This window comes from Malus sylvestris, chromosome 3 (assembly GCF_916048215.2).
Source record: "Malus sylvestris chromosome 3, drMalSylv7.2, whole genome shotgun sequence".
Classification (NCBI taxonomy): domain Eukaryota; kingdom Viridiplantae; phylum Streptophyta; class Magnoliopsida; order Rosales; family Rosaceae; genus Malus; species Malus sylvestris.
This window is the reverse complement of record NC_062262.1, coordinates 29,289,567-29,361,655: the sequence shown is the minus strand read 5'-3', so window position 1 is coordinate 29,361,655 and position 72,089 is coordinate 29,289,567. Positions and strand designations below refer to the sequence as shown.

The 72,089-nt window shown below is 37.8% G+C and overlaps 3 protein-coding genes and 2 long non-coding RNA genes across 5 annotated transcripts; 4 read left to right on the top strand and 1 right to left on the bottom strand.

The window, feature by feature from the left end:
* Nucleotides 1-8,768: 8,768 nt before the first annotated feature.
* Nucleotides 8,769-9,484, top strand: LOC126614592 (uncharacterized). The gene is made up of 2 exons (XR_007620450.1): nt 8,769-9,043; nt 9,265-9,484. It is a non-coding gene; the product is annotated as an uncharacterized LOC126614592 (long non-coding RNA).
* A 9,830-nt stretch (nt 9,485-19,314) lies between these two features.
* On the top strand, nt 19,315-23,064 carry LOC126616457 (ABC transporter G family member 9-like). The gene is made up of 4 exons (XM_050284512.1): nt 19,315-19,528; nt 19,881-20,652; nt 21,216-21,544; nt 22,354-23,064. The coding sequence occupies exons 1-4, from the start codon at nt 19,424-19,426 to the stop codon at nt 23,014-23,016; spliced, it is 1,869 nt and encodes a 622-aa protein (XP_050140469.1). The 5' UTR covers nt 19,315-19,423; the 3' UTR covers nt 23,017-23,064.
* A 12,081-nt stretch (nt 23,065-35,145) lies between these two features.
* LOC126617142 (uncharacterized) lies at nt 35,146-36,825 on the bottom strand. Its single transcript, XM_050285189.1, has 3 exons — nt 36,700-36,825; nt 35,477-35,944; nt 35,146-35,406 (listed from the first exon to the last, which is right to left on the bottom strand). The coding sequence occupies exons 1-3, from the start codon at nt 36,823-36,825 to the stop codon at nt 35,146-35,148; spliced, it is 855 nt and encodes a 284-aa protein (XP_050141146.1).
* A 6,058-nt stretch (nt 36,826-42,883) lies between these two features.
* LOC126616449 (uncharacterized) lies at nt 42,884-44,754 on the top strand. Its single transcript, XR_007621161.1, has 3 exons — nt 42,884-43,455; nt 43,555-43,678; nt 44,336-44,754. It is a non-coding gene; the product is annotated as an uncharacterized LOC126616449 (long non-coding RNA).
* Nucleotides 44,755-58,631: 13,877 nt separating this feature from the next.
* On the top strand, nt 58,632-60,421 carry LOC126615829 (NAC domain-containing protein 72-like). The gene is made up of 3 exons (XM_050283742.1): nt 58,632-58,966; nt 59,072-59,340; nt 59,450-60,421. Exons 1-3 carry the CDS (start codon nt 58,786-58,788, stop codon nt 60,017-60,019), a joined length of 1,020 nt encoding a protein of 339 aa, XP_050139699.1. The 5' UTR covers nt 58,632-58,785; the 3' UTR covers nt 60,020-60,421.
* Nucleotides 60,422-72,089: the final 11,668 nt, after the last annotated feature.

The window sequence follows — 72,089 nt, the reverse complement described above, 5'->3', positions numbered from 1 at the left end:
CAGTGCATTATACTCGGTCTTGGAGTCGACGATGAAGAAAGTGGTCATGTGATTACGACCGGTGATGTTTACCTTTAAAGGAAGCACCCATTTGGTTTGGGATTTATCTCCGACGAAACTGCTCATGGTGATCCCCGATGGAATAAGTTCGTCGTTAGAGTGGCGTAACGCCTTCATGATATTTACAGGCATGATATTGAGAGTGGCTCCACAGTCGAAAAAAACTTTAGATACTGGATATCATTTGATATAGGCCGTTATATACAATGGCTTCAAATGTTGAAGATTAGTCGAGGAGGAACGGGGAAACAAGATGTCCAACGCTGTTTTAAGTTTATCATCACCGTTAGTTGACTCGTCTTCAGGAGTAGTGATGAAATCAACCTGTGTTATCTCCTCGGCGACCACATCGCCGTCCAAGGAACTTGGTTGGTCTGTAGTCAACTGAAATTCGGCAAGGAGGACATGGACCATGCTGATTTCCATATTTACAAGGACTGAAGGGCCCATTGGATCCTGGTCGTCATCTTCCGGAGTAGGGAGGACTATATCATTGTGTGTTGGAGCATTAGCAGCCAATTCGCTATGTGTCTCAACATATTCAGGCGTTTGTGTCACACAATCCGACACTGTATCCTGTTGATTGTCGTCTTCGGACTTGCATGCATCTGGCGTTGGATTCTGATCCTGCCGTATTTGGCGAGCACGTTCTTCATAGGCGATCCGGGCGTTCCTAGTGTCCAGGTAAGCGTCCAGACGTGCCACCCGTTTTGTCTCATCGGCCTTAAAATCGAACAAGAAGACAGCCGAAAAGACTTCGAAATGATATCGAAGGTGTTGAAGGTCGTCAAGAGAAAAAGGGAGCTCGGCTGTGTCAATGTCTGTGTATGGATCGACCTCGAAGCTGAGAACCCTAGCCTCTCGGATATGCTAGAATCTGGCTTTCATCGTCGGATCGATGGTTTTTTGGATGATCTGCTCAGCATCGGGGCAAGTTAATGCCAGGTCAAGAGCTTCTTGGAAAGCCTTGGGCAACCCATATAAATCATTGGCGGAATATGTCTTGTGAAATTCTTTCATATATTCTAATGATTCGCCGAGGAATGGGGGATGCAGATTATGTCGAACTTTGATTAGAGGTTCTTTCAACGGTAACAGAGGCAGTTGGCTTTCAGCCTCTTTCTTAAATTGCTCGAAACGGGCTTTCATTTCGCCGAGCAGAAGAAGAAGCTTGATGCGCTTCTTGGCTGCTTCAATGGTAGTTTCGAAGTCCCGATTAGTTTCCTTATGTCCTTGTAATTCAGCCATGATTGTTAGGGCCGATCATCTCCGCTTCCTGCCGTCTCTTTCGGCTGCCATTTAGTGGCTGAGATAGGTTGGGAAACTTGTCGTCGAGCCAAGTAATCTATGCGCTGACGTCGACGTTTTTGGGATTTGGATAGTGCGGTATACATGCCGGTAGGAGAATTGTAGCTGTACCAATGTTGGTCACGTGGTTCAGGTGGCCTGAAGGTTTTTTGATTTGCTGATGAGCTTGAACTACTGGAATTGCGGGAATAATAGTCATCGTTGTAAAACGGTGTGTCGAAATCAAGGCGTCGTCTGACCGATGTAAGTCCATCTGTCTGTTTTCTTGGGCCGAGTCTATCGAATACTTTCTGGCGCTGGCTTCACTAGGTTCTTTTGAAGGTTTTGTTGTAATTGCCAATTGGTGTTGCAATGTTGGCATCTGTATCGGACACAGTTTCCCTTTGGGTTTGGTCAATACAATGCGTGCCTTACAATTGCTACACAGAACTATCGGCCTGCCATTCCCATCTTCGCTGGAGTCTGACATGGACTCGACTATGGCAGGTCCTGAGAGTTCGGTGGGTGGTGCATTAGAAAACAAGTCGATCTTGAGTCGAGTTTGGGAACCTTTCTTTAGGATATGTGGTACTATTGGCCCATCATTTTCTTCATTGTTGTAGTTCGACATTGGTTCGACTATGGCTAGTCCTGATAGCACGATAGGTGGCGTATTGGAAAATAGATCTATCTTGAGTCGAGGCTGGGAGCTTTGCTTCCAGATGTGTTGTACTGGGGTAAATTCGACCTTCTATTTTCCTTTGCTTTTGGGCAAGCAAGCGTCTACCATGCTGACTGTTGCTGAAGGGAATGGATCCGTATCAACCGTCATGCGTTTTTCAGGAAACTTTAGCTTGCCTTTGTCAATCCAACTTTGGATATCATCATGAAATACGACACAATTGTTTGTGGCATGCTTGGTGGAGTTATGATATTTACGATATGTCTTTCCTTTAAGCTCTTCGGCCGTGGGAATGTTATGCCCTGGCCGAAGCTTAATGATTTTTGCTGATAGCAATTGATCAAAAATTGCTTCGGCCTTTGTAATATCAAAGGTGTAAACTTTTGAAGTCTTCGCTGTTCCTTTCGTGGTTGAGCGAATTTTGGCATCCTTGGAATTAATTTGAGTCAACGCCTTGCAAATGTATGGTTTATCTATTACTATGTCGGCCGCGTCCATGCTGATGTACTGAGACTCTTCGCCTTCGGTCGATGCATAACTAACTGTGGGATTTTTGTATATCGTCCATCTGGATGGGGATTTCGAGATCTTCTCTTCTCGAAGCAAATAATCATATTGCTCGACATGCTGGGCTAGTTCATACATATCCCGAAAGTTTACCCCCAAGAATTTCTTTTTGTATTCCACATCGAGGCCGTTCAGAGTGAGTCTGACAAATTCAACTTCAGGTAGAGGCACTCGGCACCAATTTCTGGTCGATTTGAATATGGTAAGATAATCCATTGGTGACTCATCAGATGCTCGAGCCATCCTTGCTAATGAAGAAACTGACATTTCCATCCCTGGCCGATAAAATTGCTCGTGAAATTTCTCGACCAACTCCTCCCAACTTTGGATGGAATTAGGAAAGAGGTTAATATACCAGGCAAATGCTGAGCCGGTCAACGAAAAGTTAAATAGCCGTAGCTTATGAAAGTCACTTTTAACATCTTCGCATTGCGCGGTAAAACGAGCCACATGTTCTAACGAAGATAGGGACGATTCACCGGCAAAAAGGTTAAAATCTGGGATTTTGAAACCTTTAGGGTATTCGAACTGTTCCACATAAGTTGGATACAGATAGATAAATTTAGGAAACTTCGACCTTTTTTTCATGGCCGAATCGATCATCCGCTAAACCTCGGTCATATCAACAGGTGTGGCTTCTACTCTATGGTCGGATCCACCTGACCTACTATTCGATCCTCCTCCTTTTTTCTGAGTCTATTGGTTTGAGCCGAGCAGGGATTGACTCGGCCTGTACAATTGCTGACAGATTATTTCTTGGTGGCAAATGCAGGAAAAGATCGAAAAACCTGCCGTCGCTGACCTTACTAACTTCATTTTCTCGACAAGCCGCCCTTGTGGACTCAGGTGTCACGGCGTTAAGGGGATTCTGCGCCTGTGGCACACTTTGTCCTATGTTTTGAATTGGAAAATCAATTGTTGATTTTCCCATAGCTATTTTCTTTTTTACCGATCGCGTTTCAATTGGCATGAACTTCGTAGTTTAGCACTAGGTCCCAATGGGCATGCCAAAATGTTGACCCTAAAAATTACCAAGCCTATGTGGTGCGCAGGCCGAGTAATCTAAAAGCTAACTACATCATTCGGTTGAATGCGGGGCGTGCTAACGCGTCGGCCGAGCTCGGTCGAGGAGTAAAATTTGCTGATGTTACGTTAGGTGCGCGGCTGACTTTTGTGTCTTGCGATTGCGACCGATGAAGGAACACGTCTCGGCCTCTTTGGTTCTCGAACCTGAAGACAAGGCTACTATTCTTACGAAGTTCACGAATCGTCGTCGTTGGATTCGATCACAATGATGGTATTCGTCAGAGTAAACTCACGCCGAATCGACACCAAAGTGTAAGGGCACAAATACTCAAAACGGATATAAGTCTTAATAGTGAACGTGGTTCGGTCGTCTGAATGCCAAACTCTAAATCCCACTTGAGAGTATCCAATCATAAAATAACTCACTTCGCCGAGAAGGCTAATGAGATGACCTCGATCAATAAGGACTCGGAAATCCTTCTCGACCGAGACTTGGATAGGTAACCAACCGCCTTCGCCGCATTGCTGTTGATGCCAACGGAAGATGCTGCGAGATTGGTTGATTCTACGGCGACAGAGCTATCTATGCCGACTGAAGATATCACCGGTTGCTTTCACAGTGCTGTTGATGCTAACAGAAGATGTGTCAGCGAAAAGAGAAAATAAAAAATCTCAAAGTTGTTGAGAGAGTTTGCGCAGGGCAGTTGTGTGTTGAATTGGAGGGAGCTTGAACAATGCACAGCCTCCTCTATTTATAGCATCAAATACTTCCTAAGTAGAGTTAATCCGAGTAGTTAAACCCTACTCGGATTAGGACTTCTTCTTCTAATCAAACACCATCTCGAGCACTCCTACTCCCATCAGGATTTTGAACCTAACCTTTCTACCAGGCCGTATTCAAAATGTGTCTCGACCTCCTCATCTCACCGGGACTCCTTATCACACCAGGATTTCTGTTAACCGAAGAACTTCCCACGCCTCTTCCTTATCCAGGCCGCTCCTTTTCCCAATGGGGCTCGACCGACTCTAATTAAGCGGCCCATGAACAAGACGACCCCTAACAATAAATCTTTCCGAACCAAGAATGATTCCACACTCGGCCCAAACTAAATATTTTGGGCCCAAACAGAACTATACGGATTTTACACAATATGTTGATATATGACTATCAAAAATATCTTACTGGTTGTAAGTTGTAACCAATGTTTTAAATATCGATAATATCGGCGAAATATCGCCGATATTATCGTTTTTTTAAGAGTCCGATATTTCTACACATATCCACGTGATTATCGTCAAAATATCGTGATATTATCGTTAATATCGATAATATCGCGATATTATCGATAATATCGCCGAGGCTTCGTCGTCGAGGTCACGGTGGGGTGTGGGTGGTGTGTCTGTGCTCCGGGAAGGAGAGTTGCAGCAATTTTCACAACGGATCTGAGGGAAGAGAAAGTGCGAAGAGAGATAGATAGAGAGATTACCGGCGAATTTCTGCAACTCTTCTCTGTGAAGATGAGGGAAGAGAGTGTGAAAAGAGAGAGAGAGAGAGAGAGAATTAAACATTTCAATCTGTGGTATGTTCTGAAGCTCGTCTATGAAGAGGAGAGGAGAAGAGTGCGAAGAGAGAGAGACTGAAAGTCTGAAACATTTCAATATGTGAGGGCGAAGGAGTCTGAGGACTGAGATCTCAAATAAGGAAAAGCTGATGGTTTTAATTGTCAAAAACCATGGGCGCTGATGGTTTTGATGGACTGGGAAGGATCTCAAATATATATTTTATATTGAAGCTTTTGTCCAAAATATATATATATATTTTTTTTTTATATTGAAGCATGGACCCAAAGTGGTGGACGGGTGATGTGATTTTGATGGACTGGGATCTCAAATATATATTTTATGTTGAAGCCATAGACCCAAGGTGGTGGACGGGTGAGGTGTGATGGTTTTAATAATGAAGACCACCCATTATGTGGGTTTTTTATATTTTTAAAAGTTTAAGATATATATTTTATATATATATATAAATGTTATATACATTATAAATTATTTAGATAATTTTTTTTTTTTTTCAAGGCAAGCATATTATATATGTACATAGAACATTCTTCTATGAGAAATAACATATTAGTCAATAATTATTTACATTTGATATAGTAAATTTAATTAATTCATCAAAATATATAAGAAATTTACCTAAATTCGCCTAGGCGCCCGCTTAGATCCCGCCTAGGCACTAGGCGCTAGCCCGTTGCCCGACTAGCGCCTAGCGTTTTTTAGAACCTTGGTACTAAGTCACTCATGTATCTTACCATGCAATGTATAAAGTGTAAAATATTGTACTAATTCATTATATATAAATGATTATGGTGTGTTTAAACTTCTTTCATTAATTACTACATATTTTCTACACTCACAATGTTTGCCAGCTCGTTATATAATCAACTTAAATCAGTTAAATCCATCATGTAATGCATTTCCTTCCAATTTTTTGTGATAAACTAATAGATAATTGACTAAATAAACATCCTGCAAAGTTTCAATAAAAATTTCCAAGTTTTTCTTACAATTTCCGTGGTTTCCATGTAATTTTTATCGATATCGATATTATCCCGATATTTCCATTGATATTTCCGTGTTTTCGGACTACCGATATTTCCGATATTACCGATATTTTCTTCCTTGGTTGTAACCAGAAAGAATATCTTGGTTGTGATAGATCAGGACCATTTATCCTCCCACTAGTGTAAATCAATAATAATCTGGTAAAATAGTCATAAACCCTAATATCAAACTACGCAATGAAATCACAACACGAAGGCCGAGGTAATGATGCTCATGGAGAACATAGCTTCGAATCTTTTGATATGAAAACATGGATATACAACATTTCCTAAGTACAAAAACAAATTAGAACAGATACATACAAATCAAATTGTCCAACTAAGCGTAATCGGAATTGTTTGATAATCAATTTGAAATAAAATTTGTAGTTTCAGAATTGATTTGAAATATAAAGAAATAGTTGATTTAAAAAAACATATCAGACAGATTATAATGGAAGGGTGACTCCAAGCTTTGTGATAGAAGTGGTTCAACACTAACCTGTGTCCCTTGTCGGCTTAGGATACCAATAACTGTGAAATTTGACCCAATTAATGAGGTTGCCAATTTTAAGCATAGAATTTAAAACTTCTCGCTTGTAAGTAAAAATGAATACCACTAGACCATAATATTAATTGACTATTCCTATATCCACTTAGTTGAAATATATTATTGGAAAAAAAATTACAATAATAGTTTAAATAAACAAAGATAGTATCGTAATTTCATTAAATTACTTTCTCTTCTACTCCTATTTTCTCTCACCAATTTTTTATTTTATTTTTTAATATTTCATAACTTCAATTACTAAACCAACTAGCACTTCTGTAGTATGCCTCTTTACTGCTCATGATACTATTATCTGAGTTTTTTTTTTTCTTCTTTTCGGATAAAGCAATTTGTTCCTAAAACAAAAATAAAAACACTTGCCTACTTGCAACCTTCATGTGCACGTGTTTAGGCAGATACCATGAGTAACAAGCATATATTTTAGAAAATGCAAGGCAAATACCATGAGTAACATGCATATATATTAAGCATATATATTAATATATACACATATGTATTTGTGTGCTCACGTAACTTATATAGGTGCACCTCGAGTCTTCCACCTACCGTCCGCCGGTTTGCAAATCAACAAATAAATAAGTTATAACATAGAAAGCATGTGGTCTTATATGATATTGACTTCTACTCATATGTCTCAAATTCGAAATTTTCTTAAATTATTGTAATAGTTTCGAATTTTTCCTACTCATTAGTAATAAACCGTAATGTGAGTTTTAGACCGTGGAACTCTTGCAACAAAACCTCGTAGGTCTTTTTTTTGTTCCTTTTTAATTCTACGGAGCGTTTTAAGCCCTGAGAGTTATTGACCAAAGCATAAGCAGACGGGACGGAACGGGACAGGGCGGGACGGAACAGGACGGGACGGGACAGGATGGAACAGGACGGAACGAATGATGTAAATATTGAAAAAGATAAGGAGAAATTTTGTCATAAAATGTTATAAATTTGTGTTCCACGGATGTGGAATGGGTCGTTCCAGGGGAAAGAAGTGGAACGAAAAATTAGCCAAATTTCGTCCCATAGGACAATCCGTTCCACAGTTTTTAGGCGCATCAAACGTGAGACGGAACGACTCATCCCGTTCCGTCCCGTCCTGTCCCACGTACCAAACGGTACCTAGGCCTGCTCCGCACAAAGAAGAAAGAAATCATTTTGATAGGCCTAACGACAATGATCTCTTTACGGCTATCAGGGAAAGGAACAACCGCTCACTTGTGGAAAATAGTGTATGAAAGAATCTCTGATCAAGCAAATAATGAGGTGTGATTTTCGGACGGATTAGATCAGAAACAATATTTCCAATTTTCATTCTAAAATTTTGGATTCGATTTGGATCGGATCACAATTTTTAATTTTGAAAATTTTGAAATATTCAAAGTTAAATGGATCTGTGAAATTACATTATTGCCCATCATTTTTTTGTGTGATAGAAGATTAAATTGTCTTTTCACCATTTTTTGATTGACAAAGAGGGTTTCATTAATTAATAGAGAAATGTGTATGAAAGAATCTCTGATCAAGCAAATAATGAGGTGTGGTTTTCGGAAGAATTAAATCAGAAACAATGTTTCCAATTTTCATTCTAAAATTTTGGATTCGATTCGGATCGGATCACAATTTTTAATTTCAAAATTTTCTAAATATTCAGAATTGATTGGAGTAACCTCATAAATTTCATTATATAATTCAAAAATTCATATATTTTATAGGTTTTTGAATATTCTCAAACATTTTCATACATGCAATTTATTGTTCTCCCTTAATATTTGGTGTATGCTTATGTATAAATTCAATTAATTTTGCAATATAGTAGGTTGTGTAACATCCCACATCGCCCAGGGGAGTCGATCCTCCAAGCCTTGGGCTCGTTTGGTACGCCTAAAAGGAGTGGGACGAGGCGTTCCATGGGACAAGTTTTTAAGGATTTTTGGTTCCACCTCCCCCCCCCCCCCCCCGTGGAACAGGTTGTTCCATGACCGTGGGACATAAATTTTTAACATTTTAGGACAAAAATGCCCCTTATATTTTTCAAAATTTACAGCATCAAAATCATATAACAAACCCTAAAATCTATTTATCTTCTTCTCAGCCACTGATCCTCTTCACCCCCATCTCTCCCCTTCGCAACCTTCCTCCTCATCTTCTTCGCATCTCCCCTTCGCAACTCTTCCGTGTAGTAGCTCTGTGAACCTTCCTCCTTATCCTCTTCCGTGTAGCATCTTCAGATCTGCATCTCCGCTCCAGGTTCGATCTGTTTTTGTGTAGCTCTCGGTCTCTCTTTCTTTGTAATTTGATGGCATTACAGTGAAAACCAATTGTTCAAATGATTGCTGTTGAATTGATTCATCAAATGGTCTCTGGGTTGGTGAGTTGATGTTCGCTCTCTTATATATAATTTTGTTTTACTCTGCCATGATGTAAATTTATCAAATTCCTGATGTTGTATTTGTTAATTGGCACAACAGGAAGGGGAGGTCGATCTTATTGAGAGCAAACAGGTTATATTTCTGGTTATGCATTCACTTTGGAAACCTTCGCTGTTTTCTAATTCCTATTCATCTTTGTACTCATTGATTTTCTTTCTTTGTAAAAAAATTTCTTTGTAATTTGATGGCATTACAGTGAAAACCAATTGTTCAAATGTTTTTTATTTCTTCTCTGTTTAAGTAACAAGTTTGATTATTATTCTTTGCTTTGCTTTGTGAGTTTGTACATATTCTGCCTCTGTAGTGCAGTACCACTAACACTTCAAATATTCTGGCTTTCTGGTAATGATAAAATTCTGGCAATGTCGATCAACACCATGGGTTGTCTTTGGTTATTGCTAGTATATTAAACAGTGGACATTGATGTATATTAGGACTGAGATATGAAAGCGTTTTTCATGAAAAACAAAGGCGAAGGCTTTGTTTGGTATCTAAGATTATAATAGAATGAATTGAATAACTCTTTAGACAAACAAGTGGATACTTGATGTAAGCTGTAGGAATTAGGAGAAGAAAACTGTTCTTTTGCTTTATGTGGTTGACATTTGCATAATAAAATTTGATGGGTTTGTGCTGAAAATTCAAATGGAGCTGTAGAAAACTAGGAGATTAAAAATTACAAATTTTAAAGGGGTTTGCATGTGGAACACAACATATACCTATTAAAATTTGGACCAAGAAAAACAAATAATGGATAATAGTGTTCAAATTTGAACCCAAAAAAAAAAAAGTCTTGTCCCGTTCCACGCATAAAATTGTACTAAACAACAGACGGAACATGGTTATTTTAGTCTTTTTAATCTTTTGGTTCCGTTCTGTCCATGCGTTACCAAACGCAGAACGGAACAACCATCCTGTTCCGTCCTGCGCGTACCAAACATAGTACAGAACATCTGTTCCGTCTCGTCCCGTCCCGTTCCATCCAGTCTCGTCCCGTCCCGTTTGCGTACCAAACGCTACCTATATGTACATCCTCACCTCTTCCTAGCACAAGGCCTTTTGGGAGCTCACTGGCTTCGGGTTCTATCGAAACTCCGAAGTTAAACGAGTTCGCGCGAGAGCAATCCCAGGATGGATGACCCACTGGGAAGTTCTCGTGTGAGTTTCCAGAAACAAAATCGTGAGGGCGTGGTCGGGGCCTAAAGTGGACAATATCGTGTTACAGCAGAGTCGAGCCCGGGATGTGGTGGGGGCCCGGGTCGGGATGTGACAATTTGTTATCAGAGCCAATCCCTAGTCGGAAGTATGTCGACAAGGATGTCTGGTCCTAAGGGGGTGGATTGTAGCATCCCACATTCCCCAAGGGATTGGATCCTCCATGCCTTATATGTACATGTCCACCTCTTCTTAGCACGAGGCCTTTTGGGAGCTCACTAGCTTCGGGGTTCTATCGGAACTCCAAAGTTAAGCGAGTTCGCGCGAGAGCAATCCCATGATGGGTGACCCACTAAGATGTTCTCGTGTGAGTTCCCAGAAACAAAACCGTGAGGACGTGGTTGGGGTCCAAAGCGGACAATATCGTGTTACGGAGGAATCGAGCCCGAGATGTGGTGGAGGCCCGGGCCGGGATGTGACAAGTTGCTTATGCTTTTAATATATAAGTGCATGTTTAATATCAAAGAAAAAAAAATAAACAACATGTATCCAAAACTAACGATAAAATACAAAAGTTGATTACAATATACATAATTTGATTAACTAATTCAAAAAATTAGAATATTTCAGAATTTTTTTTTATTAAAATAAGTTTGGAATGGAAAATTAGGATCCAAAATACGGATCTTGGAATTCTAAGATGCAATCCAATTTCCATTCCAAATTTTTGAAAAATATTCGGATTACGAATTCAAAAATTTTACTGTCGAAATTGAAAACACTATTCCATCTTGCACTCTTACAAATAACTTTTCCCTTGTCAATTATATGATATTCCAAATCAATCGCGAAATGTCAAGCGAACAAGTTCAATTAAATAGACCGCGTAATAGGCTTGGAATATGTCATCTTGCCTCCAATTGCATACCAGGTTCTCCCCTCTCTATAAAGAGCAACTAACATAGAACGATGCATTGCCAGAGTGGTCTTCCATGCTAATAATATCATGACATTTGTAAGCTTCTCTCCACATATCATTAGCATGGGACGGCGCAATGACATTATACCCGGTTCATGAAAGTTTTTTTCCTCTCTCTATATAGTTTGAAATTAGGAGCAAGGTAAATTTTAATTATTATAAGAATTCTAAAGTCTAATGTCAAAATATTTAAATGTAGAGAGGTTTGAGTTTAGAAACGTTCAAGCTTGGTTGAAATTTTGACTTTTATTTAAAGTTGGCCAGTTAAATTTTTAGTCATACATTATGTAACTCAAATGGTTAAAAACATTTGCTTAGCATCTATGACCATGTATCATTTTTCTACCCCAACCCAACGCCGCTTGTATAGAAAAGAAAATTAATATTGAGTCATATGGTTATTAAAAAAAGATTCATATGGCTATTTTTACTTCTGACAAATTCCTAGGGTACCTGATGTCATCATTCTTCTTACTCTCTCTTTTGTTTTATTTTTTTAGGTGAAGTAATAAAGGTTTAATTGCAACACTAAAAAGAGGTACAAACTTTAAAGAAGACATTCTAAATAAAAAAATCGAGCCTTTTTCAAATAAAAAAGACTCAAAAGCTAAAAATAATGCTAATTGGGACAACCACTGTATTAGTGGATATGTGGCGTGATTAGCATGAAAAGAGGTAAAGCAATGGGGTTAATTACATCAAACACCCTTGAGGTTTATCAAGTTTTCACAAATCCTCCTCACGTTTAAGACATTACACTAACACTCCTCAGATTTTAAATCCTTTTTATATAACTCCTTGAGTAAAAAATTTGCGTATAAATTTACTAATTTATCCTTATTGACTTCTTTAAACTAATAAAAAAAATATTATATTGTATATAAAAATTTATTAAACATTAAACATTTAAAAAAAAACAAAAAACCAGAAGAAGACCATATGAACAAAAAAAATTAAGAAAAGAAATTAATTTCTACTTTGAAAACAACGAACAAGAAAAGATGGAATTGATGATTTGAACAGTACGAAAGAAGAAAGAAGAAAGTGGTGTAAGCAGAATGGTCGAAAAGGCTTGACAAACAGATTATGTTTGTCGTGTTCGTATCGTTTTCGTATAACACCTATTATCTTAACGGATTGTATTATGTCACACTTATTATCTTAACATATTCTTAACAGGTCAGATCATATTACCCAACATGTAAAATGACCTGACTCATTATGATATGTGAAGAAAAATATTTTTTCCTCTAAATTTGCACATACCATGTTGCCCCATAAATATTACTTCGAAAACTATTTCGAAACGAAAAACCCCAAATTGAATAAACGAAACCAATCTTAATTTGAAAACTAATTCGAAACAATACCCTATTTTTTAAAAGTAATTCGAAATAATCAACAATTACCTCGATTAGAGCTCGAGATTGACTCGATCCAGAGAGAGAATCAGATACAAAAATAGCAGATCGACTGGTTGTGGGTTACTAGTCCACTATGCGGTGACAATGGTCTAGTGGAGGGAGACTAGAGAGGGTGATCATGGATTTATGGCTGACCAGAGTTGAGGTTCGAGACTGAGATTCAAGAGTTCAGTTTGAGAAGGAGAGCAGCTGCTTCAATTCGAGCCTTTGAGAATGAGAAAGAGTCTGATTTAAGGATAAAAAAACATTGGACGACCAAAAATTAAATCTGAGCCGATCCAACGGTCATCAATTTTTTTTATTTTATATATATATTTTAACTTTCAGTTCAGTTCGGGAGTAAATCATACTGTTGTTAATTATAGTATTTCTTTTTAGTGGTATGAAATTGTTAAATTAATATTTTTCATATCATGTAACAAGTTACCTGCATGTATATCTGGACCGACTTGTTAGCTTAATATTCGTTATCGTGTTAACCCGAAAACCTGTTAATTTCTTGTCAGGTTAACGGATCGTGTCAAAAATTACCATAGAAATAGAGTTTCCAAAGGAATTGAGTCATTAGAGAGAAATATTTTATTGAAAAAAACTTGTTCATCTTCTTCTTCCCCTCCCACTTGAGCAACCACCTCGATCTTCTCCTTCTTTCTCCATTACCACCACCCATTCAAACTTGAACAAACCAATAAATGATCTTTGTCTAATAAAACTATAATTTGGTACTGAAATCAGGTTGGGGTGGAAATGGCGGATGCGGTGAAAGATGGTGGGGATTTTGGGGAATTGGGGTTTTGGTGGTGGTGCTAGCTAGGAATCCAATTTACAGGAAGTGGGCTCGGGTTCTGCCATAGCTTCCAGATTTCATCTCCACCACTACTGGTTCTTTATGTTGCTGGAATGGGGATACCTTTGCGGATTGTGGGGTGAAAGGTAGTCAGGTGACTGTGATGGGTGGGTGATGGAGGTGGTTTCCGATGGGAAGAATATGAGAATGTTAGCTAGGGTCAGATGGAGGTGGTTGCTCAAAGTTTGAAACGGTGGTGATGATGGAGAAAAAATGAGGTGATGAAGATAGAAGGAGGAGATGGAGATGGAGGTGGGAGGGGAAGAAAAAAACAGCTTCTTTATTTTAAATAAAATATTTTTTCAATGTATTAATTAAATATTTTTTCTTAATTTGTTTTTGTCTATGTTTTAATTTGATATATTTTTTAATATATTTATAAAGATTTTTTGTTCAATAAAAAAATTGAGTTTTTTTTTTTAATTATAAGGGTAAATTAGAAGATTTTTTTTTAATTCAAGGGGTTATGTAAAAGAGAATTAAAACTTGAAGGGGTGTTAGTGTAATGTCTCGAACGTGAGGTGGTTTTGTAAAAATTTGATAAACCTCAAGGGGTGTTAGTGGCAACACTCCAAAGCCAAAAACTTCAATCAATTAATTCATTAATATATGTAGGGCTGGAAAAAAATACCGAAAATCCCAAACCATACCGAAACCAAACCGAAAAAATACCGAACCAAAAATCCCGAAAATTTTAGTACCGAAACCAAACCAATCCCGAATTGTTTGGTATGGGATTCGGTCTTACAATTTGAAATATTTGGTATTCCCGATCTCGAACCGAACTTTATTAATATTATATTGGGTATATTATATATATATATATATATATATATATATATATATATCTGTGTGTGTGTGTATGTGTGTCTGTGTGCGTCTGTGTGTGTGTGTGTCTGTGTGCGTCTGTGTGTGTGTGTTGGAACGTGTGTGTGTGTATATATATGTATATGTGTCAGTGTGTGTGTGGTGTGGTGCTGACAAACGTTGCATCAAGCACATGGGAAGGGATGGGTCACGCAAGGTACGGGTGCTTGCTTTCTGAAGACAGAGCCGTCTCTCTCTTCCCTATTTTCTGTCTCATCAGTCATCTCTCTTGATTATCTCTCAGACTCCCTCTCTCTACAACCCATAACCTAACCCTTCATCTCTCTCTTATTTTCTGTCCCGTCTCTCTCTACAACTCATAACCCACCTAATCCTTTATCTCTCTCATTTTTTCGGTCTCATCTCTCTCGTATTCTCTCTCTCTCTCTACAACCCAGAAACCACCTAACCCTTCCTTCCACCCAATCCAAAACCAAGCCAAACATCCCTACTCACTCTCTCTCATTTCATTTCGCCTCTCATCTGCCTTCACTCAGTCTTAGACTCTCCTTCTCTTTCTCGGATTTGAAGCTCAGCAGCCACCCACCGTCTAGCAATCTAACTCCGACGAACTATCTCCACTCCGGCCACCACCACACCTCATGGCTTCATCCTCGCCTCCGGTTCTCTCCAGTGATTCTCTGTGTGTGTGGGATTTCAAATTGAGGTTAAGGTTTTGAATTGGGGCTTAGGGTTTCGAATTAAGGGCTCGGGTCAGGAGGAGGTCCCTCTCTTCACTCTGCTTCTTTCTCGACCATAAATCTTTCACTGATTCACTATCACTATGTCTCTGATTTCAATTTGGATTTTTAATGCAGGTTCAAATGATTTCAATATTAATCTAAGATGATTTGGATTCTAATGATGTTCGGTTTCGGGAAATTCCGAAATACCGAAAATATTTCGGGAATCCCAAAATTTGGGAATCCCGAAATTTTGATTTGGGATCGGTCATGAGATTTACGTCCCGAAAATTTTCGATTCGGGATTTGATATGCCATTTTTGGTTCGGTATCCCATACCGAACCAGCCCTAAATATATGAATGAATATAGAAATAAAACAAGGGAACTTTACCAAAAACAATTCTCAATACTGTTTATTTTAATGAAAAACCACATTTTTACACTAAAAAGTCAATCTTGGTACTATTCACTTTGCCTTTTATTTTGTCCTTATTGTTAAAACTCAAAGTTTTCAAGTCATTTTCATTAGTTTTCCCATAAAATAGAACTTTAACGAAAAGCTTCCGGTACTATTCATTTTAATAAAAAATCATATTTTTACATTAAATCATAATAACCCGGTTAAGATCGATCTAAACCAGCCTATTATAATTATATGTTATGAATCGCTTGTTTATTATCTATCCCAAGCTACATAGACAAAATAGGCGCACCATTTTATAATTCGCTGCATGGGAGATTCTACACAAAATCATTAACACAACTAGTACGGGACACCCTTTGAATACAAGAAATTATGGCTTTGAAGAGGAACCGTGAAAGAACCAAATTAATAATGGACAAGGATTGTCTGCCCTCTCATTTCCGGTGCCCTCCTATTTTGTGTGGTCACGGTTAAGCCACATCAACATTTTATATTTTTTTTAAAGATAAAATTAAATAGTAATATAAAATGTTGACGTGGCTTAACCGTGACCACACAAACAGGAGGGCACGGGAGGGCACCGGAAGTGGGAGGACATACAATCCCTGTCCATTAATAATAACCAGTAAAATAGAGACTGTGGGAATAAAGTCACCAAAAAAACTACCAATTTCATCATAAGATTGCACTAGCGCCACCATAAAATATGGACAAAAGACACAAGTCCACAATAGACAAAAGGCAAAATAAGAGCATCTTTAAAAGAGAAATCAAATGTAAACATCAAAATAATATTTGATAGTTTATGTGGTAATTTGATATTTTGTACAATTTTTTGCTCCACGCGATATGTTAAATACAAATATCATTCTATAATGTGTTTCATCTCTTTGTGGGGTCTAATTATTGAGACAACCAATCAAATACTTGAAACACATAACATCATTTATTATGAATTGCATCACCCCTATTAAAAAATTATAAAAATAATTTGATAGCAGCTATCAAATTTGAAAGCAAAAGGCGACTTTGCTCCACGTTAGAAACTGAAGGCTCGGTTGGAGAGAGTTGTTTCTATTTTCTACTGTTATATGTCTAAGTGGCAGTAAGGATGCAAACGATTCCGTTTGGGGACGGAAATTTCATATTCATCCCCATAACTACGAAAAATTAACAATATCCATAACCACAAATTAACCATCGGGATTATCCATAATCATATCCACCAGGTAACAGATTCTCCATCAATTACTGGTTACATCCATCTTCGTCAAAGCAAAAAAATTATGTGTTCAACTAACAAATTATAATTTAATTGATACTAATTCCATCATTGAATATCCATATCCAAATTATAAAATAAAATAGATGTTCATGATGAGCCAAATAAGATAGCAAATTAAGACAAATTGGTTCCATGAAAAAAGAAGAAAATGATGATTAAATCAAATATAACAAATTATCAAATAATTTCAATACTTGTGAGTATATTATATTATTAAATTATTTGGGACGGATTCGGGGCCAAATAGGGATTAGGAACTGCTATAACCATATCTAAAACCGTAACCGAATAATATTCACAGTTTTTCCCCATATCTAAAAAATAAACGAAATTTCATCCTCAAATCCACTCCATTCAAAAGATTATCCACGATTGTCGGGTTTAACGGGTATTATTCTTATGTGGCAGTTTTGACATTTCCTTGGCTCTAACATCTTTTTCTTTTCTTAAGACAATTAGAATAATCACTCTTAATAAACGCGCACGGTAGAAAAAGATATGGGAAACTGCCATGCAAAGAATTTTGGAAGCAAATTAATATCCTGTCCCAATGACCATTAACATCTAATATAGCAACTAGCATTTCATTAACTAAATTAATGAGTATAAGACAATCTTGTTTTTATTACTGTGTTTTATAATTACTATCTATGCTTATAATACTGTGTTATTCTTTCCCCCTCCAAACTCATTTTTTCTAGCCTCTAGTCCATCATATAATATTTATCCGAATAAAACCCAATGATTAGGATCCAACTAAGCAACTTACCAAATTAAGTTTGTGTGTCTGTTTTTATAATTTTTGGATCCCTAATATACCCCCATCTAAGCAAGTATGGAAAGTTCTTGTAATTTTGTTTTAATTGATCACGTGCATTGAATTTGGTGAGGTCTTGTAGCCATGAAATATGGTTCTAGATGGAGGAATTAATTTGGAAATATTTTTAGTTTTGACAATAAATTTCAATTTGAATATACCTAATTTAGTGTTTATTTTCAACAATATCTATTGCTTAATTTTATGAAAATAATTCACCTACTATGAAAATTAATTTTATGAAAACAATATCTATTGTTTAATTTTATACCTACAGTATAATTACAAGAAAATAGTTTACCTACTATGAAAATTAATTTTTTCAAAACAATATCTATTGTTTAATTTTATGAAAATAATTTACCTATTGTATAATTACTGAAAATTAATGTGCCTACTTTTTAAATTTGTAACAAAATTAATTTACCTACTTCTTTTTATGGTATTAGTATACATAAATGTAGAATATATGTCCGTATATATTTGATCTAATTAGGTTTTGGATTGGAGGAGTTCACACAAAATTAAAAATATATTAAACAAATTAAATGTCTAAAAGAAACGTATAAGAGATTTGGTGGCATGATTTTGTAAATAAACACAAATTCATGGACATCTTTTATCCAACATGACATCATATTTAAAATTTGGGTTTTATTTAGAAGTTATAATATATGTGGGTTTTTGTCTAGAGTTTAAGAATTGCAAGGATTTAAATCTAAAGAACCCTATTTATAATTACTATCCAAATTGAAATCCTATGTGCTTTTATTTACTGTAATACAAAATCGTTTCCGACTACTTTTTCTTTTGCTTAAGAAAGTGATTTATCTGACTATAAAGTTTGATAAAAGCTCAATGGTGGAAGTATCTTTAAGCATTAATTTGAGTGTGGGTAATGGTAACATGCTCAGTGATAAGTAAGCTGAAAAACAATGGCCAATGATCCACTTCCTGAGGTAACCAGGCAAATCCAGTAAACTTCTACAATTATATACCCACCATGGTCAAAATTTGTTGATTTGAAGAATATTCTAGGCAAAAGTGGTCACACATGCACATATGTATTTATACGCCATTCTTTTAGCCTAGCTAGCCATTTTGCTCCACAGAAGTCCCTATGATCTCTTTATTTTGCCACTAAATTTCCACGGAGAGAGAATATTTACACAAAGTAAGTAAAGGGTTCTTAATTTGCTACGCATTGTGGTTAAGTTAGCCATTTTTGTGCAATTCTCATTGGTAAATTTCCGACCGTATGTTTTAGGAAATTAAAATGATAAATAGAAGTCGTAGAGGTATAAGAAGTAGAGTTGTAGTGGGGTTGCGGAGATTGGTCTGGTATCTGATGCAATATATAAACATGTGCTGGCTCAGTGTAACAGAAAACAAGAGAGTACATAACTGTTAACACGGAACCCATCAAACTGGTCCCGTCTGGCTCGTCTGTTATTTCTCATCTCTCTCGCATGACTTGATCGGCACTCTTAATTTAATTATTTTTCTCATTTCTTTCCCAATATTTAATTATATATGCACTCTATCTATAGCTTGCAAAAAATTTATAGTCTCTAATAGTGTGAGAGAAAGAGAGAGATGGATCAGCTGCTATTGATTTGATCTTCTCTTTAATTTTGTAACTCAAAAAAAATAAAGTTAGTGGTTTGATTAGGGTTTTAGGGAGGGAGAGCTCGTTGATCTTGAGATACACAACCATGGAGCAAGAGATGGTGATGGATACAGAGTCTCAAACTAATAGAAGGCCCGACAGTGAAACCCCAGGTATCTTCAAGAAAGCCATTCGACCAGTCACAGTGAAGGTAAATAAATATAGGAGATATGGTTTGGGACAAAAAAAATAAATCAAGCATTTTCCTTTTTTATTTGAATAGCTCAAGATTGATGATCAAGATCCCATTTTCATTTTTTTTTTCTTCTTGAAAACCCCTAATAGCATTTTCATAAGGTTAAATAAAAATTTAAACTAAACTTGCAAACCAAATAATGTGTCATCAATAAAAAATAAGCACATTAATCAACGTTTAAGTAACAATCTAATCATAAAAACTACATCATTTGGTTTACAAATTTGGGTTAAAATATTTGGTCGCTGTAGCGTTATCCTTTTCATAATTAAGCTAATGGGTATTCGAATTTCGATCAAAATCACAGTTTGAAGACGTGGTTTACAAGATCAAAGCCAAAAAGAGCACTAAGTCCGAAGAGAAAGTGATCTTAAACAGCATCAACGGCCTAGTTAAACCCAGCGAAATCCTAGCCATGCTCGGCCCCTCTGGAAGTGGCAAAACAACCCTCCTAACCGCACTCGGAGGTAGACTTCGCGGCCAACTTGGTGGTTCCATAACCTACAACAACAAACCTTTCACAAACACAATGAAAAGAAACACTGGCTTTGTAACCCAAGACGATTTTCTCTACCCGCATTTAACCGTGACCGAAACCCTAGTCTTCACGGCACTTCTTCGCTTGCCCAACACGCTATCCAAGCGAGACAAGGTCATGCAAGCCTATGCGGTGATTACACAGCTCGAATTAACCAAATGCAAGAACAGCGCCGTTGGTGATCAGTTCATGAGGGGTATTTCGGGCGGGGAGAGAAGAAGGGTTAGTATAGGACAAGAATTACTCGTAAATCCTAGCTTGCTCTTCTTGGATGAACCGACGTCGGGGCTCGATTCGACAACAGCGCAGCGAATTGTATCGGCACTATGGGATTTGGCAAGTGGTGGGAGGACGATCGTGATGACTATACATCAACCTTCAAGTAGGGTGTTCTACATGTTTCATAAGGTGATGCTGTTATCGGAAGGGAACTGTTTGTATTTTGGGAAGGCAGGGGAGGTTATGGACTATTTTTCGGGCATTGGGTACGTCCCCGTGATAGCTATGAATCCTGCGGATTTTCTATTGGACCTTGCTAATGGTATGTTTCATATTTGATTGAGTAGCTGTTTAATTACTTATTTCAGCTGTCATGTAAACTTCCAAATTAAGGTAAATTTCTAGGAAGTCCATTAGGGTTGATCGGAGAGATCCTCATAAAAACCTATAAAATGTCTTGGAAATGTCTGTAACATTGTCACATATGCTAGGGGAACAAAGTCTGATTCTTAAATTTCATGAGAAAATGCAATTATTGTCATCCCCACAAGTTAATCTGGTGTTTGCAACCCTACAAGTGAGCATGCATGCAGGTGTGTTTATAAGTGCACGTGTGTGCAAGTTTACAAACTATATATGTAGGTTTGGGAGAAAGACTTATGTGGCACAGGTAAACCGTGTAGCATTTTGGTCAATCATACAATGCCATTTGTAAATTTTTTTCTGCATACGTAGTCTATATAGTGACATAGAATGTAACATTAATTAGTAGTATACTCTCACCATGAAAGTTTACTCTTAGAGTTTGGCCCACAAGAGTGTTACAAGTGGATATCTCATGTTTCTGAAATTTTGTGAGAGTAATAAATATTACATTTTCTGCAGGTCAGGCACCTGATGGATCACATGAAAATAAGAGCAAGGTGAAGCAGAGTCTGACCTTGGCCTACAAAAGCAATCTTTTAGATAGATTGAAAACTGAACTTCAAGAAACCAATAACTCCAGTCAATTTCAAGATGGATCTGCAGAAGACAAGAAGTTTGGAAAATGGTCCACAACTTGGTGGCAGCAATGCTCTGTGTTGCTGAGGAGAGGAATGAAAGAGAGGAGGCATGAGGCCTTTTCTCGTCTCAAGATTGGTCAGGTGTTGGCTGTGGCTCTTCTTGTTGGCCTACTATGGTGGCAATCTAATATTGCACACTTGGAGGATCAGGTATACTAAAACTTTTGTCATCTCATTTTTCTAGGATTTGCAGTATCTAGTTTCATAGGATTTTTAGGTCAAGATTTAGTGTTAATAATGTTCCAGTAAAAGTAGGGAGACCACATCATGCAATAATTATGAACTGTTTGTGCCTCAACGTAACTTCCACATAATGCAATAATTAGATAACTTTCATTTACATTTTTTTTAATAAATTGTAAGAGACTTGTTGAATACTTAAATAAACACACATTATATGCTTGTTCTCCATGTTTTCATTATGTTCCAATACTCCATAATATATATGTCATTCTATTTTGTAATTTTTGATGAAATTACATATTTTAAGTATAAACAGACACTTATTTATATGAAATATAGTAGATTTATTTAAATCTGCCTAGTCTGTTTAGGTGCCTGCCTAACCGCTTAGGCACTAGGCCCCATCCCGCCGCCCAACTAGCGCTTAGTGTCTTTTAGAACCTTACCTGTCACATATATAATGTGATTCCGTTACTGTGATTTACTAACATTGTTTTTTTTTTCCTTTATTTTGATCGATATCCTTCAGAATGTTAAAACAACGTGGTTCCTTTCCTGGGTTTGGGACAATTGTGGAAAATATAGGTTGCATATTAAACCCATACAAAAATAATACTAAATCTCTACAACTAACTTATTTTATATATCCATGTCAATAACTTTAAAATTTGGGTTTATGCATATAGCATGACATAAATTATCACTTAAACCAATGCTTAAGCATTATAACCATTTTTAGCAACTTGATAATCTTTTGTTGCTGTGTATGCGTGCAGATTGGGCTTCTCTTCTTTATGACTGGATTTTGGGGTTTCTTCCCACTGTTCCAAGCGCTCTTCACCTTTCCACCGGAGCGCAAGATGCTAGAAAAAGAAAGAGCTTCAGGAACATACAGACTCTCCTCCTATTTCGTGTCAAGGATTGTTGCTGACCTCCCAATGGAACTTGCTCTTCCAACCCTATTTGTCACCGTAGCATACTGGATGGCAGGCCTCAAACCGTCGGCCCGAAACTTTTTCCACACCTTGTTCGCTCTGCTCCTCAGTGTGTTAGTAGCTCAAGGTATGGGGCTTGCTATTGGGGCTTTGGTTATGGACCAGAAAAAGGCAACGGTTCTCGCATCAATCATCATGTTGTCATTCAATCTAGCTGGTGGCTACTATGTTCAACATGTTCCTGTTTTTATTTCTTGGATCAAATATATATCACTAAGCAACTACTCCTACAGGCTCTTGCTGAGTTCTCAGTACAAGAATAGTGATACCTACCCATGTGATGGTAGGGTTTGCTCAGTTGGAGATTTCCCAACAATAAAATCTGCTGGTCTCAATGGACAATCGAGTGCTGTGGTTGCTTTGGTCATTATGCTTGTGGGTTACAGGTTCATCGGTTATTTAGCCCTCATGAGGATTGGTGTTACAAAGAAGAAGTACCCTTAGACTCTTAGTTAATAAGAGGATTAAATATTACAAGCTAGTTAATTTGGTTTGTGGGGAAGACAGAAGAGGTTTACAAATGATTACAACTTCTAGATTATATATCCAGTTCGATCGTTTGGATAATATTTGCTTCCGAAGTTAATGTCCTGTTTGGTTTGATTGTATCCTAAATAGGGAGACATGTGAGATATAAAGTTTCTATAAGAGTATTTAATTAGCCGGGGTAGAGAACATGTAAAATTTGGTGGGCAACTCTGAACTTACATCTACTAGCCTCTCCTCACATGCTCACGCGGCCGCTACGTGCCGCTTAAGATGTGTTGTGTTAGTTGTTTTTTTTATTTTTTTTATCATACCGCGTTCTAAAAATAAAATACAACATACAATTACAAATAAAAGGAAATAGAATATATTAAGTCAGGTGTAAAATGCATGATAAAAGAAAGGTTCCTTGTAAGCACAGAAGCATATTGAAAGAGAGGCAAATTTTTTTTATCATGGGCGCTCGCACCCCTTAAAATATGTTGTGTTAGATGTTTTATTTACCGCGTCATAAAAACAAAATGCAACATACAGTTGCAAATAAAATATAATTAAGTCATGTATAAATGTGTGATAAAAGAAAGGAAAAATTAGTATCCGGTCCCTAGTTTTTATTGTTCATTGACTAAGACCTTATTAGTTCTCAAATTTTGATTCAAGTCCCTAGCATTAATGTGATAATGAATTTACATGTTTATTATATAATTTTTTAATATAAAAATTAGTAATTAATTTAGGGTTTAATACTCACACCTCTATTAAACTTCTAATTAATTTTCAATTCAAACATTTCCAAAATAATAAAAAATTAAATTAAATTAAAACCTATTAGTTTTTTTTATATATAAAAATATTCTAAATTTTTTAATCTTAAATGTACCCATTCATATAATTTTTCAATTTTTTAAATCTTAAATGTACCCATTCTCAAATATATCAATTTGTTATATGTAAAATATACCCTTTTTGTTTAATATAAAATCCATTCAAATTTTTTAATTCATGTTTAAACTTATATGGGTACATTCTTTTTCGTTGATTTGAGAATGTATCCATGTTTTGGTACAATAACTTTTTTTGTTAATTTTGGTTAATGTACTCATACATATATGTATATATACACACACACACAATATAATAGAGAGTATAATTTATATTTTATTATTTTTAATCCCATAAATTATGGGTTTTATTTAAAATCTCATTAATATAAACAATTACAAATTTCAATTTTGAATTTTGAATTAAAAAAATATAGTAACTTACATTATTACATTAATGTCAGGGACCTCAATCAAAAACTAAAAACTAACAAGGTTTCAATCAAAGAATGTTGATAGCTAGGGACCGCATCCAAAGTGTCCCTAAAAGAAATAATCATTGCACGTATGCCTAGAAAGCATGTTCAAAGATGTTAGTAAATAATAAACGAAGAAATACAATAATGAATCAAATAATAGTGTAAGAGAACATATTAAACAATTAATATGCCACATTAAATTGAAGAGTAAGAATATATATGTATCATCTCTTTGTTACACAACCACACAGTACAACTCACTTCTATCACATATGTACAAATGGTTTGTGATAACATGTCTTCCTAAATGAAAGAAGGTGAATGATAATAAAAGTTGTGGAATTTATCCCCATATTTGTTTGGAGTTATCTCATTGAATATTTCTTTGTAATGCAAAGCTTGTATAAGTATATACTGAATTTATCTTTGCGAATGAACTTGATTTTAATTGTAACAAATTCAAGCTACAATGAACAACTTTAGTCATTAAATAGTCTACAAAGATAAATTTATTCCCAAAATGAAATTATGAAATGAGATTCACTATCTTTTCCTAGGAATATATTGAAGTAATACTTCTAAAGCCTCATGTGATCTCTCAGCATCTCAATCCTTCTTCATAAATATGCAAAGGAAAAAGCATAAGCCACATAACCATATTAGTGAAAACAAAAATAGAATAAATATGTTATCGTATTACAACATTACATAATTACATGTTTTGGGAGAGAAATCAAGTAACATGAATCAGAGGTAGCAAAAAAACATACTATGAGCAGCAATTACAGTTACAACATACCTCTCGTCTACTATTCATACTTATGTTCTTAAAAAAACATGAAGCACGTATAGAAAAATAGTTCAGTGAACATCAACGAAGTTGTGAAATGAATACCAAACATGTATGACATCCTATTTTCATCATTCAATAACAAATGAACAAAAAATTTAAAGGAATGAAACCCGAACAGAACAAAACAAAACATATTCTACAAAGTCTTTAAATAAAAGCATGATTGATTTTATCACTGAGACTTTGAGGATGCTGCAAACCAAAAGTGAAAAGTTATCAAGAAATGAAAATTAAACCAAAGAATTAGCAAGAAAATTAAGGAAAATAATGCAAGTACTATATATATCAAATTAAGGAAAATTAAGGAATATTAAGCAGGTCACTTTTGGCTTGGAAGCTGGTGATTGGGTACTGTTTGGGCCTAAAATATTGGTTTGGGCTAAGTTTAGAATTGTTCTCGACCCAGAGGCCATGCTTAGGAGTCATTAGGGGGCATCCGGCTTATGGGCCACATAGCTAAGGCCGGCCGTGTCTTATTAGGAATCCATAGGTGGTTGAATCCTGATACGAGAAGGAGTTTCTACATGATAAGGATGTAGAAGTTTAGGATCGAATACGGCCTGATATGGGGGTTGAGTTCAAAGTCCTAGTAAGAGTAGGATTGGCCAAGATAAGGTTAGATCGGGGGAAGGAGTTCTAGTCCGAGTCTGGTTATGATTTGATCGGAAGCAGGTTGACTACGATAAATAGAGGGAGGAGGACATCATTAAAGCCCCATCCAATTCAACACACAAACTACCCTGCGTAAACTCTCGCTCTACGCGAAACCTCTCAACAACTTTGAGATTTTTACTTTTTTTTTTCCGTCGACACATCTTCAGTTTGGATAAACAGCATTGTGGGGGTAACCGACGAACATCTTCAGTTTGGATAAAACAGCATTGTTGCCGTAGAATCAGCCGACCGTGAAGCATCTTCAGTTTGGATAAACAGCACTGCGACAAGGCCGACTGGTTATCTATCCAAGTCTCGGTCGAGAAGGATTTTCGAATCCTTATTGGTAGAGTTCATCTCATCAGCCTTCTCGGCGAAGTGAGGTGTTACTAGGGCTCAGCACATAGAACGCCGAGTTGTTTTATGATTGGATACTCACAAGTAGGCTTTAGAGTTTGGCATTCTGACGGCCGGACCACATTTACCATCAAGACATATATCTATTTTGAGAATATGTGCCCCTATACTCTGGTGTCGATTCGGAGTGCTTATAATCTTACGAATATAATCACTGTGACCAAATCCGGCGCCGACGATTTGTGAACTTTGTAGAACTAGTAGCCTTGTCTTCAGGCTCTAGAACCCAAAGGCAGAGACGTGTTTCTTCCTCGGTCACAGTCGCAAGATCGAGAAGTCAGCCGCTCGCTCAACGCAATATCAACACATTTTACTCCTCGACCGAACTCGGCCTACGAGTTGGCACGCCCCGCATCAACCGAATGATGTAGTTAGCTCATCAGTTACTCGGCCTGTGCGCCACGTAGGCTTGGTAGTTTTTAGGGTCAACATTTTGGCACGCCCAGTGGGACCCAGTGCTAAAATTACGAAGTTCATAACCATCGAGACAAGATCAGTAAAAAGGAAAACAACCATGGGAAAATCAGCGACCGATCCACCAATTCAGAGTCCTGGACAATAGGTGTCACATGTGCGAAATCCTCTCGTTGCTGTAACCCCTGAGGCTGCAAGTGTGACACACCAAGAAAATGAAGTTTGTCTCGGTACCCAACCTCGAAACACAGAGTACCTAACCGAACCACATGCGTTTTCATTGAAGGAAGGACTGCGACGAAGACGGTGGTGAAGGCTCTGACCTTCCAACTAGATCGTTTCTTCAAAGATGACTTGATAAGCAATCTCGACAAGTTGAACAGACAGTTGTCCAAAAAATGAACAATTTGCTCGAGGTAATACGAAGTAATGGTGAGACCCACACCAAATTGCTCGAATTATTAGTCAGCAAAGTCTTCAAATGAGGACCTGCGGACTAGGCTCGACAACTTTCACTTAAAAGTAATCTGCTACAGGCCGAAGTAGTGTCTACTCGGCCCAAAACGATTGACTTAGAAAAAAAAGGAGGATCAAGTAGTAGGTCAGATAGATCCAACCAGATAGTGGAAGCAACATCCGTTGATATGACCGAGGTCCAACGGATCATCGATTCGGCTATGAAAAAAGGGTCGAAGTTCCCGAAATTCATCCATCCATATCCAGCTTATGTGGAAAAGTTCGAATATTCTAAAGGCTTTAAGATTCCAGATTTTAGCCTTTTTGCTGGAGAGTCGTCCTTATCTTCGTTAGAACATATGGCTCGTTTCACTACGCAATGCAGATTTGTCAATAGTGATTCCATAAACTACGGTTGTTCAACTTTTCGTTGACAGGCTCAGCATTCGCATGGTATATCAACCTTCCCCCTAATTTTATCCAAAGCTGAGTGGAGTTAGTCGAGAAATTTCACGAACAGTTTTATCGGCCAGGGATGGAAATGTCAGTTTCTTCATTGGCTAGAATGGCTCAAGCATCTGATGAGTCACCAATTGACTATCTTACAAGGTTTAAATTGGCCAGGAATTGGTGCTGAGTACCTTTGCCCGAAGTCGAATTTGTTAGGCTTGCTCTGAATGGGCTCGACATAGAGTACAAAACAAAATTCCTAGGGGAAAACTTCCGCGATATGTATGAATTAGCCCAACATGTCAAGCAATATGATTATTTGCTCCGAGAGGAAAAGATCTCAAAGCCCCCATCCCAAGGAACAATTTACAAAAATCCCACGGTCAGCATCGGCCGAAGGCGAAGAATCCCAATACGTCAGTGTGGAATCGGCTGAGATAGTCATAGACAAACCATATGTTTGTAAGGCATTGACTCAAATTAATTTCAAGGATGCCAAAACATGCTCGACCACTAAGGAAACAGCGAAAACATTGAAAGTTTACACTTTTGATATCACAAAGGTCGAGGCAATTTTCAATCAATTGTTGTCAGCAAAAATTATCAAACTTCGGCCAGGACATAACATTCCCAAGGCTAAAGAACTTAAAGGGAAGATGTATTGAAAGTACCATAACTCGACTAAGCATACCACGAACAACTGTGTCGTATTCTGTGATGATATCCAAAGCTGGATCGACAAGGGCAAACTAAAGTTTCCCGAAAAACGAATGACGGTCGACGTTGATCCATTCCCTTTGGCAACAGTTGGCATGGTAGACGCTAATTTGCCTAAGAGCAAAGGGAAAGGGAAGGCCGAGTTTGTCCCAGTACAACATGTCCTACAGAAAAATTCCCAGCTACGACTCAAGATTGACCTATTTTCCAATGAGCCACCCACCGAGTTGTCGGGACCGGCCATAATCAAATCTATGTCAGATTTTAGTGCAGAAGAAATTGACAAGCCCATGGTTTTGTGTAGCAATTGTAGGGCACGCGTCGTATTAACCGAATCAAATGAGAGACCAACACAACGGTAACCATCCAAGTGTGTGACGACACCTCTGAAGAAACTTGGAGGAGGCCAGCGCCAGAAAGTGTTCGATAGGCTCAGCCCTCAGGAAATGACAGATGGTCCTACCTCGGCCAGACAGTGTCTTGATTTCGATGTGCCGTTTTATAACGAGGACTATTACTCGCGTAATTCTAGCAGTTCAAGCTCATCGGCGAATCAAAAAACCTTCAAGCTGCCTAAGCCACGAGATCAACGTTGGTACAGTTACAACTCTCCCACTAGTATGCATACTGCACTATCCAAATCTCAAAATCGTCGACGTTAGCGGATAGATTGTATGGGTCGACGACAAGTAGCACATGCTATTCCGACTACTAAATGGCAGCCGAAAGAGGCAACACAGAGCGAAGATGACCGACGCAGCCCGACCATCATGGCTGAATTACTTCAAGAGAAAAAAACAGTTGATCACGATTTTGAAACCACATTTGAAGAGTCCGAGAAATGCATCAAACTCCTTTTTCAGCCCAGAGAGATGAAAGCTCGTTTCGAGCATTTTAGAAAAGAAGCCGAAAGCAAGCTTCCCCCATTGCCCCCGCAAGAGCCATTAATAAGGATCCGGCCGAACCTAGACCCTCCATTCCTCGGTGAATCCTTGCAGTACATGCGAGAATTTCATAAGAAACATTATGCCAATGACATGTACGGCCTGCCTAAAGCATGTCAAGAAGCCCTCGACCTAGCACTCACCTGCCCTGATGCTGAACAGATCATCCAGAAAACCACTGATCCAGCAATGAAAGCCAGGTTCCAACATATACGAGAAGCCAGGGTCCTTGGCTTCGAGGTCGACCCATACACAGACATTGATATAGCCGAGCTTCTTTTTTCTCTTGAAAACCTTCAATATTTACGACATCACTTTGAAGTCTTTTTGGTCGTATCTTTCTTTGGTCTTACGATCGATGAAAAAGATCGGGTGGCACGTCTGGACGCCTACCTAGACACAAGGGAAGCCCATATCGCATATGAGGAACGAGCTCGTAAAGCACTACAGGGCAAAGCCAAACATCAGAAATGAATGGGCTCAACGACAATAGTTAGAAAGAAGCAAGGTCGGGTTACATGGCACAAGAGCAAGTACGTGTTGAGACACACGATAATCAGGTCGAGGATGTTTTAATGAACAATGTTGCAGTCCTCGATAACTCGAAAAATGACGACCAGGATCCAATGGGCCTTTCAATCCTTGAGAACATGGAAATCAACATGCTCCATGTTCTACCTGCTGAATTCCAACCAATTACACACCAACCAAATTTCTTAGATGGTGATGTGGTGGCCCAAAAAGCAACACAAGTTGATTTCGTCACCAACATCGAAGACAAACAAGCAAATAACGACGAAAAACTTAAAACAGCCCTGGCCATATTGTTTTCTAGCTCATCTTCAGCTAATCTTTAACATTTAAAATCGTTGTATGTCACGGCCCACATTAAAGGCTACCCAATCTCTAAACTTTTCGTCGATTGCGGGGCGACGGTCAATATCATGCTCGTATCCGTCATGAAAGCATTACGACAATCCAACAACGAACTCATCCCATCAGGGATAACCATGAGCAGCTTCGTTGGTGATAAGTCTCAAACCAAAGAAGTGCTCCCTTTAGAGGTAAACATTGTGGGTCGCAATCACATGACTGCATTTTTTATCGTCGACTCTAAGACTGAATATAATGCTTTGCTCGGTCAGGATTGGATTCATCAAATGAATTGCATTCTTTCTTCCTTATACCAAGTTCTCATTTTTTGGGACGGCATATCAGTTGTGGTTCACCCAACCAATAATCAGCCATTCGAAACCAACATGATTCAGGCCCGCTATTATGACGATCACGTCGGCTACATTACCTTACAAGGTTTTAATGAAGATGGACGGCCGACTCAGATCTCAGTCCAGAAATCCATCAAGGTAGGCGCCGAGACTGTACACCAGGATTCGACAAGACTCGGCTTGGCCGACTTAATTACCAACACTGATGATTGACGCCACAAGAGAAAGGTGTCGGGCTTCGGTTTCATCCACGATGGAACGTCTGCTGGCTCATTGGTATGCTATTTCCCAGCATCCACGATCGAGCATCAACTTAATCGAATTTTTGGCCGAGGAAGATAAGGGCCCAATATTATCGTTAGAAAAAGTTCAGGTCGCATCGGCCGAACTTGAAGACAATTGATCCCAAGTTAAGGACCCCTTAAAAGAAATAAATGTTGGAACGACCGATGACCTTCGGTCGTTATTTATTAGTGCATTGTTACCCCATTCCATGAAAGTCGAACTATGTCAATTACTCAACGAGTTTAAAGAGTATTTTGCTTGGAGTTATCATGAGATGTCGGGCCTTGATCGGACCCTTGTTTAACATAAGTTACGTATCAAAGTTGGTTGTAAGCCTTTCCGCCAGCCCCCTCGTCGATTCTCGATCGAAGTACAGCTTGGCATAAAAGACGAACTAGTTCAACTTTTAAAAGCCAGGTTTATTCGGACCGCTCGATACATCGAGTGGCTGGCCAATATCTTCCCGGTGCTAAAGAAAAATGGTGCCATACGCATCTGTATCGATTTTCGTACCCTGAATCGGGCAACTCCCAAAGATGAATACCCGATGCCGATCTCTGATTTATTAATTGATGACGTAGCACACCACAAGATCTTATCCTTTATGGATTGGTATGCTGGTTATAACTAGATTTTCATTACCGAAGCTGATATTCATAAAACCGCTTTTCGTTGCCCCGAGGCACTCAACACATACTAATGGGTCGTCATGCCTTTCAGCCTCAAGAACGCCAGTGCTACATACCAACGAGCTATGAACACTATTTTCCATGATTTAATTGGTATCATCGTCTAAGTTTATATCGACGATGTGGTAATCAAATCAGCACGTTGGCAGACACATTTGGATGACCTCCGTCAAGCGTTCATGCGCATGCGCTAGCACAATCTTAAGATAAATCCCACCAAATATGCTTTCGGCGTATCAACTAGAAATTTTTTTAGGCTTCTTCGTACATCACCGTGGTATCGAGGTGGACGACAACAAGGCTCGCGCAATCATTAATGCTCCACCCCAACGACTAAGAAAAAATTACAATAATTGCTCAGCAAGATCAACTTTCTCCGTTGATTTATTACCAATTCGGCCGGGAAAATGAAAGCCTTCTCCATGCTTTTGAAACTTAAAGACTTTGACACATTTGAATGGCATGCAGAACATCAAGAGGCATTTACATAGATCAAGGTCTCCTTAACAACTCCACCCGTCCTTGTCCCACCACAACGAGGTGGACCTTTTAAACTATATATCTTGGTGGCCAAAGAATCCATCAGATGCCTTCTTACACAAGACAATGATGTTGGGCGAGAATAGGCCATTTTTTACCTTAGTCACAATCTCAACCCACCAAAGATTAATTATTCCGCTGTTGAGAAGCTTTGTCTTGCCCTATTTTTCGTTGTGACAAAACTCAGACATTACATGCTCCCGTTAGTCACTCAGGTCATCGCCCAGACCGATGTCATTAGTTATATGCTCACTCGACCGATTGTAAAGGGCCGAATCGGCAAGTGGACAATGGCCCTCTCTGAGTTCAGCTTGCAATATGTGCCCCAGAAAGCTGTCAAAGGTCAAGCATTAGTCGATTTTTTTGCCCAACACCCTTCCCCATATGAGTTCGGGGGCAATGATGTTGACATCGGCATGATAGACACACGTGATAATTACTGGATGATGTACTTCGATGGTTCCAGTACTTCCGTCTCGGTTGACGTTGGGATTGTTATTTAATCTCCCATTTATAATCGTTGGTATTTTTCTCCCAAGCTCAATTTCGATTGTACAAACAATCAGGCCGAATACGAAACCCTTGTCATCGGCCTCGGTGTACTACATGATTTACGGGCAACTCGTGTCCTTGTTCTGGGTGACTCCGAACTTGTCATTAATCAGCTCAACGGGACCTTTCGTTGCATGAGTTGTACTCTGGCACCCTACCACATGGTTGCCACCTATTTGGCCGAGTCCTTCAACAGTGTTACTTTCAAACACATTTCACGAGTTCCTAACAATGACGCCAATGAATTAGCTCAAATAGCCTCCGGAGCACAGCTCTTGTGGGGAAAATTAGGCCGAGAAATACCTATGTCACGACAAACACATTCGGCCTTGATTAATTAGCAAGTTCTCCAACATGATTGCGTGATCTGTACGCGGGTCATGTCCTTGCCTTCGTTGTTAGAACGGAAGGACACTATTGAGGTTTTTACTATCGAGGCATTACCAGACGATTGGAGAATGACGATTATACGATATATTGATAACCCTAACGAAAAACACGACCGACGGACAAGGGTCCATGCCATAAACAACATATTATACCAGAATGAGTTGTATCGAAAAAGTGAGGATGGGTTACTGTTACTGGGTGAAAAATGTGTTGGCTGCTTTAGCGGCATGGCTATTTCTGGCCGAGTATTATGAAGGATTGTATTCAGTACACAAAGGGATGTGTACAGTGTCAAATTTATGGGTCTATACAGAGAGTTCCGGCTGAATCACTACATTCAGTCACCAAACCATGGCCGTTCTGAGGGTGGGCCATGGATGTAATCAGTAAAATAACACCATCTTCTGGTGCAGCTAAACATACATGGATACTCATTACAACGAACTACTTCTCCAAATGGGTTGAAGCCAAATCATATGCCGAGTTAACGTCTAAAGAAGTTTGTAATTTTGTAGAAGAAAACATTGTGACTAGGTTCGGTGTGCTAGAAACAATCATAACAGACAACGGTACGATCTTTACATCCAACAGATTTAAGGAATATATGACAAATCTAAATATTAGACTCGAGCAATCTATGCCGTATTATCCGCAGGCGAATAAACAAGCCGAAGTGAGTAATAAGGTTCTAATCAGTATTCTTGAAAATATGATAAAAGAAAGGCCTGGTATATGGCATTTAAAGATAAACGAAGCGTTATGGGCTTATCAAACTTCTCTACGGACAACCACTGAAACGACTCATTACGCGTTGACTTACGGACACGACACAATGTTTCCAGTCGAGCTAAGTATAAATTCGTTGCGAGTAATTGAACAAAGTAGGTTGTTCAGCACCGATTACGATTGGGCCATGATGCAAGAGTTAGAAGATTTAGAAGAAGCTCGGCTCGATGCTTATAACTTATTAGTGGCATAAAAGAAGATCGCCGAGCGAGCTTATAATCAACAACTCAGACAAAAAATATTTGGCGAATGAGAGTTAGTTTGGCAAATCGTACTACCTGTAGGAATTAAAGAGCCCAGGTTCAGTAAGTGGTCGCCGAATTGGGAAGGGCCATTCATTATTCATAAAGTTCTCGGTAAGGGAGCATACCGTCTTAGGGATCGAACTGGTATAGTTCACAAGTTGCCAATCAATGGGAGGTTTTTAAAGAAATACTATTCAATCACATGGGAAATGCGGGAATAAAAGTTCGTTTCATTAAAATCGCAAAAGGTGTACAACTAGAGTGGATCAATCAGTTACAGTCAGATAATGCTAGGGTGATGAAGGTAGGAGAGATTCAAGAATGGCTTTCAACTCCAACCACCGCACATCGCCTATCGTGACCTCAGTTTACCGATTCCTTTTGTCCATCTTCAGATGCACGACCCGCCTCACGCTAGCCATGTATTCAGTCAAGCAAGATTTGCCACTCGACTCAAAATCCTTTGCAAGATCAGAAGCAATTGCTGACCTTCGATTTTAGAGTTCTGCAATTTGATGGTCAAGGTCGGCTAGGGCCTCTTTTTCGCCTTTAAAACTTTGATTTTTGGACGAACAGTGTCTCGAACAACTGTTGCAGCTTTTAAGTCGTCTTCAGCCTGAAAAGTTTTCTCGAAAATACTGAAATATTCTCAGGTCCGTTCCAAGGTAGAAGATGTTTGAGTGATAGCCTTGGTGCTCAATTGACCATCAACTGCGAGATCATTCAGACATGCACCTACCGAATCAAGGCCTTGGCATCCAAGAACTTGTGAAGCTAAGAGAGATAAAAGCTCCTGCAACCTAACAAGAACAGTCGATTCGACCGGCTCAGTTGTAGCTGCCGAAAGGCTAGCTGCTCCCGAAGTACTCTATAAGAGAGCATCGAACTCGACTTCCTATTAAGACTGCACATGAAAAGAATTTAAGCAAAAGGAAAATCATAATAGAACATAGCAAAGAGAATTTGTTTTAGACCTGCCGATAGGAGACTTCAGCCATGTCTCCTGGTTCATTGCTCGAACCAAGAGAGCTTAATGGCCGAGCCTAGTGTTTTAGACTGCTTCTTAATTCACGAGGCCGATGAAGGCTATCTATGTTCGGCAAGTAGAATTTTTAGTGAAATGAATGATTGGGCACCTGACATTTAATATTTTTCTCGATTCAGACTTGTTATAACAAAATTAACAAGACAAAGTAGTTGAGACTTACAAAAGCTGAAGTCGCTTCTTGAAATGGGATGCTGATGTTTTGATCCTGCGGGTGAATTAGGGTTTCTGGCATCGCTTCAGGCTCGACGAAAGGTTGTTTTCCACGATCAGCTGCTGGAAGATCAACCTGATCAGTCGCTTCAACCATGGGGGGAAGGTCGATGGAATGAGGTTCAATTGGTCGAGGATGACTCGCTGACGGAATCTCATCACTCTCGTCATCCTAGAACAAAATAGCTGGTAATACTTTTGAATTTAATAAGAAAATGAAGTTATCAATAGCATAATCATACCTCTTCTAAGATGATCGTTGATGGTTTTGGATTCTTGGGGAGATTTTTTCCGACGGAAGGAGTTGCCTCCCTCAGGACGGGTGCTATGGTCGGCCCCGGAGCTGCAGGCGTCTCGACCAGTAGTACAACAACTTGTTCGACCACTACCTCAAAGACCTTAGGGGCCAGCTGAACTTGGGGCGCCGGGCTAGTTGGAGTTGGCCGTTTCTTCGTTGAGGCCTGGACAACAGAAGCAGGAAGAGAGGCACTCGGAGCGGTCATTTCGGTGATGTGGCTTAAGATAACGTGAATCTCCCATGCTCTATTCTTCACCAATTTCTTGATGCGTTTTGTGGGACGATGAGCTTCATCTGTTGTCTCGGTGTTCGGGCGAAGCTGTTTGCTATGTGTGTTTTGTGCGACAGTTTTGGATTTCTTGGAAGAAAGGGCCAATTTTTTCCTGGCCGCATCCGGGGTGACCACGTCTGCCTGTTTCAATACCCGACCGGCTGAGAAAGCGAAATCTAATTAGTAAAACGTTTAAGTGTTTGAAGAATAAAGGTAGAGATAGTCATATACCTTGAGGCGTCTCTTTAGATTGAGGGGCACAAATTTTTTTGGGTCAGTCACCAAAAATTTTGTTGACTACGTCCTCGACCGAAGGGCCAAAAAAGTCATGGGTATATTCTTCCCACCAGTCGCTGAAGGTGTCAGTGCCGAGAAATTCAGGAACAGTTGATCGAAGGCTAAATTTCTTACACCGTTCGTGAAACTCCTTCTCGGTGTTTCTACACTCATTTTCTGAGGAACCAAATAGGCATCCTCGGCTTAGAATGGAGCAGGAAGTAAGTAGAGGCATCGGGCAACCTTGGAGGTAGCTAAGCTGTCAGGCAACAAAGTAGGGGTCGTAGACTTCCCAACTTGCTCGGTAAGCATCGCAACTGAGGGGAAGGTCACGAGTTAACACGAACGACCCCTAGTTTTAACGAAACCAGCATCTTCGCTTTTATTCCAGGTTGATGAAGGAAGTCTGATGGAGTAGGGGTATGCCTGACGACGACATATCAAAAATTCGTCGTCGAAAAGGACATCTAGGCCGAAAAAGTGTTTGAAAACTTCTTCAGCTCGGTGAGGAGGTACTGGTCGATGAGCCAACTGAAGGCCGAGTGCTGCAGTGGACTAAAGGTTGGAGATTTATGGCCGAAGTATGAAAAAATAAACCTGCAGCCAGAGTTGGAACACACAGAGAGGTCCATTCTAGTGCGGGTCGATCTTGTTGTCGTCTCAGCTAGGCAGCGCAGAAGGTTGGCAATGATAGCCGGATTGAGTGCCAAAGAGTGACCACTGGTCAGGGTTTCCGCCACCGGCATATTTTTGACCAAACACTTATTTGACTTGGTACAACAGATAAACTTGTTGTACCAGTAAAATAGGAAGGCCTCGTGTTCGTCCCTCTACAAACTCATCTCTTCTCGCCCGGTAAAATGGAGGATAAGGGTGTTGTAGTTCAGAAAATTCTTATGCAACTTCTGAACTTCCTTTTTTGAAAGCTCTTAACCTTATTGGCTCAATGTCTCGACAGCCCGTTCGTCAAACAACGCCTTGAGGTCAAGGTTTGATGGGCTTCCAATAAAGGTGGCGTCTATTAGAATGCCAGAAAGAGAAGTCCCGAGGATAGCCTAGACGTCGAGGATGCTGGGGGTTATAGGGCCGAACGGAAAGACCATGGTGTTAGTGGCCGAGCACCAGAGGCTTAGAGTTGCCATAAGGAGTTCTTTATCCATAGTAATCTCCATGGTCGAAAGCTTAATAGCGTCGTGGATGCCGCAAGCCTCTTATTCTTTACCAAAGAATTTTTCCATTCGTACGACCCAGGCCGCCCAATTCGCGTTGGTCGAAGGCCAGGCTCCTTGAGGCTTTGTCAGGCACCACTTTAACCAATTAAATCCTTGCAACAAATGTACCAGGCAGTGTTCTTTGAATAAGTTGGTGATAGACGATGGTACTGTGTCCCTAAAGAGTGGGCCTAGGATTTGGTGAGTAGTGTTTAGGTTAATCTCAAAATGCAGAGTCTTGATGGCGTTCCGATCAATGAAGTCCTTGCACTTGTTGCACTTGTTGGAGAGCTGGGAGATGAAGGGGGCCATTGATGAAGGCTCAAAGATTTCTGAAATGAAAGCTTGGGATTTTCTGGTTTTTGAAAGTTTTGAAAGCAAAGTGACGAGAAAATTTCAAGGGTTTTGGAAAGCGTAAGGTACGAATATAAGGGATTCGGGTATTTATAGGCATTTGGGAATGAAGGCTAAACGTTTGATTTTCAAAATTAAGGATAGAATCGAGCTAGAAAGTTGCTAATCATTGTACATGCTTAGAGAATCTGGGCGAAAATACCGAGGTTTTCGCAGTTTGAGGACGCACCATTGCGTGTTGCGACGGGTTTAGTGCAAGAAAGACGTTTCGGCGGTCGCATGTTTTCGAGGGTCATGATTGAGGGCTACTAGGTTAACCAGGGGACCAACATGTGGCAGGACGGTTAGGAAATCGAGATCATGGGGTTATGTCTCATAAATGCGCATGGTGGTATTTCTCAAAAGGATTCAATGATTGTCTTTAGGTCAGTTTCACTTCTTCGAGGTCGAGGCTCGAACCAAGGAGTGTAAGTCGACGACCTCAGAAGCGAATGGGCAATGTTTAGGCCCAAAATATTAGTTTAGGCCAAGTTTAGAATTGTTCTCGGCCCAGAGGCCATGCTTAGGAGTCGTAGGGGGCATCCGGCTTATAGGCCACATAGCCAAGGCTGGCTGTGTCCTATTAGGAATCCATGGGTGGTTGAATACTGATACGAGAAGGAGTTTCGACAGGATAAGGATGTAGAAGTTTGGGATCGAATACGGCCTAATATGGGGGTTGAGTTCAAAGTCCTAGTAAGAGTAAAACTAGCCGAGATAAAGTTAGATCGGGGGAAGAAGTTATAGTCCGAGTATGGTTGTGATTCGATCGGAAGCAAGTTAACTAATATAAATATAAAGACGAGGACATCATTAAAGCCCCCTCAAATTCAACACACAAACTGCCATGCGCAAACTCTCGTTCTACGCGAAACCTCTCAACAACCTTGTGATTTTTACTTTTTTTTTTTTCGCCGACACATCTTCAGTTTAGAGAAACAGCACTATGGAGGCAACCGGCAAACATCTTCAGTTTAGATAAACAGCACTGTTGCCGTATAATCAGCCAACCGTGAAGCATCTTCAATTTGGATAAACAGCACTGCAACAGGGCCGCCTGGTTGTCTATCCAAGTCTCGGTCAAGAAGGATTTTCTAATCCTTATTGGCAAAGGTCATATCATCAGCCTTCTCGGCGAAGTGAGGTGTTACTAGGGCTTGACACATTGAACGCCGAGTTGTTTTATGATTGGATACTCACAAGTAGGCTTTAGAGTTCGGCATTCTGACTGCCGAACCGCATTTACCATCAAGACATATATCTGTTTTAAGAATATGTGCCCCTATACTCTGGTGTCGATTCGGAGTGCTTATAATTTTATGAATATAATCACTGTGACCAAATCCGGCGCCGACGATTTGTGAACTTTGTAGAACTAGTAGCCTTGTCTTCAGGCTCTAGAACCCAAAGGCAGAGACGTGTTTCTTCCTCGATCGCAGTCGCAAGATCAAGAAGTCAGCCGCGCGCTCAACGCAATATCAACACATTTTACTCCTCGACCGAACTCAGCCGACAAGTTGGCACGCCCCATATCAACCGAAGGACATGTTAGCTCATTAGTTACTCGGCCTGCGCGCCACATAGGCTTGGTAGTTTTTAGGGTCAACTGGTACGCTTGAAGAAAGTTTCACTCACTAATAGGTATTCTTCATTCCATTACTCGTGATGGTAATGTAGCTGTGGGATTTATAAGGTTGGAAACTCTTTGGAAGGGGAATTATTCACAGTTTCAGATGGCAGAATCCTGTTGTCAGGCTGAAAGTTAATGTACTGAGCCCTCGATTTTAATGGCCTAGTAAGAGGAGAGGGACGTGGGCTACCGGGGATGTATGATGGATCCTGCCATATAGGAGCTTTGGTGTCAAGTTCCTAGGAATGCTAACCTTTGTGGAAGAGAACTCTACCTTTGTAGCTGATCCTGCTGAAATGGAATTGGTTACGTTTAATGCTTGTCTAGGAATCGTGAAGAAGTACCAACATTTTGAGGATTTTCATTGGGTTGTAAGAGAAAGATTGAAAACAATCAGCAACTTAGAAAGAGAAAAGGCTTACCAAAATCTGAATGAAAAGTTAAACATCAAAATCACCTTCCCAATTTGATCCCAAAAGGAAAATCGCTATTGACTAACCATGACTGGCCTTCTTCTTTTTGTCCAATAATCGAAAGTTTCAAGAAATATCGGGAGGAAAATTTGAGATATATCTGTAGGAATTACCCGTTGCAATTCTTTCAATTCCATCTTCTCCTTGAAAAACTGATCCTTTCTTTTCTAATGTTGTGTTTGAGAACAGTATGAATATCAAAAGTACATAAAACATAGAGAAATAATACATGTAAACAATTAGCTATAAAAAATAGAGAGAAATAATATCTCTAAACAGAATTAGCAAAATCATTTAAAACACAAAATTAGCCAAAAGCAATAAAGAATTAAATCATAATCAAAACCTATCGATGATTGTCCCTGCATGCTTGCTTTGCATTCCAACCAAAATCTGCATTGAACAACAATAAAAAAAAAACATAGAGAGTAGCATTATGATTGATTATGCCAACATCAAAGCCAGACAATGAAGGAGTGGGAAAGAGAGAAAAATATAAAAATAAAAATCCAAAATAAATAACTTAAAAAACCAACAGTATGGATTTAGAAATTGAAAGCCTTTGTTCTCTTCATGATTTCGTATTCCTATGTGGTAGTCTGGTAGATGAATATGAGGGGCAGTTATGAGTAACAACCGTTTATGAAAATTTGAGTTGGAAATAAATCCAAACTTATGCAATATTGCTTTGCAAGGGGACAAACATGGAGTTTATTGGTTTACATATGAATACTAACCTGCAATTTTGAGTGTGACAAACCTTATTATGCTGAATCCGGTGACAACATACAAAATATTCTAAAATAATCGCACAAAAGAATATATAATAAAAAAGACAGAGACAATAGAAACGAAAATACCACTCAAACACCCAATGGCATTGGGATCCTTTGTAAATGGGTTGAAAGCCTCATTACCTCTTTATGCTGCGATTCAAAAAAGTACGATCAAATCTCGGAATTGAGTAGCAATAGAAGAATCTAGTGGACTAAAAAAAATCCCAAATAAATTAAAACTACAAAAAAAAAAAAGGAAACAAAAATAATATTTGAATACATGAGATGATTGAAGAACTAATGGAGGAAGAAAATGAATGAGTTTTAAGCTGGCCAAAGGTTAAGAGGGAGGAGTGGAGTTTGATTCAAACTGGCACCGGCAGTTGTGAAAGAGTGGGAACGTGTTGTAGTAGTTGTGAAAGAGTGGGAGTGTTTTATACTGTGTTTCAGATTATGTCCCAACTCAACTCGATAACTACTTGTATCAAACTACCTTTGGGATATGAGTTTTTGTTTTTTTTACCAGTTTGTCCTTATTTTCTCCTTTTTTTGGGATTTGATTGTGAGGAAATTTAAGGGGCTTTTTTGGCATTTTGAAATGCTTCACCTATTTGGGCTTCTTCATTTATATATACTAGACTCAGTACACATACTATAAATCAACGGTTGTAGAAATTTTCGTATCCTCTAGTTCCTTTGTCCATCTAGAAAAGCAAGATACCATCTTTCCTTGCTACTTGCAAGAAAATAATCCGTCATTCAAGTAGGATATCATAACTTCCATCCCTATTGTTTGTGACTTTGTTTAGGTTCTAAGTTTTGATGTTCCAAAATTTTCTCTACGATACATGGTAGTGATCAGTAACTATATATTACTTCATTTTAGTTACACTTTCTAGAGTTTAGGGTGCATGGGAAGTGGTTTCTTTGATGCTTAATTTTTGTCCCCACAAGTATATAGATTATCCCACATTGTACATAACATTAAAGAAAACCACACTGGAAAATTTTCAGTAAAGGGAACATAGCACATTCAAGCAAATGAGAACATACAAAACTTATGGCTCCACTACAATGTAATCCTTCATTACACTATCCATAAACCATAGAGGGTCGACATCCATTCAGACCGAGAAACGCTACTTCCGAAGGCTAAACGAGCACTTTGAAACGCCACTGCATTAGGCCCTCATGAAATATGAGTCACAAGAATGTGGTGTTGTAGAATGCAAAGACAAACTTCGTCCTCATACATCCATTTTGCAAAGCACTCATTTTCCAGATTACATCTGCATAGCCATAGCTGAATCCAATTTCACGATCAGAGGCAACAATGAAGAATATATATTTATTGCCAATTCCAACAATCGCGTAAAGTTCAATAGCTAACACAGAGATCAAACTTGGAACTCTCATTTTTACAACACCTCTAATAGCTCCAATGTTATCTATAACCTCTAAAGCACCTCTTAACTTCGTAAAGCGAACCCTATAATATACATCATTGTCCGAAAAAAAAGATCATTCAAATATTTCATAGCCCTTCGCATATCCAGCTTGAAAACCATTTTTTTCTGCCTGATTTACCTTTCCTTTTCAAACAATAAACCGACAAAAAGGTTGCAAGAATATTATCTAATAAAGTCATTTGGTGTGGGATGAATGTACTCTGGAACTCAGAGATAACATGCGTACAGAAGCACTCTCTTGAGCCTATTGACATTAAACAAACCCATTAGCTTAAACTCTTACACCCTCATAAGCAAAGAGTTATTAGAATTAGGCATTCGTAGTATGATTAAAGATATCCCCTCCCATACTATGTATCAAGACATAATACTACTAGCGTTACTCTTTAGCCATGAAGTTTGCTTGTTTTTGGAAAGGCTCATTTTGGTTTCAATTCCTAGCATCATTTTAAGAGATTTAACTCCTGCATACGCATTCAATATCTCACATATTATAAAATTTAAACAAATTCAAATAATATTTTTAAAATCACTTTAAATGATCTCATTATTTCTCTTTGATTGAATGCTAAGAATAATCCTATGTTGCAGATATTATGTGTTTATTTAAAAAATAATAATGGGGCAATATTGTTCGTCACGTAATTCCAACATAAAAATAAGGAGAAATTACACATAGAGTATACACTTTTAATATTTAATTATATATTGAGACAACACTTTTTAAACATTTTAAAGAGAGACAAAAATCAATACATATGTAAGATGACATTATTAGTGCATTTTTTTTATGAAGTGTAAGTTACAAAAATACCCTTATATTTGAAAAGGTGGAGGCTCATAAACCTTAGCTAGGTGAGCGAGTGGAGGAGGCGCAAACTTAGAGAAAAGATAGAGAAAAGACGATCCAATTCGAGAAGAACCGCAAGAAGAGAGGCATCAGCGCCGATCACGGTATAGGTAAGCACCGTAAACATCTCGAAGGTCACGGTAACACTGGAGGCATGCACCATCACCAGATCCGGGGTATTTCAATAAAATTGGTATGACATACTTTCACAAGCTCTGCTGAAAGTTTTTACTGCCCCATCGTCAACGTCGACAAGCTCTGGTCGCTCCTCCCCTAGGAGGCTAAGGACAATGCGCTGCTCATCGATGGGACGCAATACGACTTCTTCAAGGTCTGGGAAAGGGTGTGTTGCCACAACACCAACCCGTTGCTGAGATTGTCATCATCCTACTTCCAAGGAGATAGAGTTGGAGATCAAACGGACCTAGAAGGGGCAGGATGTGTTGAAATCGATTCTAAATAGAGCGATACAGGTTGGAGAGAAAGTAGCACTCTCCTAAAACCCATGCGTTTTCTTTGAATTTTATGTTGGGATGGCTCTTCACCTTGAAAAGTGTGGCTTTATATCAATGAGGTAAAAATTCATCTGAGTTTTGTGTATTTTTTTTTTCAATATTTTATGACTGTTAAATTTTGAAGTTTTTTTTAGATGGGTTTCTAATTGGTGGTGTAGGCAGCGTCCGAGCTGATAAAGATTGTAGTGAGCCAATTCTGGAGCAATACAGAATTGGAAAGAAATTCATGAGAAAAAAAGATAGGGTGGACGATGGAAATCCTAGAGAATGCTCTATCCACAGGTAATTTAAAAGTGATATAGTATTATGTATTTATAGACAAGTGATCTCAAACTTATGTAATTAGTTAGCCTTTTCATATATACTTGTAATTACATTAATAACTAGTTAATTAATTATTTGAAGTCCACCTTAATTTTTCACGTTAGAAGGGAAATGCCATATGACCTCTGCAATGTTTGAGTTGTCTTTTTTCATAGAGGGAACTATTGCCAAAATAATCTCATGAGAAGTATAAGAAGTATCAGAAGAAATTCATGAGAAGAATGATAAGGTGGAGGATAGAAATACTAAAGAGTACTTTATGCACGTGTAATTTAAAAGTGGTACAAGTGATCTCAAAACCTTCCATATGTAGGTTAGTTTTTCATATATACTTTAGTTTTTCGTATAGGGTTGTTCCATTCATTTAATGGTTGAGAAAAAAGGTTGTCACTTTTGAGAATTCTAGTTTATAGGATTGTTTCATTTAATGATTGAGAAAAAGATTGTCTTTTTTGAATTCTTCGTACTTGTTTGCGAAGTTAGATCATTTGAAACGTGTATTTTTTATCTTTACGTTATGAGATACTTCGTGGTTGTCTTCTAAATAATAAATAAATATTTGCAAAAATAGTAGAGGATTGATTAAACTGATTCTACAAAAATGGTCGATGATAGGTTGAATTAATTATGCAAAAATTGTTGAAGACTGGTCGAATTGATTTTACAAAAATGGTCGAGGATGAATTAAACTGATTCTGCAAAAATGATTGAAAACTGGTTGAACTCATTCTGCAAAAATAGTCGAGGACAGATTGAACTGATTCTGCAATAATGGTCGAAAACTAGTTGAATTGATTCTACAAAAATGATCGAGGCGGGTTGAACTGATTCTACAAAAGTGATCAAGGACTAATTGAATTTGTTGATGCACAAAACCGGAGGTCTTGGAACAACGTAAATCCGACCGTGAATCTGCAAGAAACGTAAATGACACAAGATGTATCGTGGTTCACCCCAAGGTTTGGGCTACGTCCACACTGAATATGTATTTATCTGAGGGAGGGAGAGAGAGAGAAGGAGCTCTGTAATATGAGAGCTTTGCTTTAGCCAGGAGTGACTTAAGGTTTGTAAGGGTGAGGAGGCCCTTTTATAGAATAAGGGCTCCTCCCCTAATTACATATTTGCCCCTTCATTTATTACATAATTACATTTAAGTCCCCCGAGTATTTATACGAGGTATAAATACGAGGCCCTAAATATGGTATAAACAGTAGTCCCCTAAGTCTTCAGTCAAGAGAGTCTTTTGGCTGGAGACTTGAAATTCAGTCCATGTGTGGGCCGAAGTAACTAGATGTTGTCTTGAACTGATGCTCGATATGAGGCAGTGCTCAATCTGAAATGACGCTTAACTAGAAGTAGCACACGCTGCGAGACTGCTCGGCTCGTGGCTTATGTTGCCTTGGTTGGCTCGGCTTGCGGCATTTGAAGGTGAGGGAGTCCTTTTTATAGAATAAAGGCTCGCTCCTCAATACATGAATGATGGGCTAGAGTTGATGCTCTATAATGATGGTGAGGGAGTCCCTTTTATAGAATAAGGGTTCGATCCTCAATACATAAACAATGGGTGCTCTCTAATGAAAGTGAGGGAGTCCCTTTTATAGAATAAGGGCTTGCTCCTCAATACATAAGTAATGGGCTAAGTCCCCTAAGTATTTTTCATGAGGCCCAATATATGGTACATAATGTAGTCCCCCAAGTCTTCGGTCAATAGAGTCTGTTGGCTGGAGACTTCAAATTGAATCCATGTATGGGCCGAAGTGGCGGTTGTTCAGAGGTGGTATTTGTATACCTTGTACTGAAGCTTTGTAGGTGAAGCTTTGCAAGTAAAACTTTGGAGCTAGAGCTCTGTAAATGAAGCTTTTGAAGCTGATTGGCATGAGTGATGCTCATGAATGTTTATGTATGATTGTCATGAGCGATGCTTATGAATGTTTATGTATGAATGACATGAGTAATGCTCATATATAATTTGGAGTCCTAGGCGTACTTTTGATCACCTGGTTGGTGGCATGAAAGGGAGTACAGGTTGTACATTTCATCACCTGGTTGGTGGCATGAATGGCTAGTTGCCAAATTAGAGTATGGGTTGTACATCTCATCACCTGGTTGGTGGCATGAATGGCTAGTTGCCAAATGATATTAGAGTACGAGTTGTACATTTCATCACCTGGTTGGTGGTAATAGCGGCGGGCTGTCGAATAATTTTTGGAGTACTGGGCGTACTTTTGGTCACCTGGTTGGTGGTAATAGTGGCAGGTTGCCGATTAATTGTGGAGTACTAGGTGTACTTTTGATGACCTGGTTGGTGCTATTTTGGGCTTATGGGCCTTCGCTCTCCACACAATATTCCAGCCCATTTAATTTGGGCTTTGCCGTTTTTTTTTTTTTTTTTTTTAGTATTATTATTACCCTCTGATGGGGTTTATACAGGTATCTCCGAAATATACAAAAAATAAAATACATCACTTAAAGTAAGGAACCCTTATCTTCCTCCTGGGTCTTCTAGTAGCCTTCTCAAAGAATGGGCAGGGAATATGCATTCATTTTCATGATGAAAGTTTCATTGTTGGTGGGCATCTTCTTTGGTGGTCCATAAAATGTTGATGCACTGATAATAAAGATTGTTAATGCATTGAAAGTTAACTAGTGACTGGACGTACTTTCTGTTGCTGGTTGCCCACATGTATACAGCCTTATGCCAGAAATCTCATAATGTGTGATCAGACACAAAGTGACCTGTGAATGCCCATTTCAAGAATAATGGGTCCATTTATCAGAACCATCTCCTTTACAACAAACACATATAGCTTTTCCATGTAGGTGGTCGAAAAAAACCAACCAGATTTATCATTTCCGATGGCATTACCAACAGAAACGGTTCGAGCGTCGTGCAAAAACCTGATCTGCACATCTGAGAAGCAGGGATATTTCGAGATCTGAATCTCAAAGATTTGACCAAAACCTTCAAACCTTAACAGCAGTTGAGCTAAACGGCGTGGTTTTACTGGTTCCAGGTGGACCATAGGGTAATAAACCACTATTTGTATAACTCGTGGTGAGTAAGCAGTATATAGGGTACTGATGTGCGCTCCTTTTGGGGTCGATGGCCAAGAATACGGTGTAGACAAGGAAGAAGATGCCGATAATCTCAGCTTCCCGAGCTGTGCTCTTGTTGTAACCACTAGCCACAGAGTTGGCGGTGTCACCGACGAAGTTGTACTTGCGCTTCTACAAGGCCTTGACCAGCCCAACGCCGACGATAGCTCCCAAGCACTGGGCCACCATGTAAGCCACGGCTCTAATGAGCGAGACCTTGCGGGCCAGGAAAAGGCCAACAGTCACAGCTGGGTTAATATGACCACCGGAGATTCTGGCGGTGCCGTAGACAAGTATGACATGGCGGCGGACCCCGATCATCATGGTTTTCTCTGATATTGGGAAACTAGATGCGAAAACTAGAGCCGACTGTTGGTATTCTGCAAAAAGATAGAGGATAGAACGGGGTGGGAGGTAGACACGGAGGACGCCATGGGAGATGTTTGAGTTCACCGAGCAGTGTTTCAGTAGGAAGGCAGAGTTTTTTGAATAAAACCCAGTGGCGGTCCTACCTTCGAATAGACGACCAGAATCTCTATAACGCTGTGGAAATGACGTCGTGATAGCAGGGTAGTTATTCGCTGGTTTTAGCGGGTAGCAGCGAGCAGTTAAATACGTTTTGGGCTAGGATTTACGAGCTGAGTCAAGCTTGCAGGGAGTTTGGATCATGATCTCCCTCCATCTCTCTTTCTCTCTATCTCCTCTTCTCTCTGCTGGAATGGATTGGAACTGAGCCCGAGCTCTAGAACTCACAAATCCGTCGGAGTTTACATGGAGAAGAGCACCAGACCCTGTAAAAAAGTGCACATATGTAGGTTATGAAGGTTTGAAACCCGATGTAGTGATGGAGAGTGGTGAAAGTGATGGTGGTGTCTGTCGGTGCCAGAGAAAATGGAAAAATCGAGAGAGTGTCTCTTGGTTTTTGTGATTTTGCAGATTCACGGTGGAGGTGAAAAAATGAAAGAGAATCGACACAACTTTTCGTATCGATTCCCACAGACGGCGCCAAATGTGGATGCACAAAACCGGAGGTCTTGGAACAACGTAAATCCGACCGTGAATCTGCAAGAAACGTAAATGACACAAGATGTATCGTGGTTCACCCCCAAGGTTTGGGCTACGTCCACACTGAATATGTATTTATCTGAGGGAGGGAGAGAGAGAGAAGGAGCTCTGTAATATGAGAGCTTTGCTCTAGCCAGGAGTGACTTAAGGTTTGTAAGGGTGAGGAAGCCCTTTTATAGAATAAGGGCTCCTCCCCTAATTACATATTTGCCCCTTCATTTATTACATAATTACATTTAAGTCCCTCGAGTATTTATACGAGGTCTAAATACGAGGCCCTAAATATGGTATAAACAGAATTGATTCTATAAAAATAGTCAAATACAGGTTGAACTAATTATGCAAAAATGGTCAAGGACGGGTTGAACTGATTCTGCAAAAATGGTTGAAAACAGGTTAAACTAATTTTGCAAAAATGGTCGAGGAATGGGTGAATTGGTTATGCAAAAATAGTCAAAGAAGGATTGAACTGATTGCAAATTAAAATGGTCGAAGTTAGATTGAACTAATTCTGCAAAAATGGTCGATGATTGATTGAATTGATTTTGCGAAAATGGTCGAGGATAGGTTGAACTGATTCTGCAAAAATGGGTGAAGACGGGTTGAACTGATTCTGCAAAAATGGTCGATGACGAATTGAACTGATTCTACAAAAATGATCAATGACGAGTTGAATTGATTCTAGTAATAAATGATACAAACTGATTTTGCATATAGTTTCAGAACTGATTCGCATAGTCCAGAATGAGTAGCTTATGACACATTAATTTTGTTGGACAGGGTTGGGTTCTATGAGCCTTAGAGATATAACTGGTATTTTAGAACATTATTTCCATGTTTTTGGGCTGTGCTTTAGTTGTTTTTATGTTTTTGTCTCTCATTGACATATTTAAAAACTAATGGAGTTCCTTGAAATATAGTGAAAGTTTTTATCTCTCTATATAAAACTCCCCAAAAATAATATACCCACGTATTTATTAATATATTTTAAGAAATAATTGCTTATATATTTTAAAACATAAAATAAATACATGTAATTAGCATGAGTATATTCAGCAAAAAATTGGTTTAAACATCAATCTATCACCGATTTAAAGACTTCGTTGCGACATGCTAATATGCTTTTTGCCTAAGTCAATCAATTTATGCAACTGATCACAGATATGTCAATTATTTCAGATGTTCTTTATATGACGAGAGGCAATAAGGGATAGAAATGATATATTTTCATTTCACAAAACAATAAGATTACATCTTAGGTGTATATATACTAATAACACACCCACTTGTTCTGCCAACTAATTACATCATCAATTAACCTAATCACAACAATAACTAACTAAACATCAGCCAATTATAAGGGTTGTTTTAACCACCTTATAACAAACTCATTCATTTACAATTTTACCTTTATTATCCCCCTTCAAACCAAGCGAAGGTAGCCGAAGAGAAAGTTTGCTTTTGAGGAACATAAATCTTTGCTTGGACAATGCCTTAGTACATAAATCAGCAACTTGATCCTGCGTGCAAACAAACAAGACCTTGACTTGGTTGGCAAGCACTTGTTCACGAATGTAATGAAAATCAATGGCCACATGCTTAGTCCGTGCATGAAAAACCGGATTTCTAGCTAATGAAATGGCTAAAATATTATCACATCAAAGTTGTGGACAAGAAGGAAGAACAAGGCCAACATCAACTAAGAGCTTGCAGATCCATGTCAACTCAGTTGCAGTGTTGGCAAGAGATCGGTATTCAGCTTATGTGTATGAGTGAGCCATAGTTGGTTGCTTATTTGCACTCCAGCTAACGATAGTCACCTAGGTAGATACAAAAACCACCAGTAGATCGACGATCAATAATGCATCCTGCCCAATCGGCATATGAGAAAGCAATGAGAATGAGAAGTTTGGAGCACTTTGGAAACCATAAACCAAGAGACACTGTGCCTTTGAGATATCGAAGAATACGCTTGCCAACCTGAAAGTGAGATTGTCGTGGATGCTACATGAATTGACATACCAAATTCACAACAAATGATAAATCTGGCTTGATCCAAGTTAAATACTGAAGTGCACTAACCAAGGACCTATACTCTATAGAATTAGCATGCAGGAGAGACTTATGATCCAGTTTCATGGTGCTAAGAGGTGTAACACAAGGCTTGGAATCTTCCATGTGAGTCTTGGTGAGAAGATCTAAGATATATTTTTGCTGGGATAGGAATATACCAGATGAGGATCGATGAACTTCAATACCGAGAAAGTAATAAAGTGGACTAAGATCCTTAACATCAAATAAACCACTAAGCTGAGAAATAAAAGCTTGACATAGTTGAGCATTAGGGTCAATGACAATAATGTCATCAACACTGTAAGGCAGTGGTTAACTTCTAATACCAGGCCTAGGGGCTTGCTTCACCCCATGTAAAGATTTGTGTAAAAGACAGACATGATAAGGTTTTGTAGGATCTTCAAACTCAGATGGTTGTATCATGAATACAGATTCAGTTAAGTTGCCATGCAAAAATGTATTACTAACATCAGGTTTGTTGAGAAACAAATCAAATTTAACAGCCATGGTGAAGAACAGTCTTATAGTGACAAGCTTAGCAGCTGGACTAAAAGTCTCAGTGCAGTAAAGACCTTGTTGCTAATGAAAACCTTTTGCAACAAGTCTGGCTTTGTACCTGTCAATGGTACCATCATATTTGCATTTAATCCGAAATACCCATTTTGCACCAATGAAGTTTTGAGAAGACTTAGCAGGAACAAGAGACTAGGTTCCTGTTTGAATAAGAGCATTGAATTCCTCCTGTATAGCTTTCCTCCAATAAGGGAATTGAAGGGCCTGAAGGTAAGGTGTTGGTGTGTAATCTGGGAATAGATTAGAAGGGAAATTATGTTTGGTTTCCTAAAGAGTTTTGGGTTTAAAGATACCAAATTTTGATCTGGTTTGCATAGAATGAATATTGATAGGCAATGTAGGTTGAGTAATGATAAGAGGAACATAAATAGTAGGAGGAACTGGAGGTGGATTTGGTGATGAGGAAAATGTAAGGATAGGTGAGGATGAGGGTGGAGATGTAGTAGGAGGTGGAGGATTAAGAGAATGAGTAATAGGAGAAAAGGTTAAGGTATTAGGAATGGTGTTATGGTGTTGTAATGTAGGGGAACAAGTACTGGACTGAGAGTGTTGAATGAATTCCTTCTGAGAAAAAGGAAAAGTGGCTTCATTAAAGATCACATGTCTCGAGAGGTATAAACGACCAGTGAGAGGATCAAGACACTTATAACCTTTATGATTCAAGCTATAGCCCAAGAAGATGCATGCCTTGCTTTTAGGATCAAGCTTGGAACTGGTATAAGGCTTCAACCATGGAAATCACCTACAACCAAATATTTTCAGAGATGTGTAGTCTGGTACTCTACCAAATAACAATTCCCAAGGAGATGATTTAGTTGTTGTTGGTATTCTGTTGATAAGATAGATGGCTGTAGCAAATGCATCATCCCAATAAGACTAAGGGACCTTGGATGCTGCTAGAAGATTGTGAGCAGTTTCAACAAGGTGCATGTGCTTGCGCTCAGCACAACCATTTTGTTCTGGTGTGTGCGAGCAACTAAACTGATGTGATATGCCATGCTGTTGAAGATAACTAATCAATTTAGAACTAAAAAATTCCCCACCAGAATCAAATTGTAGAGTTACAATTTTAGAACTAAGGAAATTTTCAACCAAAGCTTAAAAGGTGACAAAAGTATCAAAGACATCAAACTTGGATTTAAGAGGAAATAACCAAATATATTTTGTATGTCATCAACAAATATGATGTAATATCGATATCCATTGACAGATAGTAGTGGTACAGGACCTCATACATCAGTGTGCAGAAGCTCAAGAGACTTGCTTGAAGTACTAGATACAGAGCAAATGACAACTTGGAACATTTTCCTAGAGCATAACTAGAACACACAAATTTAGGTAAAGAGTTGGAAACTGAAATACAAGACTTAGATGCTAGCTTATTTAGTATTTTGAATGCAGGATGGCCCAATCGTTGATGCCAGGTATCCTGTGAAGCTTTAGTATATGATGCAAATGCCTGTTGACGGCTAGTAAATGGAGAAGCATGAAAATGATAAAATAGAGCTCTCACAAGACCTTTAAATAGCGTTTTCTTCGAAGAAAGGTCCTTCACAATGAAGTGAAAAGGGTACAAGTGAATAGAGCACCAGTTATCAAGTATGAACTAATTTGCAGAAATCAAATCTTACTTAAGATGAGAAACATGCAGAACATTCTTGAGAGCAAAACAATGAAAGGCAGTGTTAAATGTAGAAAAGCCAGAGTTAAGTATAGGTAAACATTTTCCATCACCAACATAAACTTGTTCAGGTCCATTGTAGGGCTCATGATTTTGCAAATTCGTGTAGAAGTTAGTCATGTGCGAGCTAGCAATAGAATCAAACAACCATGTGGGAGAAGTAGTTGCATTGTATGCATTTTGAGAATTCTTGGTACTAAAATGCGGATTTATGTGTTGTCGACACTCTGCAGCTTCGTGGTCCATATGACAGCAAATTTGGCAAGAGATCTTTCTGTTTGAATTGTTGTAGTGAGAATGAGAACCACGATTGTATCGTTGATTGCCTTGATTTCCACGATTGAATCTTTGATTACCTTGAGACCCTTGGTAATTCCTCTGAGTGCCATGAGTGTTGGAATTCCGAGGGTTGAAGAAATTGCCACGATGCTGAGAACTATAGGAATTCGAGTTGAATCCATTCTGAGTAAAGAAAGCCTGAGAACCAAAATCACCAATTGGTGTGGGAAGAAGACCAGCAGAAGAATTAAAAGCTTGAATTGGTGCTGGCGGAGATGTTTTCTAGCAAGCAGTCAACTGCAATTCTTTACTCAAGAGTAGGCCATGAAGTTCATCAATGGTGGTGGAACCAATTATAAATTGAACATCATTAATGAATGATTCATACTCAGAGGGCAGACCATGTAGAATTACAGAGATCAACTCAGAGTCTTCAATTTGAGCTCCAGCATTGGCTAGGGCATTAGCAATTTCTTTAATCTGTTGAAGATAGATAGTAGTCATAAAATCGCCCTTCGTGATGGTGCGAAGACGAGAACGAAGCTCATGTATGTGCGATTGTGATGCAGTAGCCAAACGCGATTCCAGTTTCGACCATAGCTCCCGGGCCGAATTAACACCAACATTGTAAGGAATGAGAGCATATAATTGATCCAAATCAAGATGTTCTTATCATTCTCATACCACATAACGTACTACAGATTCAGAGTGGCGGTGCAATTTCCAAATGAGTCAAGAAGAAATTTCGATGAAGCAGACATCTTGCCGTCAATGATTCCAATGAGATTATACTGACGGAAAATCAGAGCTAACAAGGCACTCAAGGTCAAGTAGTTTGTCGTTGTGAGCTTAATCGGAACCATAGATCCAATGTTCTGGATCGTAATGAAAGCAGAAATTGCAGAATTAGGGTTAGAAATTGTATAAAGAATTGGATGAATAGGAGACTCCGATTCTGAAGAATGAGATGCAGAGGTTGCCATAGCTGGAAGAAGAAGCAGATCTCACGATCAAAAGCTTGGAAGCGATCGATTGATTGGAGAAGATGAAGAAGCTGAAGCGGCGATCGAAGAAGATGAAGAAGATAAGGCGGTGCAGAGAGAAGCGGGAAAAAGGGATCGAAAATTTGTCGTGAGACTTTAGGCAGTTGATACCATGATAGAAATGATATATTTTCATTTCACAAAATAATAAGATTACATCCTAGGTGTATATATACTAATAACACACCCACATGTGCTGCCAACTAATTACATCATCAATTAAACTAATCACAACAATAACTAACTAAACATCAGCTAATTATAAGGGTTGTTTTAACAACCTTATAACAAACTCATTCATTTACAATTTTACCCTTATTAATAAGTTCTACAAGGTCACAACTTTGATTCTTGGTGGCAGTCAAGGTTTAGCGTTATAAGTTACATTAGGGTTTCGCTTAAATGTTGTCATGTGCATAGTTTTCTTTTTTGGGTATTACTTGGCATCGTAAATTTCTATAGACGTCTTGATGTATGATTAAAACCTATCTAATGAAATATCGTTTCTTAAAAATAGAAAAATTTAAAAAAAAAACTTAATCCTTAAAAGATGATGCCCTTTTCTTTATAGAAACGATTCAATGTTGTGATTTACTTATGCACCAGGTCCAAAATTTTTAATTAAAATAAAGATTTACCAATGCAAAAGAAAAATAACCCAAATTCATAATAATTAATACCAAAAAAAAATTAAAATGAAGACGAAGACAGGTATTGCTATGGTCAAGTTGAAAGTGGCTGTTTTCTATGTATGCCTCACAATATTCACGTTTATAGCAGCGAAATGAAGTGATGCGGATGAGCTAGCTTGCATTTACATATGGAGTTGAAAATCTTCAGGTACAGACTGAACATGTAGAGTTAAGCAACAATGTAATCATCGATCGATCCCAATTAATCATCAATTTGAAAATTATGAAAATCGTCAAATTAAAATGTTTACTAGTACTCCCCTTGTTAACTATTACAGTGTTGAATTAGAGAGTCAAAATGTTGGTGTTAAAGGATGCATACAGCTAGAAAACGGATAAGATTGGCTAAAAAAGTCTAACATATGTATGAGTTCTTCATTACCTAGAATAGAACAACCACCTAGAATACCGAAACAGTTATTTACTAAAATCCCCCTTTGGCGGAGAAGGGTGGATCGTTTTACTGATAATATCTTCAGGGCCGAAATGGAGTCATTGATCTGGATTTGAACTTTGGATGTCAATAAAATCCCAAAGCAATATGAAATTGTATGTCTAATCTGGTTAAGTTTTTGAAGTTAAATATTTAAGCGAAGGTACAAACTAATTGAACAATTTTTTTTTTCTCTCTCTCTCTCTCTTAATGATGGGATCTAAATTCAAAATCTATTAATTTTAGTCGTCAAGGTAGCTTGTTTGGAACAATAAACCTATAAAATAATTGCATGCTATAGTCTCGTTTTGTCTAGAGGATTGGATTGGAATGGATAACCTTCTCAATTCAAGGCATATTGAGAAAATGGCGATTAGATCGACATGAGGTGGGGATTAGACATGAGAAAATCTTCTCCACTCTAATCCCTTTCAGTAAAGTAGGCCACAATAGGATGATATTTTTCCAAGCACTACTACTATGGAGCTGGATTCTATAAATACCATTTTTGACAAATTAACATATGGTAATCATGTATTGGACTGGTTGTCACATCTTACTACGCTTTAATCCTTTTCCCTTTAACAAAATATCAACTCGTGTGTATTTGTACATTTTCTATTGGCTAGGACCATTTGGTTTCGTATCTACAAATCAAGTCTATGTATGTGTCCTCTCTTGATTAGTAGCTAAAATAACTAAAAGTGGTAAAGAATATACGACTCAGATTTTTATAAATCATATATGCGTGGCATTTAGAATGGGGTGTTCAATAACTTAAAAGGAAAAAAAATTAACTATTAAGATAATGCTTGATAAAGATTTTCATAAATCACACTTTTCTTAAGCATTTTGCACGCTTTTATTTATTTATTTATTTATGATCATCGGATTAATTAAATCAAACAAAAGCAATGAACATAGTTAAACATAAGGCTATCTCCAAGGGGGGTGGAAAACAAAAACCCAAAATTTAGGCGAAAAACATCTCCAAAGGATGTATTTTCCACATGGGCCTCATGCAACAGATGCATTAGACTAGATAGATTGTTTGCGGATGAACGCACAAAACTCATTCCTTTTATGATCCAAATTATTGAGTCGTTGCCAATGGCTTGCACAAGTTCCTGGTTTTGATCCATTGTGACACGACTAGCTACATCAGTTTCCAACGGTTGTGATCCAAAGACTCAAATCCAATTTAATCAATTTTAACATAAGCTTAAATTTAAATCTAATAGTCAAATAATAATATTAATTAATCCAAATCAGATCAACACCAAAAAACTTCTGAAACTCTATAAGTACTCCTTCATTTGTTCACTAATTGATATATTTTCTCAACAAATTTTTTTTTTTCAGAATTTGATTTTTTTTTACATCAAAATGTTTGTAAAAATAAAACAAGATAGCTTATACAAAAACTAATTCTAAAATTATTAGCAAAAAAAGAATTTAACAAAATAAAAAAAATTAACAAATTATAAAATTGGGAATAGAAATTATAGGTCGCTTACCGTCTGAGGAAAAAACCAACTAACTTCAAACTTATGACTAGTTAAAAATAAGGGGCTCAATTCTGGGAGTTTAGATGCTTGAGTTCGAGAAGATCTAATTATGTAAAAAACTAAAAATGATAAGTTTATCATTTCAAATGACAAATTATTCTGCCGTAAAAAATTATCATAATTTGATATATGATTATGCTTGAAATTACAATTTTGCAAGTGTGTCAATGTCACAACATTAAGATGGAAATATGCCATAAACAAAAAAGTTTTGGTCAAATCTATCAAAATCAAATTTTGAAGCGAACAATTATTAAGCATTGTGGTTCAAAGCTCAAGTTCAAGTCTTTGAAGCAAAAACTAAAAAGTAGGTACCGAATCTTTGTTTCGCATGACAAGTTTTATGCCTTTTTTCAAAGCCAAAGCGGTCCAAACCATTCAGCTGCCGCCATCTAGCACCCGCACGTGGCAGAAATCAAAGTCCCCAAACTTCAAATCTAACTTAACACCCTATTGACCCACATTTGCACGTAGCCTTGTAAACTTGCCATTTTATTTGGATCAGGATCCCCTCTTAAGCAAAGGGTGAGAATCCTCCTGACCAAGCTCATCGGATCATTGAAATTTTATCCAACAGTTGCAAAAAGAAGATATTTTTAAAAGTTATAATAATTGTAACCGTTGGATAAAATTTCAACGACCCTATAAATTTAGTCAGAAAGATCCTCACCCTTTGCTCTCCTATCCTGATTCATTTTATTTTACACAAAAAACATCGATTCCTACTTGTACTTGTCAAAACTGGATTCCCGCATACACCACATGTGATATATTAATCTTAAACCTCCTCTACGTGCCCCCATTTGACCCACGAAATATATTGTTGTTAGATGCCACGTTTGTAGTAAGTAGAAATTCGAAATATATCAAGACCTTTCTGCAGTCCTTTCCACCTCTCAAATCTTGACCAGGCCACATCATCAATTTTAACAAATTCCCAATATAATTCAAATTAAATAAATCACAGAATAAAAAGTCATAACCCATGTATTTAAAAATGCCGTCATATCATACTTGAAAGTTAGCTGTTAGTGGTTGATGAGTGAAAGAAACCATAATTCCTCACCTACCACACACGCACACGCACATCCAAAAGAACATTATTAAAAAGAAAAAAATTTTAACGAAAAGTTCTTGATACTGTTTATTTTAACGAAAAATCATATTTTTATTCTAAAAAGTCAATCATGGTACTATTCACTTACAATACATTTTTGTTATTTTCGTTAAAACTCAAAGTTTTCAAGTCATTTTCATTAATGTTCCTTAAAAAGAAAGCAATAATCTGAACAACAAATACAACACTTTAATGGTTTTTTTTTAACAAGTCAGATATTATCTATTGTAAAGGGTGAAGAAGTGTGCTAATTCTCTAAATAAGCTAGTAATAATATAATTCAAATTTACATTTGGTGAGAAGCGTACCTAAAACTTCTCATTTACAAGTAAAAAGAAATACCACTAGACAATAGTACTAAGTGGCAGTACTTTAATGGCTAAAAAATTTAGATTATACAAAAAATTTATTTCAGTTAGAATTCTGAGAAATGTTTATGAAGAATCTCACTTTTTAGAGAGTGTCGTTAAATTAAATTAAATTAAACTGTGAAGTGTCGGATAATTTATAAAGAATCTAACCTACAAAAAGTCTCTCTAGCAGGTGTAATTCTCAATAGTTTACTTCTTAGATTTTTAGTAAATATAATAATTTACTAAAATTTAACGGTTAAAAAGGAATAGTATACCAATAAAATTCCCAACGTAACCCAAATTTCTTATGTTATGCCACCTCGACGACACCATCACACCTTTTTTTTGGTTGGGATCAGAATACACAATGCTACATTATGTATTATTATACAAATAATAAGACATTTGTGTCAAAAAATTAATAATTTTAAAAATAAAATGTTTCCCCACTTATATAAAAACATGTGATATATATTTCGATCATAATGAAAAATTTATCTTATCAATCCTTCCATCTTTTGACAAAATACCTGCCTAACTTGGCTCCAATCTGTCCACGTGTCGGCACGTGTCCCTTGCTTCCTACGCCGACCTTGGGGGGTTAAAGCACGCATGGAAAACGCCTCGCAGACTTTCGATAGAGCTGCGAAGATCCGCCTTTCGCGCCAAATTTTTTTTTTCATCTCGCCTTCTTCTGACACGCGTCCGGTTACGGGATGAGTTACTACAGTAATATTCTGACGGTTCATGCACCGAAACCTCCCGGAACCTTACTCGTTATCGGATAAGGTCGGCCGCAGGATAATGTCGAACTTTAAAAGGGGGCGCGTGGCAGCTTTTAAACGGTGTGAAACTCTAGTGGGCCCCAACCATCCTGCAGCACGACAAATGGAACGTATTTATCCCCCTTCCCTGCTCCGCTATATATATAACCGCCATATCTCGGAAATCGAAAAAAAAAGAAAAAGAAATAATATTTGGGGATTTGGAAACTTCAGAAATTTCAAATCTCTCTCTCCCCTCTGTTTCAACTTCTCTTTCTCTCGAATCTTCCCGATTCAGTTTCGAGCTCGGAAATTTGTCACCGGAATAATGGGTGTGCCGGAAACCGACCCTCTTTCTCAGCTGAGCCTGCCGCCAGGGTTTCGATTCTATCCGACGGACGAGGAGCTTCTGGTTCAGTACCTCTGCCGCAAGGTTGCTGGGTACCAATTCAATCTGCAAATAATTGCTGAAATCGATCTTTACAAGTTTGATCCTTGGGTTTTACCAAGTAAGAACCAGAATCCAATTTTTAATTTTACTGTTTTATCAGCACCCACTTTTGAAATGTTTAACGTGGTGGTAAATTGAACTAAATTCGATGTTGGTTTTGCAGGCAAAGCGATATTTGGGGAAAAAGAATGGTACTTTTTCAGTCCGAGGGACCGGAAATACCCAAATGGGTCGCGACCCAATCGGGTTGCTGGGACCGGGTACTGGAAGGCAACTGGAACTGATAAGGTTATTACAACTGAAGGTAGAAAAGTTGGGATTAAAAAAGCACTTGTTTTCTATGTGGGAAAAGCCCCAAAAGGCACCAAGACCAACTGGATTATGCACGAGTATCGCCTCATCGAGCCCTCTCGCAAAAATGGCAGCTCCAAGGTAAATATTTAATTTAATTCGTGTTTTGTTGTATTTTATTAAATTATTCAAGTGATTGCTTTTTAAAATTTATTTCGATTGATATTCTAAACTAAATTTTGGATTGCAGTTGGATGAATGGGTTTTGTGTCGTATTTACAAGAAGAGCAGCAGCTCAGCAGCGGCTGCGGCAGCGGCAGCACAGAAGCCCGTTACGAGCGTTTCGAGCAAAGAGCACAGCAACGGCTCGTCGTCATCGTGCTCTTCTCAGCTCGACGACGTGCTCGAGTGGTTGCCGGATATTGACGATCGGAACTTCACCCTGCCCCGGATAAACTCGCTCAAGACGCTGCTGCAGCAGCAGGAGGACAGCAAGATTAATTTTCAGAACACCGGTTCCGGGAATTTCGACTGGGCGACTCTCGCCGGGCTCAACTCGGCGCCAGAACTCAATCTCAATAATCAGACTCAGCAAGGCCAAGGACAAATGAATTTCAATTTCAATAACAATGACGTGCCTCCCTTCAACCCCACCTCTCTGCCACGTGGAATGGCCGCCGGAGAGTTTGGGAAGACGGCGGAGGAGGAGGTGCAGAGCGGACTCAGAACTCAGCGGGTGGATAACTCCAACTTCTTCCAGCAACACTCTCAGAACGTTTGTTACCCGGTCCGGCCCAGCGGGTTCGGGCTTTGGCAGTAAAGTCAAAAGCCAGAAGTCGAAAATAAATGGAAGCAGCAAAGGACCGAGGCCCGAGGGAGTGCATTTGGGTAGAAAATCCGCGTAGGAGTGCATTTCTGTAAATAATTTGGATTTTTTGGGGTAACATTTTGGGGTTAAATTATAAAAAAAAAAAAAGTCTGGGAGGGGGTGGCATGAAAAAAGTGGATGGAGATTTGTCCATTGTTTTTGCTAGTTTGAGGCCGCAGATTCAACCAACTCGAAACAAAGAATCTTTGTATAACAAATTACGGCAGTTAGAATGTAATATCCAGTTGTCAGAGAAAAACCGGTCAAAATTTGCAGCTTCTGCCATTCATGGGAAATAGTATTCTTTCAAAAGTCAAATTCTAACGGTGATTGTTGATTTGTCACCAAATCAAATTATAATTGCGTCATCCTATTCTTTTTAACTTTCAACTCAATCCTCGTCCTAAAGCGTCTCTTTTTAGTCTAGCTTAATTTAATTTTGCTTTTTTTAATGTAATCTTAGCTTAAGTCTATCTTGGAGCAGAAATACCATTTGTAACATAAGAAATGAACGCTAATATTACAAAATCGTCCAATTATTATGTATGTTCAGGATAAGTGACTTTAAAGCATCTCCAAATGAGATGTTAATATGTCTAAATTAGTAATAACAGTAAAAAAAAAAAAAAAAAAACAACAATGTTTCCAACCAAGAAGCCAAATTTGATTTTTTATGACATGGAATGACATATCTTCCTCTTGCTATCAAATTTGATGACCATCTTGAATTTTTTTCAATTGGGTAAATGGTTTGGTTCCATTTTGGTTCTTATCCCAAAATCACCAAATCAAATTAAAATAAATTTCGTTTTCGGTTTCAGTTTTACCCTAAAATCACATCGAGCCAAATCATTGTCCTCCCCCCCCCCCCCTCCCACCACAAACACAAACAAAAAAGTCCGATTACAAAGCCTCAGGCTACAACCATATCCTTTGCACTAGCCTTCGCTCAACGCTATGGATACAATAGTGACAAAATATGAATACAATAACAATTGTATATTGATAGTATATCGATAATATATAAACACAACATTGATTTGTAACATTAAGATTTAAATTGATACAATATCAAAGTATATATATTGATAACATTAACAATAAATTAAAGGTATATTCGTCAAAGGGGGCTAGAAATGGTACATTTGGAATCATTGTTCAAAGAGCATTTAGGTCTCCAACTCTGATTAAGTGATGACATTGACATTCGTCACTTCAATGGAGATTTAGGTCTAACAATATGCTGAAGGAATTCTTTTGTTCTTAACGAATAGCAGTCCAGAGAAATGGATAGCATCAAATTAAATGATGACTACTGCCCCTTCTTGTTTGCTTGTTTTGGCAACAAATCCACTGCCGTTAGATTTAGAATGTTTGCCACCTGTCTGAAAAAACTGGCTACTTACCATTCAATTCTGTGAGTGATGACCCTTATCTCTTATCTTTGAATAAATTACATCCCTTCCAAATCTCAAGTGAGGACAAGATGGATTAGACTGTACCTTAAAAAAGACCATGCATAATGCGATTAACACAAGGCTTAAAAGATAATTGTGGATTGAACTTTTTAATGCATTTCCATCACAAACAGTTTAATGTACATTCAAATTTCAATATTCGTCTCTGTAGTTTATATAAATTTAATAAAAATATTTGGTTAAAAAGCTTATTGTATAGGGTTAAGTATAAGTAACTACCCAACCTTTGGAGGTCATTCTTAATTGTTCATAACCTTTTGAAACATTTCAAATAACTATCTTACGTTTTGAAAAATGAACACTTGTTAGGTTACCATCATTAAGTGATGATGTTATTACTGTTAACTGATGATGTCATTAATGTTAAATCATGGTGTGAACTAATACTGAATATAATTTTCACTAATACGTCATCTATAGAGTTTAAATCCCATAATGGACCGCTTTCAAAAAAAAAAAAAAAAAAAAGAATCCCATAATGGACCCTCTTCACCAAGTTTTAAACACTAACTGTCTCTAGTTAAAAGCAATTGATTTGGAGCTCTATAGACATGAGAGTGAAATCCCACTCTAATACTTGTTCTAGTGATCATTTAGCATTGATGACCTAACGGATGTCCAACTTTTAAAACATTCGGTAGTTATTTGAAATGTTTTAAATGATTAAGACCAATTTGGAATTTGCTTCTAAAAGTTGGCTAGTTATTCATATGCATTGAGTTTTTCTTGTATGCACTAGACGAGACATGCAAGTTACATACAGGCAGTGTCCTAAAATTGGGGAGGGACTAGGCAACCGCCTAGGTGGTCTAGTTGGTCTAGGCAATTTAGGCAGCACATTAGGCGGTTTCAAGTATATTTTTTTTTAAATTAATTAATTAGGTAATTAAGTTTTTCTAATTAACGAATTAATTGGTTATTGAAATAGCATTATGAGGCTTTTGAATTATAATTTTAATTGTAATAGACATTTATTTATATAACATAATATATTTACTTAATTCACCTACTAAACCGTCACCTAGCTATAACTTATTGTCTTGTAGAACATGCATACAGGTGGCACGTCAAATAAAGCTTCTTGCAGATTGCAAAAGGTAACACGTGTACAAACAATAAGAAGGCCAAGTGAACCCTCTAATTTGCTCTGGTGTAAATTTCCACGTTGAGACTTGAGGGACCACCCCTTCATTGAATGAGCGAAAGTTGTAGGTCAAGTAGTTCCTCATCAGAAGAAAGAAACTCCTTTTCACAGTGCGTATTCTTTACCAAACTCGGATGCCAATGATAAAGAATACGCACTGAAAAAAAAGAGTTTCTTTCGCACCATCTTTCCCACCTAACACAAGGGCGAAGCCTCTTATCCACTACCTATGCTCCAGATCCGCGCCACCCAGCCAGGCAGCCACCCCATCGATCGTTCGACTAGTCGACCCACGCCTTTCTATTGGACCCTTTGATCCTCCACCCCGGAGATGGATCCCATTCGGATCCAAGCTGTGGGGATTCTAAGGATCCTTACATTCTAACCATTTATCGTACATCGTGCGGTCAGAAATCATTTTGAATTTATTTATTTAAAATTAAACACAAATAGTACCTAACGAAAACTGACCGCACGATGTACGATGAACGATCATAATGTATCCAGAGAGGATCCTCATTCCTCCACCCCCTCCTCATCAACTCTTCAAACTTTTGACCCGTCACCCTTGCAACCCTTTGAACCTTTTACGCCCACCCCTCCCCACCCCCATCTCTCTTCCTTCCCTAGTCCTTAGAAAAATTGATTTTTTCTTTAGAATCCACTTGGCGAAAAACAAATTGGATTAGTCGGCTCCACTTATGAGCTATATTAGCAAACTAACAAACATTTGAACCTAACAAAGATTTGGATGGAATTCAAATGGAAGGACAACATTAATGCATGGAACACATTGATTGATGTTGGAACCGAGAGACTACCATGAGAAGTAGTTGTCAACTTTTTGTAATATAAAGGTTTTTTTTTAATTAAGGATGTATTTTCTGCAATGCATGTGCAAAAAATGCACAAGCTCGACATTCTACACCAGTAGGCTTCTTTGTTCACCTAACGTCATTCAAGAACCACATAGAAATTTTTATTTATTTTTAAAAGTTATGTGAGCTCGATATACCCATTCACTTCAAAATAGGCAACATTATTTATGTTGAAAGTAGATAAAGTTTGCCTACTCAAATTATCTATAGAGCAAGATTTTCCTTATGTGACCCATCAAATTAATTTGCCTACTATTAAACAAAGATCGACTAACTTGTGAAATCATGGGAGACCCACATGAAAGTGATGATGAATCAAAAGAAAGGAGAGAAACGTCCATTCGTCGCATGGCTATTGGCTAAGTCCTTAATTACTTTGAAAGATTGGATATCCTCCAAGAAAAGCTGTACTTAATTACTTTGGGATCATTCCCATCAGATGCCAATCAGATGCCTGCCAATCATATTCCTCTTCCAAAAAAATGTGTCCACTCTTTAGATTTGTATTGACCATTTGACCGTTGATTCTTTGATTCTTTGCTTGCACGTGTGGTCAATGTGACACCTTGACTTTTCTGTCGACCTTTTTTCCTTTAATATTTTTTATTCAAAGCTATGAGTAGAACAGTTTTAATCGTGCAAGTTTCTACAATATAAAGGAACTTGGTGGCGTGTTCGTACGTTGCATGGAAGATGACTCGGTCCTGCTTTGCGAAAGATTTTTTAATGTGTTGGGAACATGAAGTGGTACATTATATATTATTATATAAATAAATGACTATTTAAAAAAATAAATTTTTTTTCCAATTATATAATAACATGTAATGTACAACTCTGTTTTGATCAGGCTGAAAAATCTCTCCCTCATTTGCTCTCCATTCATCTTACAAATAAAAAAAAAAAAATAAGTTTAAAAAATGCATTGTACGCATATGCTTTTGTCTCTTTCTATGTTCGTATGGAATAAGAAGGGTATTGATTCAAGTAGACTCATTTGATCGACCTTAAAGTCCCAAAGCATTTAGAAAAGTTAACCTATATATGGTCCTCCCAAATGAATAGAAGTGTTATGGTCCTCCCAAAAGAATAGAACTGTTTCTAATGATTTTATCGGTTGGATCAAGTCATATACATTTTTTGGAAATTTATCTTTTCAAATGATGGTATAATCTACCCTAGATTCATTTAAACTATTGAAGGAGGGTCTAGACTTGGGAGGTAATGAGTTGAAAACATGCATAATTATCGTATCCAGAATACTAACGGGCAGATTGTCCGTGGTGGATTTCGATCTACAATGGGCATGCACCGTGGTAGATGACCTTTTTTCTTCTAGTACCATGACAATCCATCACTTAGTTTATTTACATGGTGGATGAGTAGGTCTAAGCAGATAGAGTTGTTGCCTTAAAAATCAATGTCGACCAAGACATAATTAGTCTACGACTAGAGGAGTGGTATGAGGTATTTTTGTAATTTCAAAAGTTTTTCAAAAGACACTATTGTCTATTAGTGCTTATGCTAGAAGTGCTTTTGTTATAAATACGTTGAATTTATTTATTAAAAATACAAGTTAATCGGCACAATGCTTCATGAAGAAATTCAGTTGAAAGTTTAAGGGCCTGTTTGGAATTGCTCATTTAGAAGCACTTCAGTCCATTACTACTTATAAACACGTTGATGACACCTTCTCCAGATCCACCTTGTTATAATATTTCTAAGCTATTGAAGATACTGAATTTCATGCTTTGATAACAATATTATTTTTGTTGTGGCCTAAACTTAACTGAATGAGAGAGAGAGAGAGTGCGGTGGCACAGAAAGAGAAAAGAGAGATGTATGAAATATTACATGCTTATTTGCCCTACAAGTAAGAAGGCCCAAAATCTTCCATATTACATAGGAATCCTAAAAACAATCTACCCGAAACTATAAAATCACACTTGTGCTATAATTCTTACCACGACACTTTTTCTATATTAAGAAAAGAGTATTGCCAGGGTTTTCTGTTAAAACTCCACTCATCTGAGTTCGCCAGCAATTACTTGAAATTATTTCATAACCTAATAACTAGGGCTTGTCATGTGGGCTAACCCTTGATGCCCACACCTCATTATCATTTTGGGCCCAGATCTGAATTATTATGGATCCGCTTGATTATTTGTCACTCATTGTTAGCCCACCGAAACGGTAGAAAAGGGCAAGAGTAGCCCACGTCAGCTTGAGGGACATGTACACGCGTGGGCCGCAAGGGAAAAGAGTAGACTAGTATAAGCGGGAATTCCACCATATTTTAATTACAGAAATGAAAAATGTTCTTTGGAAAGAAATAATGGAAGTGGTGGATCGCCTTGGTAGATAGGTCTCTATCTTCGACTGGAAAACCAAGTTATATCCAGTTTTATTGGAGGTTTCTGTCAATTGGACGTATTTTTATCCCTTAAGCAGCTATTCATCCTAGTCATGCATGGACTTCGTCTGTCTTGGTGCTTCCCCTTGCAACTTATGTCTAATTGAGTTCTAATCATATTCAGTGATCTTCCTAGATATGTTCTAAACCATATCTTTGGCACACCAGATTCAAACTACTTGTAAGCTTGGGTCAAGAAACTTGTTCTGCTAACTTAGACTTCCAAATACTTACGACCATCTTGAATTTCTTCTTGACTCTATCTTTAGTGTTGATACACTTAATCTTTACACACTCAAGCACTAAAATGTGTTATTGGTGACGTACTCCACCCTCCACTTGATGTTTTAGTTTAAATTAGGAGAACAATCATTCGCATGGATGGCATGATATCATAGCTCAAACTCAAAACGTTAATTAGCTGTTTCGTGTAGACAATGACTAGCACGAACTTGTCTACGACACGGCCAGCTGCTAACACCAATAGAAAATAGGTCATGTTAGTGTTTTTTTATGTTGCAAATGTTAATGTTAAACACAAGTGATTTGATTTTGATACGATTCATTAAACTATTAACTGGTATTACATGAAGAAAGTGATCAATTTTTTTCATTTCTTTGTATATGTTTTATGAACCTTGAAGATACTAATTTAACATTAACCATGTTTATTTCTTTTTCAATTCTCATTTGGTGGCAAGGCCTTAAACGGAATTTGCAAATACTCCCAATTTATTTTGATATATGTATATCAGTATTATAACACATCTTGCCCTAAACAAATATGGATAGATGGGTGAAAAATTAAAGAAAATAAACTTTAATTAATCCTCTATTTCGTTATATGAGATGTTTGTATTTGTACTTTTTAAGGCCGAGGAACCGGATATATAGATCTTTGATGAAAGTAAAGTACTCAAACCACAAACAATTCAAAAGTTTCACATTCACAGAGAGAAGGAAAATGCTGACTAAATTTGTATGCATAAGAAGATACCATTTAGGATCAGCTTGAAAGGTACAACGATGACGTTCAACGTGGAGAGGCTTTTCACATCTATTTGATCATACTATCTTTGCTCATGAAAGTGGCCTATCATGCTGTCCTCATTAGAAAATTTGCCAAGTGATTGTACTTCGCAACCAATATTTTCAATTTGGCTTAAAAACGACAATTAGGGAAAGCAACCCGGCCCCAACTCATAATTTGTCTCATACTACGTATGAGGCTAAGCAAGATCTAGCCACCTAACACAACCTTGATTAGTTTTGTTAAGCTATGCTTCTTGACTTATTATTACCACACACACCCTCATTGTGTGAAATACACACACACACACACACACACACACACACACACACATTGTTGGAAAAGTGATCAAATTAGTAATTTGGTTGATTTTTATGTTTGACTATTTCTAGTATTTAATGGCTTAAGGTTTTATAGTAACTAGGATAAATATTATAATTATTTTATTTTAATTTTTAGGGTTTGCAATTGTTTTCTTGTTTGTTCAGAGTTAGGTTTTTATAAATACATCACTAATTAGTAGAAGATGGAATCTTGACAAGAGTCTTTTGGTTATGCATTTTTTTCTTTCCCAATATGTATATTCTTTCTCTTTTGTTTCTCCTCTTCAGATTGACAGATTTTATGGAGCAAAAAAGAAAACGCAAAGTAAAATTCCAGTCCACAAGGGTTTGTAAGAATGAACGCATATATGTCTTTTATTCTAAGATCACAGTGCTGGAAGTGCCAACTATATTTCCAAAAATACTTCTACCGGTTTTTTCTTTAATGCAAACGGTTGTTTAACACTACATTAATCTAAATTATAAAAGTGGATTAGACCTTAGGTGCAAAGCAGATCCGGAGCACACTAAACCGAAATCTGCGAGATACTTGTATCGCTTAGATCATCAGAAATCATCAGGACATTAATTTCCTGCTGGCTCAAAATTTTTTAAAAAATTAGGGCAGCCATAATTTCTGTCGTTGAATGCTAAATTATACTGATAAATCTTGAGAGAACTTGGGGTTTTTGTGAGCTTCCAATATTGCAGGCTATTTCTAGAAATTAAACGTACATATTGTTGATTTTTAACCGGGAGTGACTTGATGTACGGGGTACCAATCTCCAACACCTGATCGACGAGACAAAATAGTGACTAAACATCCCTATATTTTATCATTACTATTTAGGTTCATAGAATATAAATGCAATTATATCTCTGTCTATGACAATTATCTTTTGCGTAAGCATCATTTTGTGGCTATAATCTCGTGCAGAGAAAACCCAGCTGTGTATATACAAATCGGATAAACATTCATGACCTTTCGTTCTGGTTTGGAGATTCATGATACTTTTGGTCGATCTATATAGTTTTACTGACATCGACCACATGTATATCTTTGACTATAATTTGATGGTTCCAGTTCAATCACAATTACACTATCTAGCTTGCTTTCATTTGCATTTATGTATGTGAGCGTGACAAGCAATTTAAAGATGACAAAGTGCACGTCACAAATCAACCAAGTAAAAAAATCCAATCCAACCCCATGGTTAAAAATGTTGTAATTCATGAGAATTTATAGAAGGTTTGTGAAAGGTGGTCGAAAGTTGGTCACTACAAGTCACTTAGGCCACTAAAGGCTGATGCATGAATGCAGTGCATAGAGGAATCTTGTAATCAAAGAAAGCTATGAATCCATATCCATTCCATGCTTTCGTATGTGACCAACTTAGAAACGCAAACCCACAAGCTAGCTAGCTAGCTAGATAAATCCATCATTTTAATTTCAGTTTGATAATGATGTGTTGCAAAAGAAAATGTGATTAAGATCAATTCTTAAGGGCCAATGTTTTTGCATGTTGTGTGGAGCTCTCTCACGCATGCACTTTGCAGAATTTGGTATGCTCTACCCAACTTATGCGATTACGTGTGATATGAATTATAATATGCTAACTAACAGAGGCTAGCCACTTTTGTTTCACATGTGAGAGGTCATGCAATTGTGACTTTGCCCAAGTCTGTTAGAGGGGAAGGAGGAAATTAGGCCTTTCATGTGGAATTATGCCCGATCTCATCATCGTAATAGTATAAACATGTTTGGCACTGGCAACCCTTATCCTCACATTTATAATCATGTAAAAAGCTTTATATCTTCATCATCATACACCTTCATGTTGAGAGCATCACACGTTAGAGATGGAAGTCTTTCATTAGGTCAGTAAATCGGTGTTGTCTCTATCTGTCTAAAAGGGCCAACCTAGTCCTCTATTGCCTCTTATAAGATCTTGACTTTTCACGTATTACCAATTTATTTTGGACACCTTCAGATGCTAAAATGTATCATGGTCAGATTATATGTCCACACGCTAGTCACAATAAATGCTACACATAAAAAGTTGTGTTGGGATATCCCACAAAGAATATATATATATATATATATATATATATATATATATATATATATATTCTTATATTAAGTTTTTGTTTACCCACTATCAATTGGGTAGATGCTCACATTCTAACTTAATAGGTTGTCCCGAATATTGATGGTCTCTTTAAGCTACCCAATTGAAAAACTCCAAATGATGGTGATAAACTTTGTATAATATATGGAACACAATTGTGTTAAATTTAATATATTAGGGGAAGGGCATGAAACTATTACAATAATTTAGGAGAATTGGGAGAGTTTTAAACTCATGACGTATAGATAGAAACTCAACATCATATCTACTAAAATATTGGACCACATGCGTGTTTGTACAATTTTTTTTTTACACATAAAATAGTTTTAACTAGATCATATATAGTCACTAGCTATGATTTAGTATTGGACCCTGATTTTTGGGAGATATTTTTATACTCTTGAGTTTTGGGAAATTTTTTTTTTATAGAATTATAATAAAGGAAAACTAATGAAAATGGTTTGAAAACTTTGAGTTTTAACAATAAGGACAAAATAAAGGGTAAACTGAATAGTACCAAGATTGACTTTTTAGTGTAAAAATATGGTTTTTCGTTAAAGTTCCCTTATAATAAAGGTGGTTGACTAATTTATGTTCCACTTTTAATTTATATTAATAAGAATAAAGACTTAAGTGTCAAAATAGTCTCTGTGTTAATATAAGTATTTGTGTTTTCAATTTGGCCAAATTGTTCTTTGTGTTTACATTCGTTTGCCAATTCAAGACAATTAATAAGCGATTGTTAAAAAACACATGTGCCTCACACGTGAGGGGACAAAGATATAATTATCCTATAAACCTACCATAGCTAGCAAGATCAGATGATGATCATGACGACGCCTCAAATTCTTTTTTGTCGCAACAGATCTTTGTGGACATCTTGTCTACCGTTCAGGTGCTTATTAGATTGACTTATTCTGATGGTACCTTAGACGATCTGATCCAGATCATGTAGGTCATTTTGACCATGTTGATCAAACTGTATAGACTATAAGGTCCGAGTTTTGATCCGCGATTAATGCTTCTCTTATCCAGAGATCCGAGTCTAATCGCTTCTCTTGATCTGGTCTTTGCTGCTTCAAAATCAATATGTTTTAGTTTGGAATCAAAACTTCTAATCCAACTTACGCCCCTATACTAAAGATATATATGTTTTATGGCTTGTAACATTGCACTACATGGGTGATACATGAATCAAAACTCCACACTCTACATACTCATTCAGTTTATGTCTTCTGCACATCCTACTTTTCCTCTCCCTATTGTAACTTTCATCACATTTTAGTAACTTCCATAACATGTGCACCAGCATCACGTGAATAATGCAAGACTTTTCCTACATGGTCAAGGGATATGTGAAAGCATAAGTTTGTGATTACTACATTATCCTGAAGTTAAGTATTGCCGCTAATAGTAAAATTCAATTGAAACCAATTAATAAAAGGTCGTACCCAGTGCACAAGGCTCCCGCTTTACGCAGGGTCTGGGAGAGGTGAATGTCGGCTAGCCTTACCCCCATTTATGGAGAGGCTGCTCCCAAGTCTCGAACCCGAGACCTACCGCTCATGGGCGAAGGCACTTGCCATCGCACCAAGTAATTGAAACCAATTAATGATCTTTATTATTTAATTAAATACCTACTAATTCGTACATTTTTTTTTGGTCGAAAAAAGAGTATATGCAAGCATACTCATGATTCAATCATACTAGAGCCAAGAAAAGTATATGCAAACATCGAAATAGATAGGTTAGCTAGCTAAGTATTGTCTGAAAGGTGATTGTAGCTTAGTTTGTTTAAGCTTCTTGCACTAGTCATTCATATCAAAATAAGAGATAGCCTGACGATCACGGGTTAGACATGAAAGTACTATGTGCACATGTAAGTTTACTCTTTTTCCACTTACAAAGGATAAAGGTCAAGTTAGGCTTACCCTAACCAAGAGAGGAAAAATTGACTTGATATACCACTATTTGTATATACATATAGGCATGGTAACATCATCTCTTTGCCATTGACTCAACGTACCCCAGCTAGCTATACATCTTCTAACAGTCACATGGAGAACAATAATAACCAAGTACCCTCCATGTTCCATAGCTTTCATATTCTACAAATCTCAGTGACAAATACAATGATGGTATGATGCCCTATATATACGACGTATTTAATTAAAAAAAAATTGATTGTGCATTGATGAGTTGAAGTACATCATATTTTGAGGATGACTTTTTGGAACGGCAATGGCATTTAATAAATTCTTTAATTGATACTTTGAAAAATATTGTATGAGTGGTTGTGGGATTCAATAAATTATTCAGAATAACCAACAAAATTAAATTTTATGGTAAGGTGTTGAACATCTATCATATGGGGGCCTCAATTGACAAATCTAGCTAGAAATTGTGAGATATTTTAGGATGATATGGTTTTGGGTAGTCACAAGGTTTGCTAAACTTTTAGCAATTCTGGACAAAAATATGGTGCTTGCCGGCAGGAAATATTGCCTTATATAGTAATCCATGCTTCAACGTTGAGAAATTTTGTTGGGTCGTTGTCTGCAACAACTTTGCAAGCAACAGAGATTAGTTGATTGCATTTTAGTCTAGACCTCTAGATTATCTCTAGTCCT

Excerpts from the sequence above, each read along its gene's own strand:
- LOC126616457 (XM_050284512.1), top strand. The coding sequence starts at position 19,424 with ATGGAGCAAGAGATGGTGATGGATACAGAGTCTCAAACTAATAGAAGG. Across the intron at positions 19,529-19,880 it reads TTCGACCAGTCACAGTGAAG|TTTGAAGACGTGGTTTACAA; the intron begins GTAAATAAATAT and ends TCAAAATCACAG. Across the intron at positions 21,545-22,353 it reads TTGCACACTTGGAGGATCAG|ATTGGGCTTCTCTTCTTTAT; the intron begins GTATACTAAAAC and ends GTATGCGTGCAG.
- LOC126617142 (XM_050285189.1), bottom strand. The coding sequence starts at position 36,825 with ATGCCGGTGGCGGAAACCCTGACCAGTGGTCACTCTTTGGCACTCAAT. Across the intron at positions 35,945-36,699 it reads GCACTAGAATGGACCTCTCT|GCAGACGTGGTCACCCCGGA; the intron begins GTGTGTTCCAAC and ends GTATTGAAACAG. Across the intron at positions 35,407-35,476 it reads CAACGATCATCTTAGAAGAG|GATGACGAGAGTGATGAGAT; the intron begins GTATGATTATGC and ends ATTTTGTTCTAG.
- LOC126615829 (XM_050283742.1), top strand. The coding sequence starts at position 58,786 with ATGGGTGTGCCGGAAACCGACCCTCTTTCTCAGCTGAGCCTGCCGCCA. Across the intron at positions 58,967-59,071 it reads TGATCCTTGGGTTTTACCAA|GCAAAGCGATATTTGGGGAA; the intron begins GTAAGAACCAGA and ends TTGGTTTTGCAG. Across the intron at positions 59,341-59,449 it reads GCAAAAATGGCAGCTCCAAG|TTGGATGAATGGGTTTTGTG; the intron begins GTAAATATTTAA and ends TTTGGATTGCAG.